Below are 60,356 nucleotides of genomic sequence, written 5' to 3'. Positions count from 1 at the left end.
CTGAGTGCTCAGATCTAAGTACTCAGATTGAAAATGTTGTGGCCTGGCTCTCCAACACACCGGTGTGCTGTACTCGTAACGAATTGGCCACGTTCTGTTTACGTAACAACCCTTACTAATTGGCTGTGTCGGGTGGTGGCGGGTTTAACGACACATTTATATATTTACGCGATCTAACCCAAAAAAAAACATCTATTATGGATTATTTTGCTCGTGAAAGCCTTCTACGTGTTAAACGGAGCTTGTTTTGGTTTCCCCATGGAAATCCATTTTGTGCACCAACAGACACCAATGCCGGACAACCTCACAGAGGACGAGAAGCAACGAACCACTCTCACCCACCTCGTGTGCCATGCCGGCCTTCGTGGGTGCTTGCCAACAGCACTTGCCCCAACAGTCCGTTGCAGGCTATACGGGGGATATTTGTCCTTGTCTTTTGGTGGCACAGTGGGGAGCACAGGTGGTGTATCTACCAAATAATCTCTGCCCCCTGACCTCATTCCAGCAAGCCTTCGACACTTCACGTGGCCTCAAAACGCACCCTAACATGGCCCAAGCACTGAGAAGACATCATTGTCAGTTAGTGGCAAATGGTGGTGGTGGTTGTTGTTATTGTTGTCGTGTGCATGTGTTCCAGAACAAGTACGTTTTTTTTGGGGGGGGAGGGTGTTGGGGGGGGTATTTGTGAAATTCCATGTATTTTAGTATATCCATAGTTGGTCATACCTACTATGACGTCGCTACACAAGCAGAAATGTGGAGCGGAAACTTTCAATTTGTTTAGGCACAATTGCGTGCGCTTTGCGACTATTCTAAAGTAATCTTTAAACGTCCGTGTGTGTGTGTGTCACCCGCGCGTCACGTCACTCCACACGCGGCCCCTCCCCTCATAAACGTCCACGTGTCTCTGCATTTCATTACTAACGCTCGGGAAGTTGGAGGCGACTCTTGCTGCTTTTGTAACGCCAATTCGCCCGTCTTTATAGAGAGTTAACCATAACATTAATGCAACGTCACGTCGCACTGCATTTCCTGGCTTCGTTTCCGTTCTTCGCCACGTCAGACAAAAAGCCTAAGGTCAACGTTACGCTTGCAAACTAGGCTCAAATGAGCATTTATGCTAAAATCAACATTTCACAGCTGCTTTGCGGCCATTGACTCCAATTACAATTGTTTTCGACTCCGGCGAGCTAAAGAGGATAGCTATACGTCTCAGGGCACTGCACCTAAAGTCTCTGAATGTCCGTTTGAAGCAGTGGCACAGACGGAATTGCGTCAGCTGATTTATCACCATTGTTGCGTGCAACAATCGCTGTGAGGTGTTTTATGCCTTCCTTTTGTGCTACATTAACTCACATTAATACAGTGCTACAGTTACATGCAGTACGGTGTTTCGTGACTTTTTTTTGGTACCATATTCCCCGCCATTACAATTCAGCTAATTAATCATCGTCACTCCGTAAGGAGAAAGGTGCAGCGGAAATGACACTTTGTTTAGGCACAAATGACATGTTTTTAACGTCCATTGTCGCCTCTTTATCCGGAGCTTATAACCAGACAATTCCACGCCACATCCCACTGCCTTAATTTCTTTCATCGCCACGTGAAGCAAAAAGCAAGGTCAACTTAACGCTTGCAAATTCTGCTAAAATAAACATTTCTCTGCTGTTTTGCCACCATTGCCTCCTATTCAAATGGTTTGCTACTCCGGCGAGCTACAGCACACCATGAGTAAGTCTCAGAGCACTGCGCCTAAAGTAATTGAATTTGTTTAGGCGCAAAGGACATTTTGTAAACGACAACAACTTTACATAATTCCAGCGTATGCAATGACAATCAACAAGTTGCAGGGTCAGACTGTTGAAAATTTGAGTATTTATCTAAAAAAAACCTGTATTTTCCCATGGACAGTTATACGTGACTCTGTCGGGATCTAAATATCCTCAGCGTATCTAAGTGTTCATCAAGGATAGCCAACTGCAGGGGAACCTTTTGAACAGTGATAAGAGATTCACACAAAATATCGTATACCGAGAAATCTTCCAAAGTCCTTGACCTCATTTATTATTTTCTACAAAAAACAATGTTACGCCCCGATTTTCGTACCTACATTTGCAATCGCACAATAAAACGTATATATACATCTTTATAATTATATCTTCCGTCCTAGGACGGGCTAACAAGCTAGTCTATATTTAACGTCGAAGGTTCATCAGTACCACGATCATCGTCATTTTCAATCAACATTAATATCACCTAAGTATGTTTTTAAAGTGCTGTGGACGGATCTGGTAGATGGATGGGTAAGAGGTACAGTGAGGGAAAAAAGTATTTGATCCCCTGCTGATTTTGTACGTTTGCCCACTGACAAAGAAATGATCAGTGTATAATTTTAATTGTAGGTTTATTTGAACAGTGAGAGACAGAATAACAACAACAAAAAATCCAGAAAAACGCATGACAAAAATGTTATAAATTGATTTGCATTTTAATGAGGGAAATAAGTATTTGATCCCTCTGCAAAACATGAGTTAGTACTTGGTGGCAAAACCCTTGTTGGCAATCACAGAGGTCAGACGTTTCTTGTAGTTGGCCACCAGGTTTGCACACATCTCAGGAGGGATTTTGTCCCACTCCTCTTTGCAGATCTTCTCCAAGTCATTAAGGTTTCGAGGCTGACGTTTGGCACCTCGAACCTTCAGCTCCCTCCAAAGATTTTCTATGGGATTAAGGTCTGGAGACTGGCTAGGCCACTCCAGGACCTTAATGTGCTTCTTCTTGAGCCACTCCTTTGTTGCCTTGGCCGTGTGTTTTGTGTCATTGTCATGCTGGAATACCCATCCACGACCCATTTTCAATGCCCTGGCTGAGGGAAGGAGGTTCTCACCAAGATTTGACGGTACATGGCCCCGTCCATCGTCCTTTTGATGCGGTGAAGTTGTCCTGTCCCCTTAGCAGAAAAACACCCCCAAAGCATAATGTTTCCACCTCCATGTTTGACGGTGGGGATGGTGTTCTTGGGATCATAGGCAGCATTTCTCCTCCAAACACCGCGAGTTGAGTTGATGCCAAGAGCTCCATTTTGGTCTCATCTGACCACAACACTTTCACCCAGTTGTCCTCTGAATCATTCAGATGTTCATTGGCAAACTTCAGACGGGCATGTATATGTGCTTTCTTGAGCAGGGGGACCTTGCGGGTGCTGCAGGATTTCAGTCCTTCACGGAGTAGTGTGTTACCAATTATTTTCTTGGTGACTATGGTCCCAACTGCTTTGAGATCATTGACAAGATCCTCCCGTGTAGTTCTGGGCTGATTCCTCACTGTTCTCATGATCATTGCAGCTCCACGAGGTGAGATCTTGCATGGAGCCCAGGCCGAGGGAGATTGACAGTTCTTTTTTGTTTCTTCCATTTGCGAATGATCGCATCAACTGTTGTCACCTTCTCACCAAGCTGCTTGGCAATGGTCTTGTAGCCCATTCCAGCCTTGTGTAGGTCTACAATCTTGTCCCTGACATCCTTGGAGCGCTCTTTGGTCTTGGACATGGTGGAGATTTTGGAATCTGATTGATTGATTGCTTCTGTGGACAGGTGTCTTTTATACAGGTAACAAGCTGAGATTAGGAGCACTCCCTTTAAGAGTGTGCTCCTAATCTCAGCTCGTTACCTGTATAAAAGACACCTGGGAGCCAGAATTTTGTCTGATTGAGAGGGGGTCAAATACTTATTTCCCTCATTGAAATGCAAATCAATTTATAACATTTTTGACATGCGTTTTTCTGGATTTTTTTGTTGTTATTCTGTCTCTCACTGTCCAAATAAACCTACCATTAAAATTTTAGACTGATCATTTCTTTGTCAGTGGGCAAACGTACAAAATCAGCAGGGGATCAAATACTTTTTTCCCTCACTGTAGCTTGGAGGGTGCATGCCTCCAAAGCAGCCTCAATTTTTTTGTAATTTTTACAAATACAATTCTACAGCATAGGTCAAGAAGGTCCACAGGCTGATGAATTGAAATGAATAAATGTGTCTGTGTTTGTGCGTGCTCGCTAACAGCGCTTGCCCCAAAAGCCTGTGTCAGCTGTATGGAGGATCTTTGTGTCCGCACATGAGTTTCAACCGTCGCATTACCCACAGTGATCCACAATAGTGCATAATGAACTTTTAGATAAGTCAGCACAATTGTACTAAATTGTATCTATATAGCATTGCAAGAGCAATCATATGCTGCAACAAAGATCTCTCGTGCAAAAGACAAACTTTAACATCGCCTGCCTAATGTTAGCTATGCAGGACCAACAAAAAACCTCGACATGCTTATCAATAAATGAATGTTAGTTATAGTCCCCCGAGCATTGCATTGTCAAGGGGTCACCACCTGCAGTGGCCACTTTTTTAGTAAAAAAATAATAAAACCTCACCACAAAACAATCTGACAATTATTTCTCACCACATTTGCACAAGATGCAGCATGACATTACTTGAATTTATATCGCGTCCAAACGTGACATCATGTCAAGAGGCTGCACTTGAATCAGCGGGCATATTTATTTACTACTAGACTCTACTATTTTTATTTTACCAGATAAGGCCCACTGAGCTTTTTCGCTCTTTTTCAGAAGCGACCTGGCCACGAATTATAACCCAATGAAGTGGCTTATCGCGTGGAAATCTATAGCAGCTAAATACTCTAAATACATGTTTCTAAATGTGGAGGGAAAAACCATAGAACCCAGAGAAAAAATCCACGCGACCATGTAAACTCCAAATATACAAGAATCAGGGTCGCGATCGACCCACGACCTCCTGTATACCAGGCAAGATAGTTAACATCTCGCCACTGTGGCGAGAAGTGAAAGAGAGGCAGCCAGCCATAGGTAGTGGAGAAATTAGGTAATGTCCTTAGACTTGAAGAGGGTGCATGGAGTGTGCAGCACGGATGACTAGGGGAGTGGAGTTCCAGATCATTCGGAAGCAAGAGGAGAATGAGAGAACGAGTGACCTTCTAACCGAGCGAAGTTTGACCGGGGGCTTTGACAGAATTCCTCGGTTGCCGGAGCGGAGGACGCGCGGACGGGAGTCGAGTTGGAAGAGAGAGAGAGGGCAAGATGTCGGCGGTGGGCGAATCCGTGATTTGCACAAATTGTGGAGGCAGAACGATGGCTGTCGGGCTGAAGAGTCACGTCAATGGCCGCCCCTGGTCATGACATGAGGAGCGGCGAGTGATGGACCGTCCTGTCGCCTTACGCAATTACGCCTATTTGCCAAAAATCCGGCCAGACCGCAAGTCACTTCGCATTTGCCGTTTGTGACGCGGAGTGAAAAATCAGAAGGGAAATTTTTTGACAAAACGACACGACTTGACGTGAACAGGGTGAGACAATGACCGGCGCAAGGCCCTCGGTGCCACACCTCCACGCCATGGGGCCTTCTGCCAATTAAAGCCGACGACGAAACTCCAGCGAACTAGAATGCGTACACCTTTTTTTGTGTCCTTAAAAATGTGTATTCGTCATCGAGATAGTTTGCATAGACAACTGGCCTCGGCTTGCAGCACATGATTTGCTGACGGATGATATTTATTTTACATTGTGTGATTTTCTTGTTTGTTTCAATTTTTCACCGTCGGGCGTACGGGCGTGAAGAAGAATAACACGCAAACGAAATGGTCTTCAATAGAGATTTGGCCAGGAGCGACGCTCGCGCAAGATACTTCAAGAAACCGGAAAAGGCGCTGCTGACCATCCGGTTCAAACCATTTTGATCACAGTTTTCCCATCATCTTGCTAACAAAAAAGACAAACATTCAGTATATGCATTATTTTTTTTTTAAATCGGGCCTGGATACAACATTTAGGATCCAAACCGTTCTTTTGTTTTGCATTCAAACGGAAATATGACATCACAGGAAGTGTCATCACCTCCATGATGTCACGTCCACATTGTTTCTACCAACAATGGTGGCACGTGCCATGCCGTGATGTCATATTTGTTACCACAATGATACGTACAATTATTAGGTACAAAAAATTATCTGAAAATCCGACGATTAAAAATAAATTCCATAGTTGTCTTTAAAAGTTCACATTTGAACCTTATGGTGGTACCCCAGCTCTCGCATAATGTCCGTGATGCAGTCATTCTTAGTCTGTTGATGGTCGGCGATGCGGCAATCGACTCATCTGGACGAGCTGTGCACGATGATGCACCACCACTACGGTGTGTACCGCGAGCGTTCAGGGTTTCGGCGCAATCGTCCTCAATGCGTTTCGACATCGCGGAGTGTGGCACTGATTTCGGATTGATTGGTACCCCAGTCGCGGAGTGAAGTAACACCCCTGGAGAAAAAAATAGTGTCCCAGAAATAAAACATTTAATTGCCTCGGCCATTTTGTATTATTTGGCACCCCGGGGTACCACCATAAGGATAATTTGTTTAATTCTGTAATGTGCAACTCGTCCCTATATACCTAGGTTCTACAAAATACCTACTATTAGGTAACTATTCAGAAAACTTTTTTTAAATGTAATTCTTATCAGGGTCCATGGTGTAAACAAGTGCAGTCTCCAACCATTATTTTTCACCCCATCTCTCTGGCCTCCATATGTATGTGCTATGAATAAGGGCCATTGACCAACATATTGCCTATTCTATATGTTTACTTTAAAAACAGCGTTGCTGATGAATGTGTTGTTAACTGGCCAAGCAGTTTACAATTTTGTCAACTACAATTTTGTAAACTTGGTCAGTTAACTTGACTCTGGGAAAGATTCAGGAAGACTAAATGACATCTCGGATCCAAATGACTTATCGAGTGCTCATATGGTTATACATTTTTTTGTGTGTACGTTTAGAAGAAAAATGCAATACAAAAGCGAGACACAATTGCAGCCCTTTTGCCAGAAGCCATGCAGAGACAATTGTTCCAGGCTGTAGCTTGTGAATGACACTATATGTCGCATGCGTCCTGAGTGCAGCCTAATTCCATTTGCAAGACACTTCAGTCAAATGCCAAGCACCAGTTTCAGGTTTTAGCTTCAATGACGCGTGATCGAATGCAGCTGCATTGTTAGTCGATAAGGCAGCTAAGTTATTTGACAAATGTATATCTAGAAGTCAAAGCTTTCAAGATATAGTTCTTAAACTTAAGAGACAAAGCCGCTGCCCCCCCCCCCTCCCAACGCCAAATCGAATCGATAATGGGAACATGGATTTTAAAAACGCATGTGAATTGCTTTGTATTAAGCTAAGCACCAACTGTCTGCCAATAAAATAATAATTTAAAAAAAAACATTTTCTCACCGATGTCTTTGAGAAAGAAAGAAAAAAATGGCAGTTACCGCGCGGACATAATAAATGCGATCACAAAGCTCGGTACGTTCAATAATTAGCATATTTTAATGAGCGAGGAGTGGAACACCCAACGTTGGGCCCGGGATAACGTGTTTTAATTAAAATGTCGTTTGCATCCATTGCGACATTGCTAATGGCTCCCTGAGCTATGTGACTCGACGCTCGCTCCTCAAATGCCAGACAGTACTCTGGGACAAGATTTACACTGTGTGCTCGCTCACGGGAAAAGAAAAAAAAGAGATCCTTCCTGGACACCACGGTTATTTATCGCGTGGACATTATTTTCTTATTACTTTATAATTGCAGGATTTTATAGTTCCCCTTTTGAGAACGGAGCGATACAAAACGAGACGTGATTTCGCGCGCCACACCGCACCCATCCAATGGTGGTGGGGTGTTTTTTTTACTTTACGGCTGCAACGCCGGTAAATTAACGGGAGTTAATTGAAACAATTTTGTACCGTTAACTGCAGCAATTTAAATAGCGTTAACCGAATTTCTATTCTGATATGTTTTTGCATGGTCAGAAGATTAAAACATGCGAATGGAAAGAAATAGAATATGCTTTAACAGAGAGAAACAAATAAACACTGTGTATATCACCGCAAAAATACATTTCGAGATTTTAAACATGACATTATAAACTAGCCGTCTTATTTAATTCCAAATTACGATGATCATGAAGATGTAATGGGATCCCACTGATGGCTTATTGCCAACATCGCTCTCTTGGGTATATTACACCTTCTTGTTTGGAAGACATTTATATTACGTTTTGACACAGATGTACCATATTACAACGAGCCATGAGTAGCCCTTACCTGCTCCTTTTAGCCAAACCTTCATGCGTGTGCAAGATAAGTGTGACTAAGATGTTTTAATTAGTTTTCATGTATTTATTTTATTCCTTGAAATAATTACTGTACTTTAAATTATGCAAATGAAAACACGCCCCAAATCGCCACGAATCTGAAGACTGATCCCCAATTTAAACCAGAAACACCAAAAAAAATATTTCATGACAAAGTCATGAAGGGCAGTGATACAGTTATACAATTAGAAAGTCAAGAGATCTCAAAAATTAATTCCTTCACAAATGTGCGTATTACTTTAAATTGATTGTTCCTCTTGAAATTCGTGTATATTCATTTTACGTACAATGACTAGACATGAGACATCAAGTAAAGGGCAACAATGTAGGTTTCTATTCTTTTGTTCCCTAATCCGTTTGCCTACAATGTGTACGTGTACATGTATGCAGGGCAATAATATACACATCGTCGAAATGTTAGTATTTTTGCCTAATTTGCTCAAATGTATGTGTAGGAAAACCAGCACAAATGTTGAGCACAAATAAACTAAAACACCTCAGTTCAGAATGGCGGGCTGTTTGATGAATTGTTCGTTTCTAAAATATTACATATATACGTGTGATGGCATTGTATTGACGACATAGGTATCATGTCCTCCCAAACAAGAGGTTTTTATTTTATTTTTTCCACGGTGGCAGTAAAATTATAATGCCCAAAAATGTTTCACGAATACCCAAAACATCTTTGGCACCATTTTTGCGAGTATCGAGATGACGACAAAAAGAAAAGGCAATAATACACGAGGTCTTAAGATGTTCAAACACTAAACAGGCATCTAATACCCAAAATGTCCGTGACAATACCCACAATGTAATATTTTTAATGATGCACAATGTTTTATTTTTCATATAATGCTCAAACTGTGGTTTTAAAATGGCCCTATAATGCCAACCAGTGCCGATGTCAGCGCAGGTGACTGATGCAAGCTCCAGTGTGTGTGTACACTGCAGGGAGATCATCACCAAAGGAGAATACCTGTTCGGCTAAATCCCATATGAGTTGCACGTTAATCACCGCAATTACAGTCATTGTTCTGCTGAGCCTCGAGCAGAACACTAATTAGATAATGAGAAAGGAATATTGAGGTGGGATAATGCAGTCAGACGTGCACGTGCCTCTACAAATAGAACGCATAAGCCTTTCTATGGCACATGTGCAAAATATAAAACAAGTTCACAAGCATGTATGCGTATACATTGAGTTTAATAACTTCAGGAAGCGTATTGTTGTTTACATAAAAAATAGGGCCATTTTGTTATTTTTTTTGAAAGGAAAATTATCCATCAACACTCATGTTTTTAAATGTTGGGATAATTTCTTTTGCCATAAAAAAACTGAAGAAACCGCAAATATTTTTTGTTCAACTCAAAAAATACTCGAAGCAGCACGATTTTTTTTATTCTTGGAGACTCATTTACGAAAAAATCTTCGTGTTTATTCATCTACAGAAGGGACTGGGAGGTGAACACAAATATACGCGCGTGTAAAAATGTCTCTCTTCACGGGGGGGGGGGGGGGGGAGGGGGCATCGCGATAGCACTTGCGGCGCGTGTAGGCGCCTTCCGCACCGAGGCACCTCGCGCTCATCGCATCGCGCGCACGGCGTCCGCACGTACGCTCGGCAGGCACCGCGTACCGAGGGCCCCACGCCGGCGCACAGATTTGGCCGCTCAAGTGGCGCTCGCCGTTGCGTAACGTAAAGCGCCCGCTCGGCTCGCTCGGCTTGCCTGGCGACGGCGCCGTCGATTGGGAATGCGGCGCTTGACGCAGCTTAGACGCGACGACAGACCCCCCCCCCCTGCCCCCCCCCACTCGTGGTTCTCGCACCCCCCCCCCCATTAACCCCTCTGTGTACGTACTTGGGCTAATTAATGCATCGCAGAGAGAGAAGTGTGCCGCCGTAGCCCTCCCGCAGACCCCAGGTTCGGGGGCCCGCCAACTCTGACAGCGTGGGAGGCCTCGTGAGCAGCGCAGCGTGCGTACGCCCGGGTTCTAAGTCCACATCCCGCTGCCAGGGAGCGAGGACGCTCCAGTCAAAATGTGAGGACCGCTCCAGTCAAAATGTGGAGCACCGCTCCAGTCAAAATGTGGAGCACCGCTCCAGTCAAATGTGGAGCACCGCTCCAGTCAAAATGTGGAGCACCGCTCCAGTCAAATGTGGAGCACCGCTCCAGTCAAAATGTGGAGCACCGCTCCAGTCAAAATGTGGAGCACCTCTCCAGTCAAAATGTGGAGGACCGCTCCAGTCAAAATGTGGAGGACCGCTCCAGTCAAAATGTGGAGGACCGCTCCAGTCAAAATGTCGAGGACCTCTCCAGTCAAAATGTCGAGGACCTCTCCAGTCAAAATGTGGAGGACCGCTCCAGTCAAAATGTGGAGCACCGCTCCAGTCAAAATGTGGAGGACCGCTCCAGTCAAAATGTGGAGGACCGCTCCAGTCAAAATGTGGAGCACCGCTCCAGTCAAAATGTGGAGGACCGCTCCAGTCAAAATGTGGAGGACCGCTCCAGTCAAAATGTGGAGGACCGCTCCAGTCAAAATGTCGAGGACCGCTCCAGTCAAAATGTGGAGCACCGCTCCAGTCAAAATGTGGAGCACCGCTCCAGTCAAAATGTGGAGGACCGCTCCAGTCAAATGTGGAGGACCGCTCCAGTCAAAATGTGGAGCACCACTCCAGTCAAAATGTGGAGCACCGCTCCAGTCAAAATGTGGAGGACCGCTCCAGTCAAAATGTGGAGGACCGCTCCAGTTAAAATGTCGAGGACCTCTCCAGTCAAAATGTGGAGGACCGCTCCAGTCAAAATGTGGAGCACCGCTCCAGTCAAAATGTCGAGGACCTCTCCAGTCAAAATGTGGAGCACCACTCCAGTCAAAATGTGGAGCACCGCTCCAGTCAAAATGTGGAGGACCGCTCCAGTCAAAATGTGGAGGACCACACCAGTCAAAATGTGGAGGACCGCTCCAGTCAAAATGTGGAGGACCGCTCCAGTCAAAATGCTCCATTCAAAATGTGGAGGACCGCTCCAGTCAAAATGTGGAGCACCGCTCCAGTCAAAATGTGGAGCACCGCTCCAGTCAAAATGTGGAGGACCGCTCCAGTCAAAATGTGGAGGACCGCTCCAGTCAAAATGTGGAGGACCGCTCCAGTCAAAATGTCGAGGACCTCTCCAGTCAAAATGTGGAGGACCGCTCCAGTCAAAATGTGGAGCACCGCTCCAGTCAAAATGTGGAGGACCGCTCCAGTCAAAATGTGGAGGACCGCTCCAGTCAAAATGTGGAGCACCGCCCCAGTCAAAATGTGGAGGACCGCTCCAGTCAAAATGTGGAGGACCGCTCCAGTCAAAATGTGGAGCACCGCTCCAGTCAAAATGTGGAGCACCGCTCCAGTCAAAATGTGGAGGACCGCTCCAGTCAAAATGTGGAGGACCGCTCCAGTCAAAATGTGGAGCACCGCTCCAGTCAAAATGTGGAGGACCGCTCCAGTCAAATGTGGAGGACCGCTCCAGTCAAAATGTGGAGGACCGCTCCAGTCAAAATGTGGAGCACCGCTCCAGTCAAAATGTGGAGCACCGCTCCAGTCAAAATGTGGAGCACCGCTCCAGTCAAAATGTAGAGCACCGCTCCAGTCAAAATGTGGAGGACCGCTCCAGTCAAAATGTGGAGGACCGCTCCAGTCAAAATGTCGAGGACCTCTCCAGTCAAAATGTGGAGGACCGCTCCAGTCAAATGTGGAGCACCGCTCCAGTCAAAATGTGGAGGACCGCTCCAGTCAAAATGTGGAGGACCGCTCCAGTCAAATGTGGAGCACCGCTCCATTCAAAATGTGGAGGACCGCACCAGTCAAAATGTGGAGGACCGCTCCAGTCAAATGTGGAGCACCGCTCCAGTCAAAATGTGGAGGACCGCTCCAGTCAAAATGCTCCATTCAAAATGTGGAGGACCGCTCCAGTCAAAATGTGGAGGACCGCTCCAGTCAAAATGTGGAGGACCGCTCCAGTCAAAATGTGGAGGACCGCTCCAGTCAAATGCGGAGCACCGCTCCAGTCAAATGTGGAGCACCGCTCCAGTCAAAATGTGGAGGACCGCTCCAGTCAAATGTGGAGCACCGCTCCAGTCAAATGCGGAGCACCGCTCCAGTCAAAATGTGGAGCACCGCTCCAGTCAAATGTGGAGCACCGCTCCAGTCAAATGTGGAGCACCGCTCCATTCAAAATGTGGAGCACCGCTCCAGTCAAAATGTGAGGACTGCTCCATGAAAAATTTGAGGACTGCTCTATTAAAAATGTGGAGCACCGCTCCAGTCAAAATGCGCAAGAATGCAGTGCGATGTACGGAAAAGAGCAAACGCCACCATGTTGCTGCTGATAGGTCTATTTCTTGATTGAGTTGGCAGAAACTATCACTTGTACATGCTGGGCCAACAATAATTAGAAGATGCATAAACAAATTAAATAATATGGAGGGGAGAAAAAAAACCACGGCATACATTTTGGCAGAACATTCACGAAATGGAATCTGAAATAGTAACGAGTGACTCGTGCTGATGAAATGAGGTGAAAGTTTATGCGACAATTTCTACGGGTATAATTTACCACTGAAATAGCTCTTTAAAAAACACAAGCAGAAATGTAGAAAAATGCACTGCATGGTTCAATAGTGTAGAATATAATCTTATTTATGAAGACACTGCCATCCCCGCACCTCCGATTTTGACAGTTGGCTACATACGGTGCGAAAGATGTTCAACATGCATACGTATATCCACAGCATTTAAATTACACGTTTGTCCTTAAATCAGCCAAGGTCAATCTACAGCTGGATGAAAGCCTCTACAAGCCGCCACCACCTCGCACGCTCCTACGATGTTCCAATCGACCGCGCTTTGTCCTTTCTAAAATAAAGGAACAAATGGACATTTCACTCGGCCTAATAATGAAATAAAAGTACCGGTGACTTTAAAGTTGCGCTGACAACAGCGACACATGTAGGAGCCGCGAATGCTTCTGTTATGCAGCTCATGCTGTGCCTCGTGCTTTTGTTCCGCTGGTGATAGAACGGGAGCTCAGTTCAAAGGACCTTTCGTGTTGTGGCTTCATAGGGCCACTAAAACAGTTTCACAGGTAATTGTAGCATGATTATGCATGATTATGCTACAATTACCACGGATTAAACTTTACCCATTGAACCCAAGCTCAGACACGTGTCGCTTGATCACAAAGTAACGACGCCCGGCATTGCATGCCACTTTTTTTTTCCACCGGCGTCAATTTCACTGCCCTGTGAACAAAGTTTTCCGCCGCGAACTTCGGGACGAGACGACTTTGCGGACTGCGCCGGTCAGAGAGCCGTCACGATTGGTTATTTTGGCTCAGGTGTGCGGGTAGAGAAAGACACGGGAACCGAGGTGGCACCGCCATGCAGGCTTGCAGCAGTTGTGCTACGTAGCTCACGCGTGTGTTCTCAGGTTGTGCCCTGCGTGTGGTTCGGCACGACGTCTGACGTTCCGTTCCTGAAGAAGCTCCCCAGCACGTGTAGTGCCCGACAACCTGTGGTTACAAGCAGAAAGTACGTCGGAGGAAGAGAGCAAGAAAACGTCGAAGACGGACGAATAGCATTGTACGTTTTAACCGGGAGGGCAGGCTGCCAACGATATAGAAACTCCCAAAATCGCAAACTGGTTGAGTAGCTTTATCGCGGATTTCACAAGTAACGCACTAATGACTTGAACGACAGACGGAGAGACAGAGGGTTGGAGAATCTACACCTGCACAAAGTAGCTCAACACAACCGCAGGAGGTGTGCGTCCAGCCGGAATATCGGAGACTTTAGCGACACATGCGTCTGCCTCCATAAGCGTTGTCATTAGAGAACAAAAGGCGCCAACCGGGCGCGCATCAACGCAAACGTCCATAATTGTAGCCGCATCTGCGCTCTCCAGCATCAATCAGCGCAGACTGAAGGCAGGGGTAGTGCTGGAACCACCCACCGGAGCCAATTTAACATGTGTGCGTCGCGGCCCCCACACCGGCTCCCCAAAGATATCTCTTTGACCTCGAAGTTCTATTAAGCCTGCACTTATGTTACCGCACATATGGGAAAGGAAGGGGGGGGGGGGCACCTGTTAAATGATGCAATGTCGCACTTACACAAATGACTGTTTAGAGTTAACGTCCCGTCAGCAGCATCGTCGTCATTATTATTATTAACATCCGTTAAAACATTTCTTTTTTTTTAAAGCAAAAGTCCAGGAGGAAATGTAAAAAAAATAAGCAGCTCTATGCTGCCACTTTAAAAAAAAACAAATAATCCCCCATCGCTCTCTTCGTCCATATTTTATCGTGCGCGGGGATTTGATAAACACGCGGCTTGACGGTCATATGTTGTGATTGATAGAGCGCCGTCTTGATTGAGTCTGAATTTCCCAAGGAGCCGAGGCTGAAAGTTCTTACCGAAAGGCTTGTAAATGTTTGTTCCTCGCCCACGGCCACCCAGAGACTCGGCCGCAGATGCTAAGGCAGCGACGCAGTTCGCACGGCCGAAACAAAATGATCGAAGCTCAATCATTAAACATCCTCTCAAAGCTCCTAAAATATTGAATGCTACGTCAAATCAAGTTCTTCACAACTTCCCAGACCAATCTGCCGTAATGACGACGGCGCTTGTTTGATTGGGGTTTTTTTTTGGGGGGGGGGGTGGGGAAGGGGTTTCGCGTTGTCTCTGCATCAGGCAAGCCGCACACTGTGAAGACGCGACCACCCTCGTTATGTTCGTAACGCGCGAAACGTCAAAACGAGAAGGCTTATTGGTGCGGTGGTTCGTTCGTGCGCGTTGCGATATCGACCCAGTGACCCGAGTTCAACTCCCAGCCATGGCGAAAACATCAGTGGCGAATCATATCCGAACCACTCCCGAAGACCTCCCCTTTCTTCACAAACCTGCACTGACCGGCATTGATTGACACGGCGTGCAAGAGACATACATTTGGCAGTGTATTGAAAATGGCTGTACAGTCTGATACTTTTTAAATATATATGTAAAATAACTTTATTTTAAGAAGGAACACTGTTAAATGTATTTTAATGTCTCGTGAACATTTAGAGGATCGATCTGAACTCTGTCCGGATAATTCACGGAAGGTGTGCATGTTTCGCCCATGAATGGAAGACCCAGGGTCTACCAGACACACTGCGGATGCGGTGAGGTGCACTGATGACTGATGCCAGCCCATAACGACTCAACTCAATGACCCCCGGATGCCGTGGAATGACTTGCAAAATAAAATATATACAATGGTAGCCTGCTGCGTTTTTTTTTCAAACACCATACGAAATAAGAAAATTTAAACGCGGAAATAAAAATAGTACAACCACCTTTAAAATCTGTTCTGCGTATGTTCCGCAGAGTCCATTGATGTGTAAAAAAAAGAGCGGCGATTCCTCTCGGCATGCTGCGACTAGTTATTTTGTTGTTGTGGAGTGACTCATGCGGCCAGCTATGGCTGCAGGGTTTGGTGGTACATGTTGTTTATGTCATTTATTGTGAAAATTCGGTCACAGTTCCTATGACCACTGTTACATTGCTTTTATGGATTTATTTTGGTATTTCGAAAACTTTTTTGGTTTGGCCATGTTTGTTTGTTGTAGTACAGAGTTAGACTGATGGCGTTAATCTAAGTTGTCTTGTGGTTGTTGTTGTTTGACTTGCATCCCACTGGGATTTTTGCACACAGCGTTAGTGTACGGTGCTTTTTCTGGAATATTTTGCTTTTCTTTCCTGGATTTTCTGTTTGCATAAAGTCACATAGTCACTTTAAGATGTTTTCTTGTTCATGTTTTTGTTTTTTGTTTGTTGCGGTTGCACCCGATTCAAGAGCCAAATAAATGAAATTGAAACTGAAAAAACAACATATAGGCACTGCAACTCGTGCGTTGCAAGACGAGTTGCGTCCAAGCACAAAACGTTCCCCTAATTTCTGCTGTTGTGCCCACTCAACACAGACACACACACACACACGCGTACCTTTAACTTCTTGTGGTACTCCGACCCGCTTCTGATTGAAAGAGACGCAAATTAAATTTGGTTAAAGTGCTTCGGCACCGGGGGGGGCTGTTAATCATTTCCGAGGGACAGGAAGTTGTCCGGATGATGGATTGTGGGTAGTCAGCGTTAATTAGCGACAGAGCAGCACAGGGGGAGGGTAAGCTCTGCGAGAGGCTTTGCTCCGACTTGGCCAGATCACAGGATCACAACCAAAAATAATTGCCACAGCCAGCGAACGCATAGTGGGCCTCGACACCTCGCAATAAACGTCCGGCAAGCATGAGCGAACAACAATTAAGATTACTCTGGGAGTCGCAATTGCGCGCCCTATTTTGTTAAACAAAAATGTTTTATTGAAATGCTCCGCCGTGAGTTGTAGCCGCCTCATTAAAGTGGTCACACCGACCCCCACCCCTGCCGTGGTGACGACGACGATAGTACTCCTTGCGCTCCATACGTGCACGTCCGTCGCAATCCGTTCGCGGTAATATATTGTCTATGTAGAAAAAAAAATGTGTTGTAGTTGTTACGAACAAATTGTGTCCATTCAATTTTAATACAAATTACAACCCGTAACTCCTGCAGCTGCTGCGGTGCGTAATTAAGGGCGATAATCTTGCGTTCGTATTTACAGCTCTCTTAATTTTGTTTTATTATAAAGTGTGATGGGTACACTATCGGTGATAATAAATTCATAAAAGGCACGGGCTGGAGTTGCTGGGGGAGGCTACGGGGGTAGATTCGGCAGGTTTTTTTTCTCTTCTTAAAATTAAAAATATAAACGAGTACAGGACATATGTTACATTCTCAGTAACAGCTTTTACGAGCGATAAGCTCGGATTGCATTGTGCGTGCGGACAACAACGCTAAGCCTTCTCTCCCGAGACGAGCTGGGCGGGCGTAAGCGTGGCTTCAGAGGCACAAAGGACGCGTGGACTCACAGACAGACGGGGGAGGTCGGCATATGGCTCGTTCTATACCACCACCACCACCAAACACCAACTAAATCCTCTGGGTGTTTTTGTGTGTGTGTAGCCGTCAGGGGGGGGAGAGAGATTCCCTCTGCGCTCTTCAATATAACTCGCTGGCCTCTCGCTCTCTCGCAACTGGTTGCTCACGAACGCTGGCGATGACACGTGCACCGTAGCCCACGTGCACCGCAGCCTACGTGCACAAGATTTCTCCCCCAGTATAGCCTTGGCATACTGTTGGGGCGAGTGCTGTTCGCGAGCTCCTATGAAGGCCGGAACAGCACCACGCCCGGTCACATTTTGTCTCCCCCGATGTGCATCAAGTACTTAATTGAGGCCGAGTCAACCATGGGGAGGCCCGGGAAAATTATTCGATGATAATCTTCACCGGTATTGGCCGTGAGCGGGTATCAAACTCGGGACGCCGGGTTCATAGCGCAGCGCACGAATCGCTAAGACTACCGCTCCTCGCACACCCGCGGTACAACAATAAAAACAGCCGTTCGCCACTATGTGGTGCTTGTGCCAGGCTAGGTGTCGAAGGCTCGTTGGCAGGTCACGGAACAGACCCAGGTGCCGCAGGTTGATTGACCGAGACGACTCGCCGATTCGCCACCTTGTCCTCCACTGTGCCAACTCGCTGTGTTTTATCCGCGCGGCGCTCCACTCGTTGTTGTGAGCGTCGCTACTCCGCCCTCCGTTGTTGCTGGAGGGTGACTGACTGCAACTGCCCAGCAGCAGCGTCCTTCACGAGCCTCCCCTAGAGAGGACGATCTTGACACCGCCGGTACCGGTGATCGACAAGTCCAATCATACACGCGCTGACACATCCGCACACTATTATTCGTTTCAGCTTGAGATGGAACCTCATCGTTTGAGGTTACGGTGATTCCGATTGCCTTGTGCGCTGTGTGTTGCGCCACTGCTTGATCTGATCCCCAACGATCGTGTTTAATGATTTTGATTTAGTAGTTTTATTTTGTCCGTTGGGTTTTCTGTTTGTTATGCAGGTTGCCATGAACTACATCTGGAGTTGTTCTTATGTGCAAACGGACTGCTCTATAACATAAAAAGATGACGTTTGGTGTTATATTCTCCAAAGTGGTTTCTGAATTAACAAAAAAAACTGCGTCTTTAAAATGCCAGATTTCTCCATTACTTGGCCAATAAAATGTTATATATGTTTTCCCTTGCAGCATTTTAACGTGAGCATGACCAATTGAAGAACACGCTGCCCTGCCACTGCGGCTATTCCCAGATCGAAATTTAAACCTCTTACTTTGAGAGAGAAAAAAATATACAATTGACTTTAAATAACATTTCTGGGACTGTTTTGGTAATGGTGCAAAAGCACAGCCTGGAATCACTTTACCCCTGACATTATAATCACGCACCTAGTTGCAACTGCCTTGTGTTTCATATGAAACATATATTGTTCGGTTTAAAAGTCATGATTGTTATCAATGATGGTGGTTAATTATTGTCAACATATACCAAAACCGAGCCCATGATTACATACCACAGACAATGTATTGTGTACGTCAAAACATTAAAATATATACGTAAATATGCGTGTGTGTGTATATATGGCAACAAACTACATTTGTATATTTTGAACAACACATTTGGGAGTTAGTCCTACTTTCTTGGCATACAGCTAATTTAGAGAGAAAACAAATATTATTACAAATTCCCCTTCAGGAATATTGGCTAATTACCGTTTTTTTCTGTGTTATGACCGTTTCTATCCCCTGTATTTTAAGGCAATAGCTGTGGGTGCGTCTTATAATAAACCATTGGGTTGTGTGTGACACCGGGCATAGGTTTGGGGTGCGTCGTATTTTCCAGAGCGTTTTACCAATCCAGAGACTACAGCTATGCGTTTGTAAACTAAACTGACAATGAATCGCATTTTTGCGAACACTTCCATTCTATAATTTGGACGATACGTGGCCTCGCACAGACGCATGCGTCACGGCTCTGCCAACGTTGGACCAAGAGTCTCCCAAGGGAGAATTACGCAGCCCGAATTATGGGAACCAAGTGTACGAGCAACGTCCAAGAGAAACAAGTTTGTTCAGATCTTAGGAAAAGCACAATCTGGAGTTTCTGCTCAACAGCATTAACGCCGGTTTATACAGGAAAAGCCTCGCCGAGTCTCACGTTGGCCGTGAGGATACTTATGTATTGGGATGTTTTGACCGATCCCATGAATAAATATTTAGCATGTTTCAAAGCATTAATTTGCTTGGAAATTTCCGTTTTCACACGCGACTATCACTGTCGCCAATTTTATTAACGTATTTATTGCAAACTTAAAGAGGGAAAAAAAACTCCTTTCTGCATTGATTTACATTTAGCACAGTAGAGTGAATCATTTGAAAACCCCACTGACAAATGAGCCTAACCTTTTGAATCCCATAGCGTTAAATCACGGAGCATATTTTTTTTTTGTTATACAGCAGGGTGAACATTCAAAACATTACCATTACAATGTTGCTAGGCTGACAACGCAATTTGCTTTGTCCACGCCGGTGTTGGATACCAACTTGAAGAGACGAGAGAAATCAAGGGAAGGGTAAACAGCGTTAGTTCCAACAGACAGAATTCAATTTGATTTCATTCATTTGTCGGCTACTGCATTGCGCTGTACAATGTTAAAGGGGCTGTAAAAATAATGGCTGAGGTAGGACGTGGCATAGAGCTTAAACCGACTTAACAAACATGTATGTGCAATGGAACAGTGTTAGTTACGCCTTTTCAAAGCGGTTCAATTGCAAATTCCGTTGTGTAAACGTGGCATTTGTTCAGAATCAACGGGTAAGCCTTAAAATGATTTGCTCAATTTAAGGCCCCATTGTCAGCTCAGATAAATTGAATGGGAACAACATTGTTAAGTGGGGGGGAATCAACACAAAGTATACTTGGAAAAAAACACATCCTCATGAGCTAAGCAACTACAAGCACAGTGTTTTTGATCTCCCCGGCGCTCCACTCGTTGTCGTGAGCGTCACTCCTCCGCCTTCCGTCGTTTGCTGGAGGGCGACTGACTGCAACCAACTGCCCAGCAGCAGCGTCCTTCACGAGCCTCCTCCACAAAGGCCGATCTTGAGACCGCTGGTACCGGTGATTTGCAAGTTCAATAATACGCGCGCGGACACATGCCCACGAAACCATTCGCTTCAACTTGAGATGGAACCTCGTCGTTTGGGGTTACGGTGGCTCGGATTGCCTTGTGCGTGGTGTGTTGCACCACTGCAACACTGTAATTGACATTGTTTTGTTTGACATATAATACTTTATGTTAATTAATGCATCACTGAATAATTTTCAGATATCGACAAGTCATCGATTGTAAATTGTGCCAAGATTATATGGATAAACATAAGTCAAAAAATACTCGAGGCAATCATTTTATGACGAACTTATGCCGACTAAAATTACATCTTGTTCCACGATATACCGGACAGTGAATCGGGCTGCAGTTGTCAGTGTTGGGTTCGGATTATTGACCGTAAAGAAAAGTTGGCTTGGGCAGGACACATCACAAGAAGGACATCTGCGATACTGGACATCTGTGAAAAAGAGCTTCATAGCTCCTCGGATTCCTCCAATATAAATATTCTGATTCTGAAGGGATGGTTGGCCCAGTGGCAGCGAATACCGACGAGTGGCATTCAAATAATGGTAGACACCTGAGCATACGTCCTTCAGGGAGATGGAGCAATGCGATCCGCTCACGCACAGGAGCCCTGCAGCTCGTGGCATTGAGGGACCGGGACAGATCAATTATTTTTTACTTTTTACCAGGTTAAGATCACTGTTATAGCTCTTTGCCAGAAACGACCTGGCCACAAATGACAGCTCAACGAAGTGGCTTATCACGTGCAAATTTATCGCAGCCAAAACCGTGACCACAGGGAAAGAGAAACGCGCAAACTCCAAATATTCAGGCGTAGGGGTCGGGATCAAAGCCACGACCTCCTGTTTATCCAAGCGAGGTAGTTAACATCTCGCCACCGTGGTGTCAACGGATTGGAGAAACCTCATCCAAGCAGTGGATGATCATGGAGAGCGTAGTTTTTAGTGCTGACGATGTGAAACAAAAAAAACTAAGTTTTGATGTGTTTTTCAGTGTTGTACATTTATTTAATTGCAGCAATTTACATCCAAAAATGTTAAACCAATAATGATCATTATTCGTTACAGCATGGAATACGCATGCTGGTTGCAGATTTCATAAGCTGAAACTGATCACAAACATACATACGATCAAACGGCATTGTTGCAAGGTGCTTTTATCCCCTCTATGAAAAGTGGCAATTGAACTACTGACAACGTATTTGTTTAATTTTTGTCATACATAAAGCTATCCCGCACTCCCACTATAAATTAAATCGTTATATATTAGTCATAACCACATTTTTACGTAAAAAAAAATTACTCTACATTAAAAAGTCAACTTTTCCCCAAAATGTAAATATTAACGACTAGCAATTATCGGATACGGACACATTATTTTTTTAAAAAGTAAAATTTCACATTAAGAAATTAGGAGTGATTCTCAGTCTTGTTGCTTTTGTTACAAGATAAAAAAAAGGCCGACCAAATTGCCATAATGAGACCAGGTTGTAATTTGTGAAGTTAACATTCACACGCGAGACATCTGAACGTGTCATTAATTTTAATTTTGATCATCATTAAATCTCCAAACGGTGCGATTTAGTCAATTTACTCTTGCATTTCCGTTTTAAAACCAGTGTTGTTTTCATGTCGACAGGAGGGTCATCGTGTTGCTCGGGTTAATGCAGCAACGTCAGGAAACAGAGCCAGCACCTCTGTGATCTTGGGTTTGAGCCTTGAGGGCAGACACGTGATAAATAAATCCTGCTCTTCCAGCGCAGGATTTCTCACGCAGTTGGTGTTTTTTTTTATCTGGACCCAGGCAGCCGCCGATGATCAGGTAGCAGAAGAGGAAGAGCGAGAGAAAAGTCACAGGATTTGTATTTACGTGCAACGCGATCATACCTCACTCAGAATCACAAACCTGGGGCTAATTTTGGGAGGGTGAGGGAGGCACAATATGGAAGAGTCGGGCGATTGTAACGAGCACTCTACACTGCACATGAGTAGCAATGGCATTCATGTCAATGTGAAAAGTAGAAAATGCACATTGTAGTGACTTAGAACCAAGAATATGAATTCCTGCAGTGACGAAAGTTAAGTCTAAATTGATATATACTGTTCAATAAAAAAAAAGTGTAACTATATATGTGAATTAAAATAATTAAAAATTCAATCCTAACTTGCTTGTTTCTGAACGACAAAAATTGTGCGTGTTAATGACAGCAAAATAAGGAGTTTTTCGTGCCTATTCGTCGGAGCCAGGCAAACATTTCTGAATGAGGCAACTTGCCTCGGCCTCCCATCATATAGATTTGAAGAGAGCCATCATGCGTGGCAGCAGTGCCGCTCTTTAAGAAAAAGCGGGGGGGGGGGGGGCAAATCAAAAAGTCTCTCGGATGCTCTGCTCGACATCCCAATAAAACATTTTTGACAAAACCTCGCGGCTTGATGTGAACACGGTTGGACAATGACCAGCGAGGACGTCAGCGGCGCGGACCAGCGTGTGCCGCAGGACACGGCCACCTAATTACAAGCGGAGTTCGCTGCCGCCCACCCGCGAAGTGATCCTCGCGAAATAAGGAGCGACATTCTGTCACTGCTGTTTACGGGGCCAATCCGAACCTTGACGTCCGCCCCGGCTTCGTGCGGCACACTCGCCAGATATTTATCCCGCTTGATACGAGATCCACTCACGGACCAATGTTAAGCCCCCTCCCCCACCCCCCCCACCCCCCCAAAAAAAAAGAGTTCTGCCATGAAAGTTCTGAAAAATGGGTACACATTAAAACCTTAAGGGTAATGACTCTTAAATAAAAATGCATTAACGTTTTGAAGTGCAATTAATGAAGAGCATTAATATTTCTACCATGTGCATATTTATAGTACTTAAGTGGATAAATTATGCAAATTGGTTTGCTGTGACCACACAAGCTAAATGGATTGCATGTTTGCATAATTATGAGTATGGTAAATAAATCAAAGCATGTAAGAGTGTCCTATATTTTATTAGAAACAAATCATAAACAGCAATATAATAGGGTGTTCTTCGTTAAAAGGCTTTCACCACAAATCCGTCTCTTGTAACCTTCCAGGAAGATGCCTTCCTCCAATTACAGCCACGTACCCTGTACATGCACAGCTCTATTGCAGAGCTCCGCAGAACACAATCCAGCTTTGCCCTTGCTGCTGAAGCCAGTGTAATTTGGGTAATCTTTACAGATGCTCTTATTCAGGGGTTCCCAAACTCCAGTCTTCACAACCCACCACGTCCTTCCTCGTTTACCACTTTACACCCCATTCAAATACAAATGTACTTGTTCCACACTGCACGCATCTGATGATTGTTAAACACGTCCCACGCGACGAAGGGGAACAAAAGCGAAAAACCATGCAATGCACTGTATATACACTGTATACACTATATACTGAATACACTATATACTGTATACACTATATACTGTATACACTATATACTGTGCATGCAGCAAGAAAAATCAAAGTAAAAAAAACTGGAGCATAACCAACACACATGTATCTATGTTGTTGTTGAACAAAATCTATAAATACATGTTTGACACAGTTAAGCCATTGTTTTAAAAAAAACTGCCTTAAAATTGCCAACTCAAATTCAAATAGCGCCCTGGCTAAGGGCGCGCGAAATAAATCCGAAATAAAATAGGCAGTCCCAACGTGGAACATTCCACGGCAACGGAATTACACGACCAACGCAGACCACATAAAGACATTTCATTCGATACAATGAGCGTTTGTATGACCATCGTAACAACCTGCTCGTGCGAGGACATTTATGCACGACAAAAGCCCAAAATTATGCTCACGTCAAACTATCGATGAGGATCTGCTGTTCTGCGCTCTAATTACGTTACGGTGGGACCGACCGCGTACTACACATTACACCCGAAGCGATGACGCTTAGTGACACACTTGCATGCATGTATGCAATGGTCCAGTCACACTAATGGGCAACAATAGCCACCTCCCCATTTGCCGTGACTCGAGGCCAATGATTTAAGTTGAAATCGTGTCACCTCCACGGGGTTCCCCCCCGTGTCACATTCAACAGGCGATGCCTCGAAACTCAAAAAAACCAAGGAAAGGGGGCATATCACTACCTGCAAAGCATTACCCAAATTGGACTTGGCAGCAGATGATGCTTTCAGCTGTAAGTTTCAGTAACCTTTTCAAATCACACCACAAAATCGTCATCACACTTGATACATTGGTAATGAACTTGTGTAATAGTAGGGGAAAAAAACCAGCTACACCTACTGTATAACCACAAAACATAACAGACACCAGTATTATAACAATTTAAAATCAAAAGACTTATTGCACAACAAATAAAGTTGAGTATACTCTACAAGGTACTGTTTGGTCCCATAACCATTCCCAATCCCCTCCACCACCACCACCACCACAGAATACAGCAAAAACCCTGTTATCCGGCACTTCACCATCCGGAATGCTCGATTAACCGGCATTTGTCATATGACGGCAATACAAATCTTCCTTCACTAATCTGGAAAAAAATCCGACAGCCATCCGGCATCTTGCCGTGCGCTTATCACAGAGAGCTGTCGTTTACGGGAGCTTCAGGAAGCTGCCAACTGGCAGTGCAAGGGCAAGTCTGTACATAGTCTGTACATACAGCACTGTCCTACCCATATACCGTACTCTAAACTTCCCCACTGCTTCTCTATGATCAACTTAGAATGCTCCACAAACGACCCGTGAGCGCCTCCGTAAAAAGTGTATATTATTTCATGTACGATACATTTTGGCTTAGTTTGTGTCTTTAAATGTACTTGGAAAATTTTCTGAAACATCGGTTTAACTGCCAGTATCAAAAAAAGGTCCCATTATATAGCTGCTCACCCCAAGCTATAAATGCTCTGATACGTGCATTGTCTTTGTACTGTACGCCGTTTGGTCCGACACTCACGAGATGAGGCCATGAAGAAGACTGCCGCTGTCTCTGGTGTAGGCCAATCAAAGGCAATGCTAGTTTATTATCAGAGCCACGTGTTTGTTTGCATGTTCACCACAAGCAAGTGTGGTTAATGCAGGAACTTTATTCCTTGCAAAAAGGTTTTTATTTGGTGTTTGAACATCTTAACACCTGCTTTGTTGCCAGAAAGGCTAAAACCTGCACGTATTTTTCATAAGTAACCTCTCGGATAACTGGCGTATTCGATGAAACCAACATACTTCATTCCCCATGGATACCGGATAACGGTACTTTTGCTGCAACGAACTATCAATTTACATTCCACGCAATTAACAGGTGCTTGGACTGCGTGTAATTCCAACTTCAAAATCTCCCCAGCACACATAAAAGTTACCCTGAACATTATCGATGCTCTTGTGAAGTGCACACTATGCCAAATGCCGCCAACAGTGTACTCGGAAAGGCTGAAATTGCATACCACTTTGCCTGCTGAGGTCCATGAATAGAGGTGTGCCGCTCATTGCATCAGTTCTACTGTAACTTACGTGTTGAACTTCTTTCGCACCATACGTGCTACTATGTACGGCCTCTGCTACACTTTCCTTCAAACGCTTTTGGGATTAACTTTTTTCTCACAAATGTCAATGCGCATTAGTTTTTCAATTTAACTGTTTGACTCTCGCTTCATATTCCCCATGTAATTGGAAATTATGAGCCAGACATGTTGGGGTTTATTTTCTTTTGGGGAGGGGGGGGGGGAAACACAAAGCCGTATTTTTCAAACGCGATGTTGTGTAAACGCAAACTAAATTGAATGGAATTGTTGACTCCTGTTCCCATTGCAAAAAAAAATGGCATTAGTACCCAGGGTGGGTGTGAAACAGCTGTTAAGCCCCTGCTTTCCCCCACCCACTCTACCCCGCTGGGCAGTAGGGGCTGTCCACTCGCACAGTTCCTGGCATGGGCCCAGCCATTGTGCTCGGTGGCGTACAATTTGAATAACAAGAGAACGCTCCAATTGGCTAAAGATAAAGAGCTCAAGAAGACAAGTGCAAGTAGAGAGCATTGACTGCGCACCACTGACAGAGGGGGTACAATGATTCGTGCCTGCCGGAGACTTTTATAAATCAACGCAAATCGGGGCAGTAATTCCATTCGATAATTGAGGATGTATCGTCCCAATTTTACAATCTACTTTACTTAGTTAATGTTTTTTTCTTTATTTCTCGTTTGTACAGTTTTGCTCACATCATAATTGCATATCTGCACAAATGGAAACATCGATTCTTACACATGCAATCTCATGCACTTATCAATAATATCTTAATTATCTATAAATAAATCAATGACTGGATGGCTCTTTACACCCCGAATTGACATTGTTGGGGCATACATGCTATTCATGTAAAACAGGGAGTACAATAGACTTCTTTAAAAAGAATAGCAAATTAACAATGTTGCAACAAAAACAGGTCTCTCTACCAATGAACAAGTGCTTTCAAAGCCAACCCTGACTATTAAACCCATCGCATGTGGAATGGAAATACGAAATGCCTGTCAATGCTGCCACGTGACACAAGTGCCAAGTTATATCAGTCCCAATGGGATAGGATGAACAAAAAACGTTAAAAGTCTAATCTCTTTATAAAAGTTTAGCTTCATTCTACTTTTATGAGGACAGATTGAATAATTCAGCTTTTTTTTATACATAAGGTTACATAACAGAGCCGACACAAACATGTCAAATGTACAATGCATAAATATGGTAAACATACTTTTGCATGTATTCCTTAACGACCGATGCATTTGTGAGCAAATTGTATTTTTTTAAGCACGGAAACATAACTGATCATTTGTGTCCACTATTTAGCATAATACTAATAATTTAAATACAAATGGATGTTCATGCATAAAGCTCGTGATTTAGAAGCAAATTGGCCTAACACAGCACATCGCCAAGATCAAACTATTTGCTGTGAATTACAATCTCTCACACTTGCTGACAACCACAGTATCTGCATTCAGTATTCACATTACATCTGCATTTCAAAAAATATAAGCAACAACACGTGTCATAATTGATGCGACTTCACACGTTGCACAACCTCCATATTGTCGATGCATATCGAATAGCACATATTTTTTGTTTTATATAATAAGACATCATCAGCCATGATCAATCCACTGCAGGATGAAGAAGGCCTCTGAAAGCCATTGCCATCAGCGTCTCTCAATCCTGCAACGTAATAATTCACCTAACACACTTGCACGTGAGCGGACACCATCACTCCACCTCCTCGGAGGACTTGCTCCCCCGGGGCACGTTCCCTCCTTTGGCTGTCAATCCTTCGTTAGTCTCATCCATCGGCCACCATCCCTTCAAGACATAAGAGTTTTTCCATTCTGGAGATATTACCACCCTGGCTAATTAGAATAACAATACCACATTATTCAAGTTATTCTTTCATTCATGTTCCCTTCAACGATACTTATTGTCCTGTAAACAAGACGTGCGATACCAGCAGAAAGCCAAAATACAACAGCTGAACAATGGTAAACCAGTCTCTACAATTTAGAGCATGCCAAGACACTAAGTAAATTACACGTCATTAAACTAATATGTAAAGGCTCCGCCTAAATGTAGTTATAGATAATGCATGAATTTAATTGGGCTCTCACCGGGTTAACGGCATTGAATTGAATTATATTCTTAACTAACACATTAGCCGATTTCCACTTCATTCTTGTTCAGTGTTATTTATTGGTCGCATCATGTAAGAGCTTACAGAACTAGAGTTATAAAATAAACGTCCGTTACACTTTAACTTGACAGTTGAAGAAACAATTGCTTCAAGCAACACCAGTAAATAAGGAATGCAAATATATTATGCACAGAAGCACAAAACTAAAGGACAGTGTCGAATGAAAAACATTTCTCTTGCTTCACCGGGGAACTTTGAGAGCGGATTCACTCGACTGTGACGGACTTTGCCAAGTTGCGTGGGAAATCCACCTGCACAAAACACCAAAACACAAACTCAGGTCACTTTACACTTGCTCGTTGCTCATTAAAGGCGTTGAAACACCAGTTTTTTCTTAGAAAAAATGTGGGGGGGGGTTTGAAATGTGTTCCAATGTTGTTGTACGTGGCATTCCACGAGACGAAGAGTTCATTCGGAAATCTTACACAGCACCTCCCCCCATTTATTAGAAAAAGCGAATTTACACAGAAAGTATTAAATATTGTTCAGAATTCATTTTTATGCATCACAAATTGGGAGACGCACTCTTGCTATGAGATTGTCACATGCCAGTCAAACCAATAAATCAACGGTTTTTTTTCTCAGACTTGGAATCTTGCCCGATTCAATTTCAACACCGATTTTTGTTTTTTGTGCACTCATTGGTGACCACCAAGCTGAGACCAGAGTGGCTGCACTTGAGAAGCCGGTTTTAAACATGGGCAGTTGCACAGATTTCAACCCAAGATCTCAGGAATGATCAATGAAAACATGTCAAGGTCAAGACGTTGAATTCCTTACAATTTATTGAGCCTATCAATTGAAACATATAGCTATAAGAACCTCTTTTACAAGTGCCCTTGCATTGGATAATATGCAAACAACCTTTTCAAACCTAAAATAAAAACTCATTCTCAAGACTTTGTCATTAAATGCATTATGAATAACCCTGGAATTTGATCTGCATATTATTTGTGAGCCACTGTCATTAAAGTGCTTGCTGTAAGAGCGGGCGTCTGCCATGTGGAGCATTTTGTGCTGTGCATCTGGTCCCAGGCGAGCTGCGACGGCGTTCTCCGTCGCATTAATGGGGCGACGTGGGCGGAGAACAAGCTCATCTTGTCGCAACACCAGCGGCGCTGACATTAGTGAAGGTGACGGGATCAGTGGAATGGGGTACGGCTGGGCATGACAGCTCGCCGCTTTATTACACTCGAACCACCAAATAAAAATAGCAAAGGGACTGCTGCAGTACTGAAGTAGGAGCGGGAGGAGGATGGAGAGGGGGGGGATAGAAAAAATTGTAAATTGCAAACCCCCATGCCCACGACCCATTTTTTTGTTTGTTGCCATCACGCAAGTCTGATCCACAGACCCAAGCGGCCAGAGCTCGCGGCAACTGTCAGCAACTCGGCCGCCGACACGCCGTCAATTTTCCATGGGCCTCGACTGCAAGCCGCCGGGCTCACCGCCAGGAAACACGTTTGCTCAAGCAGAGCCGGGCTGGACTTTGATATTTGAAAATGATGCAGGGCGCTCGAGTGAGTTTATATTTTTTACGCTCACCACCCCCCCCCCCCCCGACTAAGGTTGAAAGTATAAATGCATTAGCTCGGGCTGTCTGTCTGTCTCAGGAGGGGTCACAATAACTTTTGCAAAGATGTTCCACGATAATAAAAAAAAAAATTGAAAGTTGTGTTGCTATTTGGGACTTGGCTTCGAGAAAAACAGTCAAATTTGGCGATTAAAAAAACAGCGCTTAAATTATGTTTTAGCTGCCACTGTGATGACATCATTAATTATAATGTCATCATTCTATGTCTCATCATGCGAGCGTCTCCCCTCCCGATGACGTGATTACGCGTGACCACGTCTCAGATTCTGGACGCAGTGTGACAACCACATTTTGGACGGCGTGAGAGAATCTGTTCGTGGGCATATTTCTTCTTTGTTTTTCACTTGAAATGCGCAAAACTTACGTCAAAGCCACGCAGGACAGCCAGATGGAAAGACAGGAGCTGCAGGGGGATGACGGTAAGGACGCCCTGCAGACAGTCCACCGTGTGCGGCAGTTCGATGGTGCGGTACGCGAGCAGCTTCGACTCATCGTCGTTTTTCTCGCAGATCAGGATAGGCCGCCCCTGCAGACACGGAGGTCGGTGAAAATGACGGAATCAGAATCGGAATCTTTATTTAGACTGGAGGAATCCGATGAGCTGTGAAGCTCTTTTTCAGTATGGGCGGGTCAACAAGTTACAACAGCGCAACAAAACAAAAAAACGATAGCAGTACAAAATAGAGGAAATGGTAAGCAAATCGCTAAAATATAAGTTTCTTGAGCGGGCGATACAGTTACACATGCCCTCAATTCCACGTGCGCGTGATGGCGGGTGATTTGACTCCTCGCTTCCCGCCCCGTGCGTGTAGAGAAAGCACAAGTCACAAGTGTAAGTATGAATCGGGGTCGGTCACGTATGAGCGGGTCCGCGTACTCCAAGCCCGCGTACTCTGAGACCTTACTGTAATAACGGGGTGGAGTGGTGGCAGTGTGATTCGGGTAGTGCGCTATGAACCCGGCAAATGGAGCTCAATTTTGGCCACGACTAACATCTGTAATATCTAAACTCGTCCCTGACCAACCAGCACTGACCAGTGTGGTGAAATATGGTGAACCCCCATGACCGACGTGGTATGGAGAGAGGTCTTGCTTTATCCAGCAGTGGATTGATAAAAGAATATCCGTTTAACCATTGTGTAATGCTGCGGTAAAGTTCAATGTATCGCGCTTATATAATTTTACACACTGTTGGTAAACATTAAACTCCTCGACCTCCGTTTGGCCAACTATTCTTTCTGGTGTGAGATTTAAAGTCACTGGCACTTAAAAAAAAACTCCAATAGAAAACAACAAAACAAATGGATATATCCAAAAGGCAACTCCATGCAGTTGTGAAAGAGAACTGTGAAAGACAGATGAATCTGACCTTTCTGGCCACTACTTGCTGAAGTGCGTTCTGACACTTGGTGTGCGTGGGGTCTTTCATGATGATCATGATGACAGGCATGAGCTTGTCCACCAGTGCGAGGGGCCCATGCTTCAGCTCCCCGGCGAGGATGCCCTCCGAATGCATGTACGTGATCTCCTTGATTTTCTACATTGTAAAGAAATAAAACAAAATATCCACACACGTTTCACAAACGCGTGCTTCCAAGTCGCGTATTTCAATTTTATTTCCTTTTTCCATTTTCCAACCCGGCCCGGGTGGATCTGTGTGGGTAGAGCGAGCGGCTCGCAAGGTGCGAGCTCAAATCCTGGCTGATTGTGTGACTAAGCCCATCATGCTTGTCCTTTGGATATAATCACGCCTGTAAAAGGAACGAGGAAATTCCACCACTGGCTCAAATTTGTAAGCAGGAGCTCTGTTCATGTCCTCTCAGTGCTCATCTGAGAAGGAAATCACCGACTTAAAAAAATGTCCTCGTAAATTAATCATTGCCTTTTCCTGTTTGTTTCTATGGCAAACAATGTGGGAAAATATACCAATCTTAAACTAGAAGCAAAAGTAACAGCCTGGGAAACAGTGAAGACCTTGAGCTGTCCTGACAATACACACACGAGACAGAAAATGGAACACACTAAGCATGCATTTTGAACTTAAGTGTAGCCATATTTACCATATAATGAAATAATAATCTAACAGTCACCATAAATACAATAGCATTTGTTTAAAGAGCCTGGATTCTAATTACGTTGATATATTTTACAATAAACATTCCGCTACAAGAGCAGGAATTAGGAAAAAAAAACTATTTTATATACACTTCACACCACAACAGTGAATTTATTTATAATAAAAAGAGATGACATTCCTGTTAATATAGAGATTAGAAAGTCATTATGCGCATTATAAATCATGCACAATTCAACCGCAACAATACTAAAGCCCCAGCTTCTCTCTAAGCACCCAGCTGAGTGCCAATGTCCTGTCAGTAGCCATTTCAGCAATAACATGTTGAATCGCAGCATATGAAGCCTCATTTACACTCTCTAATTAAATGCAGCTTACCACATGCTAATTAGCAGCCTAACGAGGGGATAAGTTATGCAAAAATTAAACGCAAAGAGGACAATCTGTTGTAGATTAGGGAAACGCATGTAGGAAGCCACATGCAGACACGTGGATAACGGGCTACAATTAGGGTTAATCAATTTAGTATTCCAATGTGTTTCGTGCAAAGACTACGCCGTGGTCAGCAGCCACGTTAATTCACATGTGAAACTGAAACTGAACTGTTGTTAGCGGCATACTTCAGTCGTAAAACTGATAAGGCACCTCAATGAAATTTAGGCTTTGAAACCGATGTGTCAACAATGTATGTGTCCTATTTCATTTGTGCACACTGCAGAGGGGGCAGCGGTGATTACAGGGGACTTGGCAAAACCTCAAAATCCATCGGGAAATTTGAAAATCCATCTAGTTGAACGGAGCTGTGTAGGGTCACATCATCGGATCACACATTACTTCATTCTCGCAGCCCAAGAAAAGATTACACACTCTCACAACTGAAATAGCCCTCACTCAATCTGCATTTACGCTTGGGGATGGCCACATCAATGCTCACTGGACCCTAGACCGTAGGCTGAAAAAGGGCCCGTCAACAAAAATATAAACATACAGAATTCAGTTCTACCTACAAAATGCTAAATAATAGCTACCGCTGCCTACTGGAAAAAAATCTCTCTTGCGTATTTCATGCACGTCAATCAACACCACAATAATATCATACCAGAGCACCCTCCATGCAGGTGGCATAGTTGAAGCCACGTCCCATCACCAGCAGGGATCTTTGCTGGTAAAGCTCATGAGCCAGCGAATTGATCTGATCATCGAGTGCAAGCACCTCTTTAATCAGGTCTGAAATGAAGAACAAAAAAAAATTACATTCGTACGACACATTATAATCATTACGCTTATTTCATCGAGAACGTGTTGCCAAGACTCAAAGCTTTTTCAGGAGGGTCCTGGATTGGAATTCATTCGTTCGTTTCTCAATCCGCTTGACCTGAAGGTCGCAGCGGCAGCATGTTGAGAGTAGGGCGGGGTCCAGACCTCCCTCCCTTTCCCTGGCGACAGAATCTAGCTCTTCCTGGGGAATTCCCAGGCATTCCAAGGCCAGCCGTGCGACATAGTCCTGCCAGCGTGCCCTGGGCCGGCCCCGGGGTCTTCGCCCAGTGGGACGTGCCCGGTAGAGTTCCAGGGGAAGTCTATCGGGGGGGCATCCTTACAAGGTGCATTGGAATGTTTGGCCAATTCCGCAAATTAATGTTTGGATTAATGTGGGAGGGAATCAGAATATACAAGAAAAAGGCCATGCATAGGAGGGGGGTAACACTCAGCATGGCCATCTCCTGATGATCTTCCAGCGTCAGTCACACCTGGAAGCACTGGTGGTCACCGATAACAACACAAACTCGACTCAACCAACCCTGCTGCATAGCCTCAAAACATCTGGAGAGAGATTGGCCTTTTTTTGGGCGACTTGGTCATATGCATCCTGTGCACGATGCACGATCAGTTTAACACGTAAGGCTTTCGCAACCAATATTATCAGTAATAATAATAATGCAAATTTATAACGCGCACAAATTTCACTTGCCCGAAGGCAGCGACCCCTGAGATGCGGAGCCCAGCTCAGAGATCCGCTCAGTAAGTCAAATAAAAAGATGTGTTTCTTCAAAAGGCGCTTAAAGATAGGTAAAGAGTCAGTGCTGCGAATGTGCAGGGGGGATGACGTTCCAGGTGGAAGGTCCAACAACATATTTTTTATCACTGCAGGTCTCCAGTCTATAGTTGCTGACTATTTTCCATTTCACGAATTGTCAAAAATTGTCAATGATCCTTGCCAATTGTTCAATGATGTCCGAGATCAGGGGCGGAGAGCCAGGATTTCAGGCCGGGGTGACATTCAACAAATTTTAATTTCAAGAATGATTAGAGTCAGGCTGTTGAACCAGATGCCATCGGTTGGCGACACGCTCTGACAATGCAGTTGCACGGAGTCCGCCAGACCGAGTGTCGTACACTTACACGCAGAATGTCACCCCTGTCACCCCCCCTGGCTCCGCCCCTGTCCGGGATAACATTGAATTGATTTAACTTCTGAAAATAAGAGCTTTTCCCCCACAAATTACAACCATTCAAGCTCACCAAACAGTGACAGTAATAATTAAATCAACATTTATAAAATAGCTGCACCACTGAGTATACAACACTTGTGCAAACAGTGCTTTGAGTCACGCATTGACACACACATGCACATCATCTGAGAGTAATACTGCCCACTCACAAAAAAATATTAACAATGCAAGCAAGCAAATGGAATGTATAAATGGCAATCTTTACGTGAACCTCAATCGAGCAAACTCAAAATACAATTCGGTTGCTTTCATTACAGCTGCTCAATTCTGGAAGACGGAACATGTTCAGCGCAGGGGGAATACCAAAATGAGAAAATAATTCATCATCCCATCAGCAGGGTGGACAGTGCACATCCGATAGGCGGAAAAGGTTGGTGGTATTTGAGGGCTGGTGCCCAATATTATTTAATTAGCTGCTAATTAATGACACCTACTCTCTATGAGGCACTGTGCAAAAATATGAAAAGCAATAGAAGAATTTCATAGCATTTTATTGCAATTTGTTTTTATTTTGTAAAAAAATGTAATTAATGTAATTCAGTAAACCGAAAACATTTTGGCAAATACATCTGTGAATTTTGTTTTGTGAAGGGCTTTGTCAGGCTAATACAGCATATTTGGCTCTTTCAATGAATTCCAATCAGAGTTGTTTATAAGTAAACTAGCTTTGGCTCCTCCTTTGGAATAATCCCACAACCATAGCCCATGTGCACAGCAAGGTGACACTGTGCACACAGTGGCTCATCCTTGTAACACTTCTAGTTCTTAAGTTAAAAGTAGAATAATGGCAAAAAATGTTTTTATATATAGCAATAGTATGATGATGAATACAAACATCTTTCAATGAATATGGTTATAATGATGATTTATTTATATTTCAAGTCCGCCATCTGTGAACTGCTGTCGAGCAAGCTCTGAACTATTTTTTTTAGCATTTTTAAACGTGAGATTCTTTATTAGCGGAATAGTTCTGTACAACGTATGCTTTATATTACTTTTGGTTCCAGAGTTACTAACAGAATGCACATTTTTTTTTTCAAATAAATCAACAGAAGTATCAAGAAGCTCAGGACACTGTTCATGATTGCGTGATTGACGACAACGGGGCGGGGGGGGAGGGGGGATCTTCACCTGGCAGAGTGCGGAGAGCACTGATGATCTCTTGCCTGCGCTTCTGCATGGACAGGCGGTCGTCACACATCATCAGGCTGAACATCACAAGCGCCACGAACTGGCTCGTGTATGCCTGGGGAACACGACGCACGCACACACGCACGGCCAAGCAGATTTAAAGATGCAAACTCATCATGGCCAATGGGCATTTAGCAAATCACTACCACCCTCCAACCCCCCGTTGTCCAACAATGTGATGAGTTGTCATGATGCAGTTTATGCATCGATACATTTTTGTTTAGTTTTACCATTCGCTTTGTATTTTTTCATTATTCTGTCATGTCAACCTTACATGTATGATGTATCTCACACGTGATATTTAAAAATAATGATAAAATAAAGTGGTCTTAGGCAGCTTTAAGTGTAAGACACATCACATTACTAAAATTCACAGTACTATAATTGAAACAAATCAAATATCATGACATCATCCAGTAACATTATATTTGAGCTAAGAGCTGCATTAGAATTTCTGTCCTCGCAGACGTCCGACGGTGAGCTGCGCGACAACTCACCTTGGTGCTGGCCACTCCAACTTCTGGCCCGGCGTTGATGTGGATGCCGCAGTCGGTCTCGCGCGAGATCGAGCTGCCCACCGTGTTGGTGACGCCCACCGTCAACGCCCCACGCTCCTTGCAGTAATGCAGGGCCATGAGCGTGTCCGCGGTCTCCCCTGATTGAAGCACACGTGGGGGCAAAGCTAACCGCCTCCATTCGAGCCAATCCGTTCGAATATCCCGAGCTTCCGCGACAAGTGACACGGTAGAAATACCAGGGCAACTTTGTGCGCTAAAATAAAAACGCCCAATCCTACGATTGCTCCCGTGGTTACAAGGCACCTCTGATCAGCACGGTTGGCTACGTACAGTGCAAAAGAAGTTCACACGTAATAATGCATCACTTTGTCCATTCAAATGTATCCTTAGACTCAAAGGTGCAGCGAATTTCACGTGTAAGAATTACTTACGTAAAAAAAAACATGAGCATTACATTCATATTTCACATTTAGGCTGAGTAGATAGTACAGATAAGACCAACAATAAATATATACACGTATATATGTCGTGTCAGTCACGGGAATTATTTAACCATACTTCCTTCACTGCACTGGTCAGTACAGTTCAGTTAAGGGGACCCAACACGGATGCAGATATCACTTGCCACTGACAATAGCTGTAGCCAGGAATCACAACATCAGTCTCCGGGTTCACAGCTTAGTGTGGAAACCACAGCACCAGTAACATCACGCCTACTTGTTGCCGACGGTAACGTTTCACATGCATGTTGCAGACTCCAGTTGACAAAGCCTAATGCAAAATCACTTCATTGGGCATTGTGCGGGATTCCCAAGAACCCACATTCCTGCTCTGCGATCTCTAAATAACCGCGGCAGCATTTGGACGCCCCCAACACATCCGCGTCTTGTTGCGCTTGTCGAGGGGCTTTGAAAAATCTTACCCGACTGGCTGATGAAGAAGCAGACATCATCCCTGAAGACGGGCGTGTTGCGGTCAAGGAAATCACTGGAGAGCTCCACCATCACCGGCAACTCCGTCAGCTCCTCCAGGATTTGGCGAGTCTGAAAGCAAAGCACCCCAAGTCCACGTGACCCGAGTCATAGCCTTCGCGTCGCGCTATGCAGCGGAAGGCCTTGCCGCTGCCAACACTGGGAGCCAAGTCCAAAGACCTATTTTGTCAGGGAGGGTGTACTGACCGCAACGCCTGCGTGGTAGCTGGTGCCACAGCCGATGACAATGAGGCGCCTGCACCGTCTGATCTCTCTGATATGATCCTTCAGGCCTCCCAGCAACACTGCAAAAAGGTGCGCACATGAGAAACTTTGATTTAAAGCTTTCGTGACTGCAGGGATTCATATTCTTGGTCCTTTCGGTAAAGTCACGTAGAAGGGAAACAATAAAATGATAAAACAATAAAATTCTCACGACGTTTCGACTGCAACACAAGCAATCATCATCAGGTGTGAAAACCACAACAATAATTTTCTTGTTGTGGTTTTGAGAGAATTTTATTGTTTTATATTTTTATTATTTTATTGTTTCCCTTCTACGTGACTTTACCGAAAGAACCAAGAATATGAGAAACTTTGTCCGGGTTTTTTTTTAAATCAACGCTTATATCCGACTGACGAGCATAAATAACATGAGGCATGTCTGGGGGCTGTAGGTACATTAAAATTGTCCACCTGTACCTGTGAAGTCGTCGAAGTTGACACGGCCACGCATGGTGTTCACCACGGACTCGGGCTGTTCAAAAATCTCTTTCTGCATGAAAGAGCTGTAGCTCCCTGTATTGGGAATCCGACAGCAAACAGATGTGGGCCCACGTAAGCACGTGTAAGGGGCACATTTGCATTGCATAACACAGGAATTGCTCCAATGTCAAAGTGTCACGGCAAAAATCTCATATGGTAAAGAGCATTCAAAACTAATCGACATTTTGAAAGCTTAAACTACCGCACATCATTAACACAAATGAAGATGTATATCGTGTAATTTAACACAAGCGCCATTCTAATTAGCCTAACCTGGATTTCTACAGAACACGCGTAACACAAGGTCAAAGCTATTTGTCAATGAAGTTTTAAACAAGATTCATGTTTTACTCTGGCTGCCTGCACCAACAACACTGTAGCAACCTGGAAAAAAATATAGCCGTCCTTATTTAAACTTATAAAAGGAGACGGTGTGGAATTAGGGGTCAATCCCCCCCCCCATTGGGAGTTTCGGCTAAAGGGTTACGCAAACGGCATATGTGCCCACGGCAAGAGAGAGCGAGAGTGCAGACCCGGCGACCCTGGGCCAGTGACGCACCCTTCATGATCTGCTGCAGTTCCATCTGCAGGGTCTGGATGGCACGCGCCGGGTCATCCCCAGCAGTGCGCTTGATGCGGTGGATGGAGAGACGACCGTCCACAATCGCCGCCACGTCGTCGTCCTCCAGGAAGATCACGCGGTTCGTGTGCTCGATGATCGCGCTGTGAAATCGGACACGGGTGGGCGGCAATGTCACTCTGCCCGCCACCGCAGGTGTTCGTGCGGAGGAGGATTTACTAAAGCGCAGCAGTCACTCAAAAATCTAAGCATAAACACTCTAAGAATAACAGCAAATCCCTTTAATTATCAAAGACAGCCTGATCATGTGTTTTTCACGAGGGTACTGAATGTTTGACTAATTCCACTAACTGGTGCGTGAAATGTGAAAAGCAGAGTACCGGGAGACATCCTACCGATACGAGGGGATGACTTTCAAACCTACGCGAATATTTATCAAATATGTCGCTCTACTGCTGACTCATGGTCACCAGGCAGCTCACGTCTACAACACATGGTATTTCCTAGGCGGTCAACAATCCAAGTAATAACCAGGCATGATTCTTATCAGGCTTCAACTCTGCTTAAGTTTCTCAGCTGCAAGTACACCTTCATTTACCAGTTGTGTAAAAGGCTGTAATTACTCTACTGGTTTTTTTTCCCAGTGTTATTTAAGCTACAACGGTTGCAAAATATTTTCTGTCTCGGCATTTGAGTACAGCAACACCCCGGTTTACGTCGGGGATGCGTTCCTGAAAGGTGCGACGACGAATATCGAAACGACGTAAATCAAACCGATTCGCAGGGTAGTAGGTGGAGGCGAAGGCCGAGGCGACGGATACGAGAAAGGGCGGACAATGCTGTCAACGACGCGGGGCTTGAGGCGATGGAAATCATGTAGCGGTGTTAATAATAAAGTGGCGACGTATTCGTGAAACGACGTAAAACGGGGAGACATAAATCGGGGTATCGCAGCACTATTAAACTGCAATATAATGGTTTGCTATGCCAATGAGCGCCTGGCAATGTCTTGTTGGGAAAATATTTTTTTTGCAAAATTACATTACATGTCCAATGTTAATGAATCGTGTCAAATGAATGTTGCCAAAGTAATTTTTTTGCCCATTAGACATGGAAACCTGGTAAACTTAGATGCAACTGAAATCAATAAAAAGCGATTTGAAGCTTTCGTGACTGCAAGGATTCATCTTCTTTGGTTCTTTCGGTAAAGTCACGTAGAATGAGAATAAAATAAACACAATAAAATTCTCACGACGCTTCGGCCACAACGCAAGAAGACGGCCGCTTGCGTTGTGGCCGAAACGTCGTGATAATTTTATTTGCTATTTTATTATTTTATTCTCATTCTACGTGACTTTACCGAAAGAACCAAAGAAGATCAATAAATAGCACAAGGTATACGTAACCTAAAAAGACGGTTACACAAATTAGGCAACATCAGTCAACATATCTAAATCATCATTATAATTTATATGGTGTGTCCTCTGAAGGTACTTATCTAATTAAAAAATATTGGCTAATAAAGTAAGTCAACGGTTTGATACACATCCGAACTGGAAGTACCAAAACAATTTCAGCCTGGTCCGTCCGAATATCCTAAACCACGGTTAGTTGATGAAGCCATCTCCCTTACCAAGAAATGTGGGGGAAAAAAATTCCATCTGAATTTAGTCATAATTAGATGGCATGCTATGAGTAAGTAAAAAGCCACTTCATGATTACACAAATAATCACCAGCATCTTTAAAGGATATGAAAATAATTCGTGGAACTGCCCTACTGGAATGTAAAAAAATGGGTAATTTATGCCATTATCCTTAAGTACAGGACACACCTTGCATCCGATGCAAAATAATATTCCACACCAGTCTCTTCCCCAATCGGGTACAGACACGTGTCCCCATCAACCCGAGGCAGTGTTGATACAGCCTTCTTTTCCTTTCCTAAGCACACATACACAGGCAACAGCAACAAAATAACACGCAGAAATAAAGAACTTCAACTGCAAATCCACTTACCTTTACGTGGGATTACGTTTTCCTAAAATTAAGCTTCTGTTATAAATGTTACGATTATAGCAGAGGTGGGGAATCTACAACAGTCCGCAAATGTTTCATAAGGCTGGTGCTCTCATGAGGCCTACCCACTTAATTCAAAAACAGCTATCTAATCGTAACTTATCCATCAAAGCATCTTAGCTACACTAATTTGGTGCAAGAGGAGAATATTTGACCCGGCAGCAACAACGTATTTTTAAAGCTGCTCAGTCACTTCTGTCACTGCAAGAGACTCCTGCACGGGACAAGTGACCACGGCGTGTGTTAATGTGGCTCGCAGAAGAAGGTTCCTAAAAGTCCTATTTGGCCCTCGGCAAACAGAATCTGAATACTTGTTTACACTCGAGGAATGCCGTTTAGCTATGAAGCTCTTTTCACAGATGTCCAGTAAGGAAAAGGTTCCCCACCTCCTGTATTACAGCCTTCAAGATATGCCTGCTGATTGGAAATAAGCATGACAGTGCAAAGATTCCGACACAATGTGAGGCTTATTTGCAGGTTACGACCAAGCATCAGCGTAAACCATTATACAATTCGAAATGCCAATTGGGTTTTTATTCATTTAATTTTTGTGGTTCATCAGTGTTCACCTATAATAAAATGATGATTCTATGCACATGCATGCATCACTTAATCAGTCAATGCCAGACACACACATTTTGTTCTCCGAATAACAACAATAATGATACGTACACGTGTGAAAATATTGAAATTTAAATGACCGGAGTGTCTACATTACATATGCAAAGATTATACTCGCCAAGCTGGAGGCAAGCACTGCAAAAAAAGCCCTCTCCAGCCAAACACAGCATATGATAATAGCAGGCAGCAAATGATTGCCTAAATTAAGTTCACACAATGGGAACAGGTTTATTATTCCTCCACCCTCACCATCACACTCCAACACCAAGAATGATAATGATAATCAAATATCCAATCTCTGCACACAGATGGCAAGTGGATTCTATAAAAGGGCTAGAAAGAAAGCGGAGGTCTTGACGTCTGACGAGCAGTACTCGCCATCTTCATCTGCTTTCCACTGGGTAGTGAGCTGGTGCAATGCTGATACTTGCTTGTCAGCTGGGTAGAAAGAAGGCGTGTGTGGAAACACATGCAACCAACAAACAATAAAAAATAAAAAATGATAAGACTGCATGTCTGTTGCTAAAAAAAAAGATGTCAGTTGAAAGAGGGTACTTAGGGGTGATGTGGGTGCTGCCTGCCAACTTTGGCAGGGTGTCACAGCAACGCGCGAGTGCCTCACCACAGCGGTACAGGACAGGGATGTGGTCGGTTGAAAGCTTGTGTTTGCTTTGCACTCCAATCAGCAGAGGTCCTCCGCGTCTGCACGTCCACAGTGAGTGCGGAAAATTTGGCATAGAAAACTAAACAACGTGACAAACGCGCGTCCATTCATGTTGACTCAAGGGCTGCATAGCAGCAAAAAATCACCACGAATATGGTTGTGGTTTAGCACTCTTGTGGCTTCCAATTCAAGCTGTTAAATTAGTGCTGTAATGACCTTGTCCCCACCAGCTGGCCTGGAAAGTGCACGCTCTTGAAGACCAACGCAAATGCTCCTTCCTGCAACAGAAACAAAATGATCACACAAACTCCATCTTTAACATGTGCAAATCAACCCCCCTTTGAATCACAACAGAATTACAATTCTAAAACTGATCTGAGCAAGTTTTGAACAATATGTTCCCAGCATTGCCGGATGGCCACAGCAGGAAACGCATGCATTCAAACTATCGAAGGGAACATTTGAGCTGTTGTTTTTATTTTTACATTCTCTTTTTATGAATCCCTTTCTAGAGGTGACACAAACAAAATACTAAAATAAACTGAGAACATATACTTGGATAGAATTAAGCATTATATAAATAATACTGTACAGTGTCTTTATAAGCAATATAATTAATGATTCAATGCCCTCCAAATGTTTCCTTTGCCCCACATGTCCCCACAACCACTCCTGCCAAACAAACACTCCTTTGCCTAAATAATGAATATTACACTTTTATTTTATTATTTTTTTTTCAGAGGCATAAACATTCATATACCTCTGGAAATTCAGTTGTCACGATTCAGGGTTCCAATTATATGCAAGAAACGGTTCTTTATTTTAACATTTCTGTAAAAGGCAGTGGCTTCTCGTTGCTTTAGGGGCCGCGTAAACTGATTACATGCAGGGTATTACTACAATAATATGAGACAAGAATGTTTGTTTGTGTGTAATGCACGTGACACAACTCCACATGCCGCACCCCCCCCCCATCATTAATATTTATGAGCGGGTGAATTTTTACACTCGCGCAGAAGGTCGAGCGGAAATATTTTTTTCGCAAATTCGCTTTAAGTTTGACGTTTCTTTATTGAAAGTGAATCTAATAAATAATTCTACGCAGCAACAAAGTGGATTTGGTGTCTTTATTTATTTCTTCAGCACTTGAGACAAAAGGTAAGTCTAATTTATGCTTCAACAATATGGTAAAATAGACAATTTCTCTGTGATTTTCCAGATATTGTATCGAATTCCAATTTATTTCAACCCAAGCAACCGAAAGCAGTTAAATACAGCACGAAGGTGACATGAAGTGAGGTGTTATATTATGTAGTTTTGTGCGAGAATCACTGCCATTTATAGAGTGCTAGAGTGAAATGTAGTTAGGTGTTTGATGACATATTTTTATGCAAGATTCACTGCAATTAAATTTACGCAAGATACAATTATACTCTGCTCAATTTTTTCGTAAATATTACAGCTTCCGTCCTAGGATGGGCAAATAAGCTAGTATAAATATAAAACATAAAATTTTACACACAAGCCAATGCATAAGCTTAAACATCAAAATTTTTATGATGCATCGTTACCTCCGCTAAATTTACACAAAGATGATGCGTTTGACCACATTACCAGGAATGCACTCAATCGCAGAGATAAGCGAATTTGGGCCAGGATGGTGCTTGGATGGGTGACGACTATACACAAACCAGGTGTTGTAGGCTGTGGGGCAACATTGTAGACAGCAGAGGGCAGTGCAAAAAAATAAATTATTTTACTGTACTTCTACACTCCCAGAACTATGGTTCCCATCTTCACCAACTCAGTGGCCAGCTTAGTGAGGTGTAATCAAATCACCACCATGACCGGTGTGGCGTGGGTTGGCCCTCATCCAGCAGTGGAATAATAAAAGGGAGGTACACTCCACAGCATGCACAGCACACAACACAAAGGTGTCACCTTCTGTGTACATGCTGCTGCAGCTGTATGTATGCTGAATTTCTTTTTGCAGCGTACATGGCCAACCGTGCTAATCGGAGGTGTAACAAATGCACGTCTGGTTGCCCCTCCTAGACATGCATTTGCTAGCAGCAGTGCGTGTCTAGTTGCCCCTCCTCCCTTTAGCTGGCCTGTGCACAGCGCTGGAGCCACTAACCAGCTGCTGCGTGACGCGCTCCACCAGGGTGCTCAGGCTGATCTCGTCGCTCTCGCGGTTGTCGTACATGTACTTGAGAAGCTTTGGGATGGTCTCTGTGTCCGTCTCGGACTCAAACTCGTAGCCTTTGCTCTCCTGAAAATAAAATTAAAATGCAACCGGTCATTACGTGTTGAGGTTTACAAAGCGTCTAAATTTCAACAACACCCAACGCACTGTACTAGGAGACAGATTTATACTTTCAATGTATATTCTTTTTTAGGGCAAAAGAGTCCTATCATAAACAGTGGAAGGTTTTGTGCCTGGTAGGGAGATGACAACACAGAAAGCTGGAGGAAGGAGTTGCAGACCACGGGGATAACAAAAGAGACAGCTACATCCCACTACTTATAGGCTGACTGGGCACTGACAGAAAGCATTGGTTGCTAGAGAAAAAAGCAAATGAAGCATCTGAATCACGGATGTTTGAATGTATAGTAAATTGAAGGTATTTAAATTGTCATTTAATGTATAAATTAATCAAATGAATGGGATAATTTACACACTTATGGTATTACATGGATGTAGAAGCCAAGAATATACGTGCATTGTGGGGTAGATTTTACATAAGTCTTACATTAGGGAAAGTATATTTACATTTCGGGATGTTTTCAAGTCTGACAGTGTCATAACAACCTGACTGCCCCTGCTACGTATATGTATATACACACAGATAATTAGGGTTCATTCGAAATTTAAAAACTTACCAAGAATTTCTTCAAGTCCTTGTAGTTGGTGATGATTCCATTGTGAATCACAACAAATTCTAGGAAAGGAAAATAAATTATTTGAGTTCCAACACAAGGGACATTTCTGGGGTGAATGCATTGCCAGAGTGGCTAAGCCCAGAGGCACAGACTCACTCACCATTGTTTTTGTCTGACCGCTGAGGGTGGCTGTTCACAGCATTGGGCTCTCCGTGAGTGGCCCAACGAGTATGCGCAATGCCCACGTGGGTCTCAAACTCGATGTCAAAGTCCAAGGAATCTTGTTCTGTGGAAAGCATGCAGAAAAACGTAACATGTAACATACAGACGGTATACGTTTAAAAAGCAGAACATCGAGTGGTAAGTTGGGTGGCTTCAGCAGATGTCTTCCCAAGGACATCTGCCATCAACGAAATGGAAATTGTGGCTTCAGTGCCAAGTATCACACTGACCGCAACAACTGGCATTCAAATTTCTTAGTTAATATAGGAGGGCATTTGAATTTGGTTAGGAAACTAACGGATGTTTTTTTTTTAATGAAAAGGCACCCACAAGCATTCTCTTGTTACTCACTGTAGATCTCATCCTGCAGGGCCTTCACCTTCCCTCGTTTCTTTATGAGGTGGATAACCTTGGAGTTCTTGTCCCAGTTCTTGTCATTTCCACCATCCACGGCCACTCCTGTGCACAAGACCACAAACCAGCAATATAAATCCTAGTCAACTTCAGATACCTTTTATTCAGAAGGCACAAGTACTACAGCTGTAACTAAATAAAAGAATACCACTTAAAAGGAAACATGCTACTCAGAATATAAATATCTCTTTGAAGATATACACCTAATTTGTTCAGTTGTAACCAATGAGAATTAAGCTTCATTAAAAAGGGAATCGCAGTGAAGAGAATTCGAGTGACACTACTGTGGTGGGTTTATATATTTTTTTAATTGGGAGTGATGTTACAATCATGCTTACGGGCGTGATTTTAAAATTTAGTTTTCACTAACAAAATGTTCAAACTTATATCAGACAACCCAGGAAACTGCCTGGTATGTATCTACAAGATAAGAGCTTTTAGGGTTTTTTTTTACAATTCTTGATGAGGATGCAGGTGATAATTTATGTAAATATGTATGCATATTTGTTATAAGTAATAGGTGGCAAAATTATGGCATTCTCAAGTGAGACTGCATTCAGACCTGCAGAGTCATATCCACGGTACTCCAGTCTCTGCAGTCCCTTAACCAAGGTGTCCAGGATGTGCTTCCGTGAGCGCGGCACATTGTAGTTTAGGTAGGCGAAGATTCCTGCAAGAAAAAACAATCTACGATTAGCATCTCTACATACTTCCTATAAATGTCCAGGAACTACATCACTGCGTACTGCGTGTGGTTTGAGACAATATCTGAGATTTTGCTCTGAACAACATGCGGTACAAAATGAAAACACATGGGAGAGATATACAAGAACTAAATTCATTGGGCTGTAATGCCAATTCACAATAAAATGCTGCCAGACCACCGGTAAATTTCAAAGCAACAGAAACCATATTCCTGCAGTCACGAAAGCTTTAGGTCAAGATTCAACAGAAACTAGGCAGGAATGAGGTCAAACCAGACTACAGGTCTTGTTGACGTATAAAATGAAGGTTTAAGTGGATTTTTCACCTATGCCCTGCCCGAACCAAGCCCATGAAAACAATTTACACCACTCAGAGCACCCAACTACGTTGGTATATATTTCGACCTTTACCAAGTACATACGTAACCGGTTAACATCAAACCAGCCAAAGTGAAAGTTCAAAGCTTGATGGATTGTTGCATCCTAAGACTATGGTTTGGGGGAGGTCTTCATCAACTCGTGATCAAAAATGGATACGTGTATAGATAATAACTAATGGTATATATGGCCAGAGATGTCAATTCAGGACTACAAATACATCAAATCAACTGAGGATATTGATATATTCAGGTGTATAATAAATGGAAAAAAAATCTGGCCACGTGCAGCACAAACATAAGGCCAAACAGAGTACAACATTCATATAGTTAATTTGTTATGCACAATTTATCAAACAATTGTTTGTCGTTACAGCCCATATTGGCAATACACACCCAAACATTCATATTACTAAGAGAAGCTTTGGAGCAAAAACAATACTAGGGGTGTGTTACATTAAAAGTAGAGCAAGCAATGTGCATCGCCATGGCATTTTTTCAGTAAAACTATTTCCTGCAGGCACAAAACAAATTACCACTAATTATCGTAATAGGGCAGTGCTTCACTCTACTTCGACTACCTGGAAGCAACATTTGCAACATTATCATTAGAATTACTGGAAGTAGATTATCAACTTCACCTAAAGGGCCCCAACTGATTTGTTAAAAAAATATACTGGCCATTGACAGGCAAAAAACACAGTTAAGGACTCTTAAAAAGTCACCATTAACTCATTAACGTGAATACAACCGGACACGGCGAAGCTGTGTACACATTGGGAGGAAACATCCGGTTTTCTTGGTTCTTGACATTGACGTATTGTACGACTTTAAATTACGTACAGTACACAGGAACGATATGCTAACGGACACCATCACCAACCTGCACAAATACAGCAGCACAGGCAAACGTCACACCAACCAGGATATAAAGTACTGTACACATCGTAATCCTAAATACACACAGCATAATCTCCCAAGAAAAGACAGCCAGCAAGATAAATACGTTTTTCTTTCGTCGACAGAAGCATGGGATTTGTCTTCGTGTACTCCGGTTTCCTCCTACATGCAAACAAAAAACTACTGGTCCAAATATCCCAAAGGAGGATCCTATTGAAAATGACTTATTGTGGCTTTATTGGGAAAAAAAAAACAAATTACTACAGGAACTTTTTGGGGAAAAGAATGTGCGACTCGAGCAAGATATGCCGAATACGTGAAATTGTTTCTTGCATGACCCTTTTGAAAGAGCTATCTTTAAAAACGTGGAGACTTTCCTGGACAAGTTAAAATACGTTTAACATACCAATTATTATACATCCCATTAAACTCAGTGAGGCTTCCGTCGATTAAATGACGTCAATTAATCCTGGATTATTACAGATATTTATTGTGACGGGCTATTATCTGGTATAAAGATCACCGGATAGAATAATGAAAAAAGTTTATAGTGTCTTGAGGGTTTTTTTAAAAAATAAATATAACGACAGGATTATCTTGTGTCCGTGACTTAGGTGCTGTACGAATATACAACCATTCTTTAAAAATTATCCTGATGACGGTTGCTTGTGTTGCGATCGAAACGTAATGTATTTTTTTTATACCTACTTGACTTTACCGAAAGAACCAGAGTATACGATTCCTGAAATCACGAAAGCGTCAAATCAAGAAGGATCCTTAAACTCAGTGAAACTTTAATGGAAACATCATTTACATAAACCCTCCTGAAATAAATATTGAGCCTGATTTTATTACTATTTGTGGGATCCTAATACAATCTTGCAACAATTTCATTCATACATTGCGTTACTGTGACTGAAAAACGTTGTATATTACACACCATTGTACCTTCCGAACAACATCATGAGTTTAAACTAAGCGTTGATGAACAAAATAAACAGCATTGCATCGCTATTAATAAACCCACAATAATCACTGCGCACGTTCAAACAAGCTAGCTCGCGTAGGCCGCGTTCGAATCCCCGCCCTCGCCTGCTTCCCATACCGGGATACTCGCCCTCAACCCCCGGGCCGCACCAACGGCGACACCCGGGCGGTTGGGTCCGCACCGCCCCGCGACGTTGCGTACAAGACACGCAAAAAAAAAGAAACCGCGAACACCGGGCCGCTCACCGCACATGCCGTCGGCTTTCTCGGACGACACTGGGGTGGGGGCAAGGCAATGTCTTAGCGCGTGCGTTCGGCCTTAGGGCGAGCGGCGAGGAGGCTGTTGGGGCGACGCGAGGCGCGGGCGGCCGTGACTCCCAGCGAAGCGGGTAAACGTGGCAAGTGTCGAGACGCGGGACTCGCGAGGGCGCCGATTGGTCCGAGGCGCTGTGACGTCATTCGCACGGTGACGTCACACGGAGTGGGGTGGCGGGGTGGTGAGTGGGGTGGGGGGGGTGAGTGGTGGTGGGGGGGTGAGTTGGGTGGGGGGGTGAGTGGGGTGGGGGGTGAGTGGGGTGGGGGGTGAGTGGGGGGGTGAGTAGGGTGGGGGTGAGTGGGGTGGGGGGTGAGTGGGGGTGAGTGGGGGGGTGAGTGGGGTGGGGGGGGTGAGTGGGGTGGGGGGTGAGTAGGGTGGGGGTGAGTGGGGGGTGAGTGGGGGGTGAGTAGGGTGGGGGTGAGTGGGGTGGGGGGTGAGTGGGGTGGGGGGGGTGAGTGGGGTGGAGGGGTGAGTGGGGGGTGAGTGGGGGGTGAGTGTGGGGGTGAGTGGGGTGGGGGGGTGAGTGGGGTGGAGGGTGAGTGGGGTGGGGGGTGAGTGTGGGGGTGAGTGGGGTGGGGGGGTGAGTGGGGTGGAGGGTGAGTGGGGTGGGGGGTGAGTGTGGGGGTGAGTGTGGTGGGGGGGTGAGTGGGGTGGGGTGGGGTGGGGGGGTGAGTGGGGTGGGGGGTGAGTGTGGGGGTGAGTGGGGTGGGGGGGTGAGTGGGGTGGGGTGGGGTGGGGGGGTGAGTGGGGTGGGGGTGAGTGTGGGGGTGAGTGGGGTGGGGGGGTGAGTGGGGTGGGGTGGGGGGGTGAGTGGGGTGGGGGGTGAGTGTGGGGGTGAGTGGGGTGGGGGGGTGAGTGGGGTGGGGTGGGGTGAGTGGGGTGGGGGGTGAGTGGGGTGGGGGGGTGAGTGGGGTGGGGGGGGGGTGAATGGGGTGGGGGTGAGTAGGGTGGGGGTGAGTGGGGGGTGAGTGGGGTGGGGGGTGAGTGGGGTGGGGGGTGAGTAGGGTGGGGGTGAGTGGGGGGGTGAGTGGGGGGTGAGTGGGGTGGGGGGGTGAGTGGGGTGGGGTGGGGGGTGAGTGGGGTGAGGGGGTGAGTGGGGTGGGGGGTGAGTGGGGTGGGGGGGTGAATGGGGTGGGAGGTGAGTGGGGTGGGGGGTGAGTGGGGTGGGGGTGAGTGGGGTGGGGGGTGAGTGGGGTGGGGGGTGAGTGGGGTGGGGGGTGAGTGGGGTGGGGGGTGAGTGGGGTGGGGGGTGACGCGTCGTCGTCGAGGTTATGGCGAGGACGTGACAGCTGAGTTGACTCGCCGACGACCTTCCGGTTAAACCCAGCGGTGTCTCAAGATCGGCCTCACTGTGGATGAGGCTCGTGAAGGACGCTGCTGCTGCTGCTACTGGGGCAGTTGGAGGCAGTCGCCCTCCAGCAACGACGAAGGGCAGAGGTGCGACGCTCACAACAACGAGCGGGAGCGCCGGGGCGGTTAAAATGGAGCAAGTTTGCAAAGTGGGGGGCTCGGTGGTGCATCTACCGATCATCTCAGTCGACCGACCGTATCAAGGGTGTGCCCCGAAACCTCCTGGCAGCGAGCCTTTGACACTTCATGTGATGGCTTCAAAGTACACCTGGCCTGGCACATACTCCGTGGTATTGGTCGTCGATTTATTGCTCTTGGCGATATCGCGAGAGGCGACCTTCCCCAACATTGTAAATGCCGCGGTGGGTTTTTACTCCCGTCGCTGTAAACCCATACGGTTTATCTCGTATTCTTGTCCAGGGGAAATTGAGTATTTCAGGTCCGTACATGCGTACAGCCGTTTCAATACGGGAAACAAAAACAATGTCTCATTTGTTTGTGTTTCTCCCTTGCGATGGGACTTTGTAGGATGAACGTTGAGATTTATAAGGGGCACGGGGTGACCAATAAGGTCTGAATTGGCCTGTAATAATGTAGGGCACTGATAAGGGGTTGACAGGTATGTTACTCTCCAACGCACCGATGCACTGTGCCAGTAACGAATTGGCACGTTTCATGTACGTGACAACCCTTATTAATCGGGTGGTGGCGGGTTTGACGACATAATTAATATTTACGCGATCTAACCCCCCCAAAAAAACCCCCCCTCTATTATGGATTTTCGATTGCTTTGCTCTTGCGATGACGTCAGAATAAACAAGATTACCCGTATTGTAGAGTGCAGTCCCCAATGCCTTATCCCCCCCCACACACACACATCCTGTCTCTCTGGCCTCTCTGTTTATGTGCTATGGCAGAAGGGCCATTTCCCGAAATGTCGCCCAGTATATGTTTATATGTTTTCTTGCTAACGCAGCAACAGCAGCATACCATGTGTTGTGACGTCACCGCCGGGGGCTCGTCACGTGGGCGGGAGCTCGCGCGCGCTATGCACACGTGTCGCTTGTCTGGGGGGAGCGACGCGTTGCCTGTACGTCACAAGTGGGGTAGGGAGGGGTCACTCTATAGCTGTCGATCCATACGGTTTACCCCATATCTTTGTGCAGGGAAATTGAGTTTTCAAGTCCATACAGCGTACAGCCGTTTCAAAACTGGCAAAAATGTGTTTTTGCCTATTTGTTTGCGTTTCTCCCTTGCGATGGGACTTTGTAGGATGAACGTTGATATGTATAAGGGTACGGCGTGACCAATAAGGTCTGAATTGGTCTGTAATAAGGTAGGACACTGATAAGGGGTTGACAGGTATGTAAACCGGAGGCTGTCCGGGCCTGAGCTCCGGAAAATATTTCCTCTAGGGCAGGAGTCGACAAACCAAATAACAAGAAGTGCTATCGGGTTTTCTTTTGCGAATTCGGCATAAAAAGTAAAAAAAAACCCCTCAATATATCAAGAGCCGCCAATGTATGTGACTACAGTAACGTCAAGAAGCAAGGGTTAGGTGACGGTGCGGGGAGGGCCTTCATCCAACAGTGGACAGTGGCGTCCATAAGGGTGCGGGTCCTGGGGATAATCCCACCGTGTGGGCCCCCCGATGCCTTAAAACTAAACCAGAAATATTACAAAACTTGACACCGTGACGTCGAAGCGTGCCCCATCCTCCCCCCCCCCCCCAAAGCACGGGGCCCAGAGCGATTACCCCGATTCGCCGTTACCTTAGGGACGGCTCTGACAGCGGATCAATTCTTTTGATGATGCTATTCGAAGAAGCATTTAGCGATGTGTAACATCTGAAAAGGTACCGACTGTGCAAGCAGTGCAACTGCAACCAGAGTCCAGTGGTTGGAGAGCCCCAGACACCAGCCTACAAAGAGGGGGAAGGCTGAGAACGGGCTCCATTTCGTGACCTGCACCACGCTACGTCAGTGATGATATATTGTGCATAACATATACATCCTGATTTTAGTCAAACAACGCTTTTGTTGACACATTCTGATCAAAATTATATAGCGGCCCCTCATATTCACACCCTCAGTATATTCCATTTTACTAAATTAACATATACATCTGTTGGCAGTAACGAGAATCAAACACTGTACGTATACATGGAGTAACAACGTAATACAAATATAGATATAAATTTCTTGCCATTAAATTCTGGTGCATGTTGAAGGTGCTTGGAACTATTCACCAGGATTGTATAAGAAACTTGGTAGTTTCATTTGAACGTGGCAAGGATGTTTTGTAGGCATAATTAGCAATCGGAGTTTGTTATGGGTGGTGGGGGTGCATGTGGATGAGAGTAAATGTTGGAATGGATCAGAGAATTCGGTAACCAAATGAAAAATCTGACGCCAGACGGTCGTGATAAGGCTGTAAGTACAGACCTTGCGGGTCTGTTGCAAGATCTGGCAGCAGGACGGGAGCTATGGCGATAACGTTGTGGCATCAAAGTCATTGCCATGATGACCTCTTTAATAACACGAACGTGAGTGTCTTCCCAGCCAATCTCTAAATTGTTTAAAGACTGTAAATATAGCCAACCAAAAGGGGAGAATGCCCATTATAGAACAACAGGCCATATTCAATGGGCTATTTCAAAGATTTGATGTATTAAAATTACAATGAAAGGGGAAAACCCATTACCTAAGACATGAACATCGCCACAGAAGCATAAGCGAGGAAAAAAGTCCTGAATTGTTGCAATAACACAGATATTATCCCACTTATTTAAACATCTTACTTTAACCACAGGGAAGTAATATCGAGCATATATAAAACGAGGGGTTGTAACCTTTTCAATGCCTATCTATTAATTGGACTAATTTCATGGAGTGCAAGTGTTTCACAGGCTTTTGTGGGCCAGCACAATTATAACATGACCCGCAGGCTTATAGGATATTCAGAGAGCAAAATTGTTTAAATCAGACCTGACTTGCACAGCTAAACATTCGGAGAACAAAAGCCAACTTCGTACATGATTTTAATTATAGTTAATTAGCCATAACCTTTTTTACGTTTTCATTTTTTTACGATAATTTATGTGATGCTGTGCATCCGGTTTAAGTGTTAACACTTGGCCACGCACTGCATGCGGGGCAGGGAGATTCGTGCGCAGAGTTCATTCATCATCGTGAGGCCGCCAACATAATTGTACCGCACAAACGGATTCATCGCGCCTCGATAATGACATCCATCACGCACTTATTGGCACAATATAATTTTAAATTGACATGACAAAAGCCCTAGTTTGTAGCCTCGGTGCGGTGAAAAGGAGATTAGTGCCCTTAAGAGTCTTTGTGGCTGATGGAACTGCCCAATATTTTACACCCATATCAGCCGCAATGAGACATTACAGCCATTACATGTTCCTAATTACTTCAATTATCGTTTGCCAGCTGATTAGCATTCCATTAAAGCGATGTGTGTTTTCACCGCGATATGTCGCAGGGCTACGGTGCGTGCGATACAATCTGCTTTACATCAGTCATAATGCGTCCGTACACCCATAATGTTAAACGGAAGCTTAACAGAACATCTGAGTGCTCACCTTGCTTCCCGGGGCACCCAAAGCCATCTTGCGCTGCATTTTAATGGCAGGCAAAGGTGGTGTGTGTTTGCTTGCCGCTGCGTGGAGCCGGCACGTTGTGGTCGGGGTGGTGGGGATTGGCTATGTGTGATTGCGATCTTGTGCATATTTGTGAGGTGTGATCGGTACTCGAGGGTAACTCCGTATTGACGACCTCGCATACTGAAGAGCACTGGCACGCTGCTGCAGACGGTGGCATGCTGTCGATTTTGCGGCAGACCAAGACCACGTGATGAAGACTCAGATCAAGAGGATGACCACCGTGGAGATGGAGCGATGAGACGAGGTCGTATGCAGGAGCGAGATGGATGTTAGCAGCGCTGGACCTTGAGGGATGGCAATTGCGTGGCGAGGCCTTCAACCAGAAGTGGATAGACAACGGCTGATGATTACAAGGATGGTGGTGAGTTAAAGCACCAAATTCAGCACATCTGATAATGTAGGTAATAGTGATGTATTTAACTGGTGTGCAAGCGGTGCAACTGCACTGGGGCTAACAGGCCCAAGTGGCCCAGGATTCAGACTGTGAAGAGAGGGAATATTGAACATGAGGCCTCATTTCATTTTTCACACGAGGGTCCATGTGAACAATGCTGTCCATCCCCCGCACCTCCGATAAGCACGTTTGGCTATGTACGTTGCGAAATAAGTTAAGCATACACGTGTTACTAGTCTTCATTGTTATCAGCAAAACGTTATTGTGAAAATTGCGTTGGTCAATTCCACAAAAGTCGTACCAGGTTGAACAACACACCAAAATATAAACAAATAAAATGCCCTTTCCAGCATGCAAATTAGATTATTTTAGAGGACATGACCTTGACCTGGAGAGTGGGCAAACACGTTTAATATATTAGCAACCACTGCCTCATTGCCATCTGCAAATTGTAAAGCAATAGATATGGATTGAATACCTGGAACATACACAAGGGTGCACGTTTGGATATGACAGAGGGAGATTGTAGATTGCACATCATTATTAATCCAGGCCTCCAAATGGCGTGTAGGTCGTAGGGTTTATTTAGCCATGCTTCACCTCGCGGGTCAGTGTGTGATAGTGAAGGCAGGGAGCATACGTATAATTTGAGCACAACTTGATTTTGCCATGCTGCCCTCTGCCCACAATGTACCCACAGCCTACAACACCTCTTATGCAGGGTACTTGTCCATATGTAGTGCCGCACTCAGAGACACAAGGAGTAGGAGGCACTCTATTTATTATCAGCCTTCACAGGTTGGAAGGGATAGCTACAACTGTCAGTCAGGACAGCTGCAGACTGCCTGACTGACGACGCCGTGAAGGTGAAGACGTAGATGGCGGTGAAGACGTAGATGGCGACCAACACTCCAGCGGCACGATGGGATCCCACTCCAGGCAACAGCCCCGAAGCCTTCGCTCGGGGTCCCCTTTTATCCTTCCAGCGTGGCCTCGCTCCGCCCCAGTCACGCCCCCCCTTAGAACCTACCAGCGGGTTCCCGGGCTTCCTTCACGTGCCTCCTCTGTAACCTTATCACGTGACCTGCTGTCAGACAGGGCTGCTGCAACTGCAGATCCCCTTCTCTGTCAGCCACCAGCGCTATGCCACGTAGTGACCCATTCCATGTCACTACACATATAATCACTATCCAGGCCGATGCCTGCTGACCTAAACGCATGCATTCAGATGCATCTTATGCAGTGCAGTAATCACCTTTGTCAAAGGTCAAAAGGAATACATCGATTGATAATCATCAATAGTATAGGTCCCTGGCACGTTCTGGTCCAGATTCATCTTTACCCAGTACCTCAGTTATGCGTCCATTATACACCCTTTTCACCTATATACATAAAAATTAAACGTGCCACATAGTTTGATACATGCTTAAAACATATATACGGTATTCGCTTGAAAATGCATCATTTTAAATGGTAGCTACTTAAGCCTCAAAAGCGTATGGTTTGAACGACTTTAATAACATTTAATACATTATTTATTCCTGTACTCATTTTTTATATTGGATAGAATATTACATCTTTACATTTCTAGTTTTTTTCTCCTCTGCACACAAATTTGGGTCAAATAGTAATTGAATCATATGCTGTGAATTATTTATTAAAATTGTTCACTTATATACGGCACACGCTTTAAAAAGTATTGTGCAATGCAGCGTTGCATTGACATGATGTCAGGTTAAAAATAATACGCTGTGCCTTTTTAATGTCTTGACCTATATGGGTCACCCAGCACACCACTTGCAGTATATTCTGTACCTCTCGCTAAATGATGTGGCTTTCAGATGCGCTTCTGCGGCCGTCTGGAACGCTCTTCCTTATAATATTAAGAAGCCACTGGAGCTACAGCATTTTAAAATCTAGATTGCAAACTCATTTCTTTAAAGCTGCGTTTTAGTGTTTAGTTTATTGTCCTTATGCCGCACCTCCGATTAGCACGGTTGGCTACGTACCGTGCGAAAGAAGTTCAACATACATACATACACGCCTACTCCAATTCCACCGGTAAGAATTGTAAGCCCTGCCTAGATGGGGTGAGTGGCGCTGTCTGTAATTCAGTAGGCATTCAGATATGTGTGTGTCTGTGTGCCTGTGGATGAAAGCGCTCACGGTCAATACCAGTGGCGATTATCTGAACCGGTCCTGGGCCTCGCCGAGGTCGACTCAGCCTGACATGGGTACCTGGTGCGGTGTGTAAACATCGCCGCTGGGGAGACAAAGGCAGCGTGGAGCTGGCCATATCCAACCCCTCGTGTGCCGTGCCTTCATAGGTGCATGCTGCTCGCTAACAGCACCCGCCCCACGAACAGTCTGTGAAGGCTACACGGGGGAATCGGTGTCTCTGTGGATGAAATACCACCGCTGATGCACGTTCAACGGGGACGCATTTAAGATGCGGGGCCCGATTCGTTGCGACGCGTTCACCGGCAATCAGAGGCGACCAACCCCCCCCCCCCCCCCCCCCCCCCCCAGCTAACCCAGCCAACAAGCCAAGGACGGCAACTTCATTACGCTCCATTTATCCACGTCACTAAGCGGACTGATAGCTTCCCGATGGCTGCCGTGTTAAAGGTCAATGTAAAAAGGCGAAGTAGGGCTTCTCCCCCCCACCACCACCACCCCCCACGTTGGTCTCGCGTGACAAATGCCCCCGGCTCGGCAGCGGTGGCGGGCGGAGGAAGCGAGCGGCACTCGGTTGCACGTCTCTTTTCAATCAGCGGCGCTGATGATGGCATAACGGGAGGGGGGGCGGTTGCTCTATATACTTTAACACATGTGGATCTATGAGACTACATCAGTCAATGTACCCAGCCGCGCGCGTGTGTGTGGGGTGCGGTAGTGTAGCGCGGTTAGCGCACCGCGACCCGAGTTGGATTCCCGCTCACGGCCATCAACACCAACGACGGTTGTCTGAACCGATCCTGGGCCTCCCCGAGGTTGACTCAGCCTCAAATTAGTGCCTAGTGCGGTGCGTAAAAACATTGCCACTGGGGAGACAAAGGCGGTCGGGCGTGGTGCTGGCCTTCATTGGTGCTCGCTAAACAGCACTTGCCCCAGGGCTATATGAGGGATCTTTGTCTTTGCAATCACAGTTAGGAGTCGAAGTGCAGTGGTTAGCCCCGCTGCGTGATTAACCCGTCGATGGGAGTTCGATTCTCGCTCACGACCAACACCGGTGAGGATTATTTTGTTGAACCTGTCCCCAGGTCCACTCAGCCCCTACGTCCACCCGGTGCGATGTGTAAACAGCGTCACGAGGGAGACAAAGGCGGCTCAGTGACACCACTCGTCTTCGTGTATCACAACCGGGGTTGAATTTTAGTCGGTTCCATCCGGGGCGGCAACCCAGGAAAATATCCTCGCAACCGGCACACCGCATCGAGCATGACTCTCGAGATGGCTGTGGCTTTTAAAGTTCCGTCACCATTCCAGTCTATCGGTGACCCAAACATAGTCGGCGAGAAATTCACCTCTGGTCAAAACACATCAGTGTGAGCGTCCATTTAACCATGAGGTATACACAAGTAAGAATACTATTTTGGGTAAATGAGACGGAGAAGCTTTATAAAGGTCTGCTTGCCGCAATGTTGACTCAAAGTGAAATGAAATAACTTTTTTAGCGATTCAATATTATATTGTACAAACATCTGCACATATATTACACCGGATAGATGTGGTGGGAGTCATGATGAAGTGGTTGCCCACTGCAATATGAACCTGGCAACCTAAGTTTGTCTCCCAGCCATGGTTTAAGACAGTGGCAAGTGATGTTTCAACCGGCCTTAAGACTCCGTCTATCTCAAGGTGAAATATGGTCAAATATGGTCAAACAACCCTCATAACCAACACGACATCCAACAGTGCATTGACAAAGGGCTGTCCATTATTAACTTACAAATGTTATGACACCAATCTAAAGGCATTACAGATACGTGTAATACAGAGTCATTGTATGAGTTGCTTCTACACACATATATACACACACACACTTTTAATGAGTAATGACTGTGCCGTGTGAGCCGAGAGAGATCATCAAATGTTTACTTTGACACAGTGCGGTTTGTAAACCAAGAGGTGAGCATCAAACAGCCAAAAGACGCCAGGAGTAGCTTTAAAACTACTCCTGTCCACCACGCAACACCTGGGATGACCTCAATCTCCTCTGGGAGTATGCAGAACCCTGGTTAATAGAGAGAAGGTAATTTAATATTAATGAGCATCGCTGGGGGGAGGGAGGGGGCGGTGCAATAAACCCATCTGAGTTGACGGAATGAATGTTTGTGTTGGGATGTAATGGCTGATGTTTTAGTCATTTGTTCTCCCTGATGATTAGGTATCACTCCGCGTAGAAACCTCCTGAACTATATCCTCTCCTCATACATACACACCACCGCCTCCCCCACCGCCACAACGCCTTAGCACCCCCCCCCTCACACCCGTCTTTATGTCCCTGCTACCCCCCCCCCCCCAGCGCGTTTGATATGACAGCCGGACGAAAAGAGAATCTGCCAGACACGGAGGGATGAAGAAAATGAGTGACAGAGACAGATGTCAACAGAGGCGAGAGAGATGAAAAGCTATGGTGATACGAAATACCGTGCACTGGCCAACGTCCACATGCAAATCCTCCAACCATACCCCCATATGCTCTGCACTATTAGTTATCTATATTTAATTTGAGGGTTTTTCTGTCTGTAGGCAGTGATAAATACAATGTGGAATATTGACTTTGAAATTCGCAGTGAATAACTTTGCTTTATTAATGTGCTATCTATCTTTTCCGAAAATAAGGAAATATTCACAAGGCTCAGAAGGTTTGGATTCGAGTCAGGGCACTGGGCCAGTGACCCGATAATCCCTGGTTCAAATATATATTTTAAAAAATTTGCACAATCTGGCACGCGCGATAATTCATGGTCTTGCGTTGCGTGTTGATGGATGCTCAACATAGACGGGGTAACGCTTGTTTGTGTAGATTTTGTGAAATTATAACAAGAAACGCAAAAGACTTCATGGACATTGAATCAATAATCGGAATCGTGGCAGGTTGTGCACTGGGTTGGCTGAATTTTTTGTTGAAAACGAGGACACTTAAGAGAAAAATACCCTTCATTTGCCACTGCTGTGTATATTTATACATAACACAAACATATACGGTATACATATATCCTGTTAAGCATACCATTAGGTGGGGTGTGGTGGCACAATGGTTTGTCAACTGCTCTATGAATCCAGTGATCAGAGTTTGTATGTACGTCGAACTTCTTTCGCACCGTACGTAGCCAACCGTGCTCATCGGAGTGGCGGCAGAAGGACAACAAACTAGACACAACAACGGGCAGTTCTAAACAAATTCGTCTTAAAAAATGTGATTCTCGGCCACGGATAACATAAAGCAGAGGGTGACATCGGAACTGATTGTTGGGGCCTCGCTTCAGCCACCCGCGTTTTGGTTAAACAACCGCCATGGCGAACAAAGTGTATGCATGCTTGCAAACGCACATTTATAAAGCATACTTGCATATGGATATTATTTTAAAGAAAGCAGACCTGCAAAATGACGCTGGATGGTTACGATTAAGTATTTCGCAGATTAAATTTTAATGTACGTCAAATCCATTATAACCAGAGCGAAATTCACATTAAACCAAAATTGTTTAACTCTGTTCACGTTCATGTAAATGACTTAATATTGAGGTACTCAGCATCTTTATTTTTATAAAACTTCTAATTAATATGCAGAAGGGCGGAGAGAGGCGAATGAATGAAAACTGCCGTGGTGCCTGATTTCAAATACGTTTCAGGGTTAATGGTGTGTGTAGCACATTGGTGGTAAGGTGGATGACCTGTCTTTATTAACTGCAGAGGTCAGAAGAAAACTTTGACTGATAATTGCGATCGGGCATCCGGGAGAATTAAAAAAAAAACGTGCGTTCTTGGTCACAACATTTCCCGCGTAATTTCAGTTTAATTTCGCTGCATTTTCACGGATTTCACAAGCGTTGGTGTGTTATTTTTCATGTGTGCCTGGGAAGTGCTGTCCACCGATTTCACCTATTGCCTGGCACACAAAGAGAACAGGCGAGAGTATGTGAGCAAAGGTGAACGCGAGCGCGCGTTCGACCGCAGCTGGAGCGGGAATTGAACGTTAATGCGCGTTCGACCACAGCTGGAGTGGGAGGTGAACGTTAATGTGCATTCAACCACAGCTGGAGTTGGAAGTAAACGTTAATGCGCATTCAACCACAGCTGGAGTTGGAAGTGAACGTTAATGCGCATTCGACCGCAGCTGGCGCGAGTGCGGCTCACCTGCGCTCCATCGTTGCATTTCGACGCCACCAACCTCCGGCTTTGCAAGTTCCCCACCCAAAAGAAGAAGTTCACGAAACTCCATGGAAAT

At 44.9% G+C, this 60,356-nt stretch overlaps 1 protein-coding gene across 5 annotated transcripts; it reads right to left on the bottom strand.

The window, feature by feature from the left end:
* Nucleotides 1-15,947: 15,947 nt before the first annotated feature.
* LOC116940314 (glutamine--fructose-6-phosphate aminotransferase [isomerizing] 1-like) lies at nucleotides 15,948-48,583 on the bottom strand. 5 transcript variants are annotated; one of them, XM_032949963.2, is made up of 20 exons: nucleotides 48,398-48,582; nucleotides 45,746-45,853; nucleotides 45,121-45,228; nucleotides 44,708-44,833; nucleotides 44,548-44,606; nucleotides 43,802-43,936; nucleotides 41,881-41,942; nucleotides 41,623-41,702; nucleotides 41,379-41,438; nucleotides 40,136-40,244; nucleotides 38,282-38,445; nucleotides 37,654-37,755; nucleotides 37,165-37,262; nucleotides 36,909-37,029; nucleotides 35,966-36,123; nucleotides 35,409-35,523; nucleotides 32,867-32,994; nucleotides 31,063-31,230; nucleotides 30,058-30,219; nucleotides 23,355-28,350 (listed from the first exon to the last, which is right to left on the bottom strand). In XM_032949963.2, exons 1-20 carry the CDS (start codon nucleotides 48,402-48,404, stop codon nucleotides 28,306-28,308), a joined length of 2,115 nt encoding a protein of 704 aa, XP_032805854.1. In that variant the 5' UTR covers nucleotides 48,405-48,582; the 3' UTR covers nucleotides 23,355-28,305. The 5 variants fall into 5 exon arrangements, with proteins under 5 accessions (XP_075921828.1, XP_032805854.1, XP_032805855.1 ...); XM_032949964.2 differs by having other exon boundaries at nucleotides 37,660-37,755; nucleotides 48,398-48,581; XM_032949965.2 differs by lacking the exon at nucleotides 41,379-41,438 and having other exon boundaries at nucleotides 48,398-48,581.
* Between the last annotated feature and the right edge of the window lie 11,773 nt (nucleotides 48,584-60,356).

The sequence above is a fragment of the Petromyzon marinus genome, chromosome 8, assembly GCF_048934315.1.
Source record: "Petromyzon marinus isolate PM22_M1 ecotype Great Lakes invasive population chromosome 8, UKy_Petmar_22M1.pri1.0, whole genome shotgun sequence".
Lineage (NCBI taxonomy): Eukaryota > Metazoa > Chordata > Hyperoartia > Petromyzontiformes > Petromyzontidae > Petromyzon > Petromyzon marinus.
Note: the sequence above shows the minus strand (reverse complement) of the source record. Positions and strands in the feature narration are given on the sequence as shown.

Coding starts and splice junctions, on each gene's coding strand:
- LOC116940314 (XM_032949963.2), bottom strand. Junction 44,834..45,120: donor CCTGCAGGATGAGATCTACA/GTGAGTAACAAG, acceptor TGCTTTCCACAG/AACAAGATTCCTTGGACTTT. Junction 43,937..44,547: donor AGGACTTGAAGAAATTCTTG/GTAAGTTTTTAA, acceptor TTTTATTTTCAG/GAGAGCAAAGGCTACGAGTT.